Source organism: Oncorhynchus keta, chromosome 31 (assembly GCF_023373465.1).
Source record: "Oncorhynchus keta strain PuntledgeMale-10-30-2019 chromosome 31, Oket_V2, whole genome shotgun sequence".
Classification (NCBI taxonomy): domain Eukaryota; kingdom Metazoa; phylum Chordata; class Actinopteri; order Salmoniformes; family Salmonidae; genus Oncorhynchus; species Oncorhynchus keta.
Genome location: NC_068451.1, coordinates 16,471,546 through 16,535,236, shown reverse-complemented (window position 1 = coordinate 16,535,236; position 63,691 = coordinate 16,471,546). Strand labels below are relative to the sequence as shown.

The 63,691-nt window shown below is 43.5% G+C and overlaps 4 protein-coding genes across 12 annotated transcripts in view; 3 read left to right on the top strand and 1 right to left on the bottom strand.

Annotated features, from left to right (window-relative positions):
• Window positions 1-4,683: 4,683 nt before the first annotated feature.
• LOC118364565 (DDB1- and CUL4-associated factor 13-like) lies at window positions 4,684-18,210 on the bottom strand. The gene is made up of 11 exons (XM_035746211.2): window positions 17,993-18,210; window positions 17,672-17,871; window positions 17,366-17,473; window positions 16,803-16,892; window positions 16,343-16,498; window positions 15,461-15,538; window positions 14,033-14,115; window positions 13,555-13,719; window positions 13,270-13,405; window positions 6,500-6,663; window positions 4,684-5,681 (listed from the first exon to the last, which is right to left on the bottom strand). Exons 1-11 carry the CDS (start codon window positions 18,060-18,062, stop codon window positions 5,594-5,596), a joined length of 1,338 nt encoding a protein of 445 aa, XP_035602104.1. The 5' UTR covers window positions 18,063-18,210; the 3' UTR covers window positions 4,684-5,593.
• A 153-nt stretch (window positions 18,211-18,363) lies between these two features.
• On the top strand, window positions 18,364-24,539 carry LOC118364564 (zinc finger protein 384-like). Of its 5 annotated transcripts, XM_035746206.2 has the most exons (12): window positions 18,364-18,678; window positions 19,220-19,248; window positions 19,433-19,497; window positions 19,623-19,821; window positions 19,917-20,036; window positions 20,142-20,308; window positions 20,499-20,593; window positions 21,487-21,711; window positions 22,193-22,360; window positions 22,727-22,805; window positions 22,935-23,093; window positions 23,248-24,539. In XM_035746206.2, the coding sequence occupies exons 3-12, from the start codon at window positions 19,438-19,440 to the stop codon at window positions 23,638-23,640; spliced, it is 1,665 nt and encodes a 554-aa protein (XP_035602099.1). In that variant the 5' UTR covers window positions 18,364-18,678; window positions 19,220-19,248; window positions 19,433-19,437; the 3' UTR covers window positions 23,641-24,539. The 5 variants fall into 5 exon arrangements, with proteins under 5 accessions (XP_035602099.1, XP_035602100.1, XP_035602098.1 ...); XM_035746207.2 differs by lacking the exon at window positions 19,220-19,248 and having other exon boundaries at window positions 20,517-20,593; XM_035746205.2 differs by lacking the exon at window positions 19,220-19,248.
• A 130-nt stretch (window positions 24,540-24,669) lies between these two features.
• LOC118364563 (guanine nucleotide-binding protein-like 1) lies at window positions 24,670-33,166 on the top strand. Of its 2 annotated transcripts, none has more exons than XM_052489772.1 (12): window positions 24,670-25,281; window positions 26,145-26,298; window positions 26,957-27,093; window positions 27,371-27,522; window positions 27,843-27,914; window positions 28,481-28,673; window positions 28,825-28,929; window positions 29,260-29,442; window positions 29,634-29,812; window positions 30,221-30,422; window positions 30,637-30,777; window positions 31,244-33,166. In XM_052489772.1, the coding sequence occupies exons 1-12, from the start codon at window positions 25,209-25,211 to the stop codon at window positions 31,501-31,503; spliced, it is 1,851 nt and encodes a 616-aa protein (XP_052345732.1). In that variant the 5' UTR covers window positions 24,670-25,208; the 3' UTR covers window positions 31,504-33,166. The 2 variants fall into 2 exon arrangements, with proteins under 2 accessions (XP_052345732.1, XP_052345733.1); XM_052489773.1 differs by lacking the exon at window positions 24,670-25,281 and adding an exon at window positions 25,727-25,862.
• Window positions 33,167-46,161: 12,995 nt separating this feature from the next.
• The window catches only part of LOC118364072 (epithelial discoidin domain-containing receptor 1), an 83,424-nt gene continuing 65,894 nt past the window's right edge, over window positions 46,162-63,691 (top strand). For 2 of the 4 annotated variants that reach the window (XM_052489769.1, XM_052489768.1), the window contains exon 1: window positions 49,019-49,039. In XM_052489769.1, coding sequence (XP_052345729.1) covers window positions 49,038-49,039 — 2 coding nt within the window. In that variant the 5' untranslated portion in view covers window positions 49,019-49,037. Of the gene's footprint in view, window positions 46,535-49,017; window positions 49,040-63,691 lie in introns of those variants that run through there. The other 2 variants (XM_052489770.1, XM_052489771.1) reach the window with 2 other exon arrangements.

Below are 63,691 nucleotides of genomic sequence, written 5' to 3'. Positions count from 1 at the left end.
CAGCACTCACTGCACGAGCACAGCTGACGTGACAGTTAGCGCGCGATGTACCCACAATGACTCCCTCTCTTTCTCCACTCTCTCTCTCACACGTTTGAATGATAGTGAATCATAATGGCTTACTTTAGCATTGACTGTTCCTTCTCATCTTCCTTTTTCTGTCGGTCCATGACGCCCAGGATGATCTTCCTCTCATCCTCGGTGAGGTGGCTGAGGTCCGGCAGGTCGGGTAGGGCTCCAGCCGGCGGGGGGGCGCCTGGGCCCCGGGGCCCGAGTGGAGCTGACATCGCTACACACAATTGCTAAAAAGTAACGATAACATATATATTTTTTAAATATACCAACATTGAGTGATATAATAGATAGACTTAACTGTAATAGAACATTTCCAAATTGCAAAATCATATTGCTACTAATATTAGGCTGCAATATTCCACTTATGTGGTTCTTGTATTCATAGTCATAACCATTAGCATGGGCTACCCTAATGCAAGACATATCGGTTGGATTGTTCACACATATTCTGACGCATTCCATTATATTTGGGCTTTAAGAATAAGACACAATGTGTCAAAATGCTACTTTTTACAAGGCATGCAGACATGAATCCTATATAGCCTCAATTTCCACCCAATACATGAACGTTATCTGATTGGGTTTCAGAGGTTCTGGTACAGCAGGCTGCTACAGCTCATAATAAATACAGAGAAATGAATAGGTGAGGATCACAATACACATATCCAACAGAATCATCGCCTAATTCTCACACAAACTCCCCAATTCCAGTAACCTATGAGATAGACACTGGAGATGCTGGACAGAGGCCCTTTGGTTTTATAACCAACATATACGGTCTTCTGGAAACAAGCATTCCAAACACATTTATCCATTCACGGATGGATTGAAGGGAAACATAGAATAGAGCTCTTGCCTTTTATTTTGCAATCATGTTAAATCCTGTCTAACCCATCGCGGTCATCCTTTAGACTGGGTTTGCTCGCATGTTGAAATAAAGACGTCGCCTCTTCTCTTCTCTTGTTTGTTTGTTTGTTTTTCTTTCTAGTCCTAACCCCACACTCTCTCTTTCTCGCTTTCCTCCAGGTTTATAATTCTTGGAGATTTCTTAAATGCACAAAAATGGATGCAATGAAAAAATCCCGATAGGAAGAGTAGGCGGAGCGATGGAGACGCGTAGAACAAAGCTGAGCGCGAGTGGCTTCATGAAAAAGGAAGGGGAGAGAGGCGCTTGTCGACGTATTTTCATTGACATCGGGCATTTGCAAAACACGGATTGTAAATCCTTTACAGCTGGACCAGATTATAAAAAAATTGTGGAATTTATCTTCCGATAGAATTGCCTCTCCAGCTGGAGGTATAAATAAAATTGTGTGATACAGCATTCTTATTCCTGATTTGGTAACACTTTAGACTACTTTTAACCATCCAGGTATAATAATAAAAAATAAAAAACATTTGTCCTAGAAAAAAAGCTAGAACCAACACAATCCATGTCTATCATTGATTTATCAGCTGCTTCTTGTGACACTGCTTCTTAACTTTTTAGTCCCATCATGTCAAACACCTCTCTTATCCCCTCTCACCCCAACCCAAGGCCCATCCCCCTCATTCCAATGCCCTCATACCAAGGCTGTTCTAACCCCCCATACCAAGGCCCAGCCATAACCCCTCATACCAAGGCCCAGCCCTAACCCCTCATCAGAAGGCCCAGCCATAACCCCTCATCCCAAGGCCCAGCCATAACCCCTCATCCCAAGGCCCAGCCATAACCCCTCATCCCAAGGCCCAGCCATAACCCCTCATCAGAAGGCCCAGCCATAACCCCTCATCCCAAGGCCCAGCCATAACCCCTCATCCGAAGGCCCAGCCATAACCCCTCATCAGAAGGCCCAGCCATAACCCCTCATCCCAAGTCCCAGCCCTAACCCCTCATCCCAAGGCCCAGTCCTAACCCCTCATACCAAGGCCCAGCCATAACCCCTCATATCAAGGCCCAGCCATAACCCCTCATCAGAAGGCCCAGCCATAACCCCTCATACCAAGGCCCAGCCCTAACCCCTCATCAGAAGGCCCAGCCCTAACCCCTCATCAGAAGGCCCAGCCATAACCCCTCATCAGAAGGCCCAGCCCTAACCCCTCATCAGAAGGCCCAGCCCTAACCCCTCATACCAAGGCCCAGCCATAACCCCTCATCAGAAGGCCCAGCCCTAACCCCTCATCAGAAGGCCCAGCCCTAACCCCTCATCCCAAGGCCCAGCCCTAACCCCTCATCCCAAGGCCCAGCCCTAACCCCTCATCCCAAGGCCCAGCCATAACCCCTCATCAGAAGGCCCAGCCATAACCCCTCATCCCAAGGCCCAGCCCTAACCCCTCATACCAAGGCCCAGCCCTAACCGCTCATACCAAGGCCCAGCCATAACCCCTCATCAGAAGGCCCAGCCATAACCCCTCATCCCAAGGCCCAGCCATAACCCCTCATCAGAAGGCCCAGCCATAACCCCTCATCAGAAGGCCCAGCCATAACCCCTCATCAGAAGGCCCAGTCCTAACCCCTCATACCAAGGCCCAGCCATAACCCCTCATCCCAAGGCCCAGCCATAACCCCTCATCAGAAGGCCCAGCCATAACCCCTCATCAGAAGGCCCAGCCATAACCCCTCATCAGAAGGCCCAGCCATAACCCCTCATCAGAAGGCCCAGCCATAACCCCTCATCAGAAGGCCCAGTCCTAACCCCTCATCAGAAGGCCCAGTCCTAACCCCTCATCAGAAGGCCCAGCCATAACCCCTCATCAGAAGGCCCAGCCATAACCCCTCATCAGAAGGCCCAGTCCTAACCCCTCATCAGAAGGCCCAGCCATAACCCCTCATCAGAAGGCCCAGTCCTAACCCCTCATCAGAAGGCCCAGCGATAACCCCTCATCAGAAGGCCCAGTCCTAACCCCTCATCAGAAGGCCCAGTCATAACCCCTCATCAGAAGGCCCAGCCCTAACCCCTCATCAGAAGGCCCAGCCATAACCCCTCATCAGAAGGCCCAGCCATAACCCCTCATCAGAAGGCCCAGTCATAACCCCTCATCAGAAGGCCCAGCCATAACCCCTCATCAGAAGGCCCAGTCCTAACCCCTCATCAGAAGGCCCAGCCATAACCCCTCATCAGAAGGCCCAGTCCTAACCCCTCATCAGAAGGCCCAGCCATAACCCCTCATCAGAAGGCCCAGTCCTAACCCCTCATCAGAAGGCCCAGCCATAACCCCTCATCAGAAGGCCCAGTCCTAACCCCTCATCAGAAGGCCCAGTCATAACCCCTCATCAGAAGGCCCAGCCATAACCCCTCATCAGAAGGCCCAGCTCATCAGCTCATCAGAAGGCCCAGCCCTAACCCCTCATCAGAAGGCCCAGCCATAACCCTCATCAGAAGGCCCAGTCATAAGGCCCTCATCAGAAGGCCCAGCCCTAACCCCTCATCCCAAGGCCCAGCCCTAACCCCTCATCAGAAGGCCCAGTCCTAACCCCTCATCCCAAGGCCCAGCCCTAACCCCTCATCAGAAGGCCCAGTCCTAACCCCTCATACCAAGGCCCAGCCCTAACCACTCATCCCAAGACCCAGCCCTAACCCCTCATCCAAAGGCCCAGCCCTAACCCCTCATCCCAAGGCACAGCCCTAACCCCTCATCCCAAGGCCCAGCCCTAACCCCTCATCCCAAGGCCCAGCCCTAACATCCCCCCTTCCCAAACCATACTCATGATCCAGGTTTGATATGATGCTCATGACTTATTTAATGATCCTATCTAAATCCTGCCGTGATAAAGTGGATTGAACACTATACCTCATTAAGACTAAGTCCATTAGCATCAATACACTGAGCCCAACACAAGCTCATCCACTTTGAGTCAGAATGCCAAGAAATCATTAAACACCAAAACACTGATAAAAGTGTGTTGAACTTGTAGCTACTGCTTTACTTAATCCTCTTTATATCATCTCGGGTGGCACATAAGGCTGCAACAATCTTCTGCCATCAGTCTCCATCTCTGGCCACAGCTTGTGGTATCCCATGAGACCCATCACTTCAAGCTCAGCCACTACTCTCCGTCGCTAGGTAGTTTTTGGCCTGCCTCGCTTGCACTTTTCCAGTTGTTGTCCACCTGAAGGCAACTTTGTGGCTCCTTTCTGGTGGCATACTCAGCACGTGTCACAGCCAACAAAGCCTGCATCTATAGTAACCCCTATACAAGATGATCCACCTTGAGTCACAATATTAAGAAATCACTGGTACAAAATTAATCCAAAAACATTGGTAAAAGTCAGAATAATTGTGTGTTTGTCGGCCCTGCAACATGGGTATATCAATTACAACACATACCTCCTTGGTTACTAGAACTCAGGCACATTAAAACTACAATTCAGAAACAATCACACTTGTTACCATCACTTGTGCCATCCCCATATATCAGTACTGTTTTTAGGATTTTACTGCTACTGTATCCATTGTTATACCACCTACATTACTCATATGCCAAACAACACACAAATTATGCTAATCCAAGCCCTTGGATATTAATTGTATACTTTTTTTTTTTTTAGATGAAAAGTATCGATGCATCGATTTGAGAATCAGTGTATTTTGCCTACCAAAAAACAGCGTTCATATCAGATCCAAAAATATCATACAGCATCTTTATTAGCGGTGTATGAATAAATACAAAAAACAGTATCAATAGAAACAACCCTTAGCATCATGCAATCTTCTAGGTTACTGAATCAGTACACACACAATAGCTGAAGGTATGTGGTGGTGTAGGGAGGCCAAACATTTTCAAGATGGTTCCTAAAATACTCAAATAAATGTTCTGGTGATATTTGACGGATGTCGTTCTTCTTGGTTTCTAGTGTATTCTCATTTCGATACAATAACATCCCAAAATAATGTTCTAACAATAGCATTCATGAAATCATCATCTGGGGGTACAAAGTTTTACCATGACAGTTGGGACACTTATGTCAACAAACTTCCCAATATTGACCCATAGTTGTCGTTTGTAATAAGCCTTGGAGAGGTGGAATGAGTTCTTTCAGAGTCTTCCATAGAGTTGTGTTCAAGAGGGTGCAGCCTTTTGACAGTTGCAGATTAGAATGTCATGAATATAACTGAAGGGACACATAATGTTGTGTGCAGGGTTGCAAAATTCAGGTATCTTTCCCAAATAGCCAGGTTTGTCAGAAATCCCGAACACAAGAGGCTGCTGAGGGGAGGACGGCTCATAATAATAGCCGGAACGGAGCAAATGGAATGACATCAAACACATGGAAATCATGTATTTGATCCCATTCTGCTCGCGTTATTACCGCAAGCCCATCCTCCCCAAATAAGATGCCACCAACCTCCTGTGTCCTGGAATCATGAGGGAACAAGCAGGAAATCCAGGTATCTGGAATTTCTGGAAAACCAGAGAATTTGGGGAAACGTACTGACATTTTGCAACATTAGTTGTGTATTTCTGAACATGGCCCAGGTGTGTGTAGAGAGAGAGTAGTCCTTCAATGCCACACGGTCACTGGCGTCGATGTTCCTTCTATTTCACCACGGTGACCACATGTTTCTCTTTCTCCGTCACCACGGGCATGGAGCCAGGCTTGCTGTGCTTGCGTACGTTCCTCTCCCTGGGACACACAATGAGGCAACAATGAATAACTCAAACATCAGGAACCAATTCATGAGAATATTCACACACAGAGAGAGAGAAACGTTAGCAGAGTACACAAAGGAGTTAGCACCAAGCAGGTGGCCTGATGTCATAAAAATGTAGAATACACTAATACTGACGTCATCTGAAAAATAAACAATGAGCATGTAGGTTACACTGCCTTCAGTCACAACTCCTAGGTACACATGGATGACATATTACATACAATGTGTTACTACATTTCAGGACCAAAAATCAACATGGACTAATATTTAATGAATCATCAACTGGTCATGATGGCATCACTTCCCCTTAGAGACTTTAGTGTAAATGAGCAAAAAGCTCATGATGACCAAGTCATGAGGGACCATCCTGTCCTATCAGTCCTGTTACTCATTAGGGTAAGTGTGCCTTGGTAGGGAAGTCAGACCTATTCTGGCAGCCAGCTACAGCCTTAACCACCAACTACTGCCATAGTTGGACAGAGGCCAGGGTAGTTCTAAGCCTACTGTGGTAAGAGATTGACAGTTTCCTTTGTGGTGAGGCCAAAGACCAGGTCAACCACCCGAAAACCTCCCCCCATCAACACAGAGATAAATAAGATCCAAAACCACACTAACCTTACCAAGAACAACACAAAGAAACAAATTCTACTGATATACATACTGTAATATATAGACTTCTGTGGTTTGACTGTTACAAACAAGAGTATTGAGGATATGTTCAGGTAGAGTTAAGAACAGAAAGCCGCTGTAGGGCAGACAGTTGTGGTATGGGTAAAGAAGGAGCCCATACTTCCTGCGGCGAGCCTCCTTCATGACACGCAGCTCCTTGCTCTGGCTGTAGATGGACTTGGGCAGGTGGCGGTGGCGCGAGATGCGGCGGATCTGAGGGTGGTGCTGGAACTTCTCCTTCAGCTTCTGGCTGTAGTTCACAGCTGCCTTCTCCCTAGGAGCCAGCTAGACCACCGGGGGAGGGGGGCAGATAGAGAAAGAGAAATAGCAGGTAAGAAGAAGAGAGAGAAAAATAAAGAGAACCAAGAGATTTCAATCTACTACTGAGGTCTACTTGGGTGCCTCATTTATCAGTATACACTAATTACCAGTCCATAATGACAGCATTTTCATGTAAAACCTGAAACCTAAATCTGAAACTTGAAATCTAAATAATATACGATATTAGTTATAAGATGGTAAAATAGTCGCTATTACCTACAGTATAGGGCTGTCCCCGAAAAATAAAATATTGGATCGCTGAAGGTCTGTTCTTTCGACCAATCGTTTGACCAGTCAATTTTTGAACGTGTATTTCTCCGTATATAGACACACCCTATGCGTCTCAATAAAATCAACTATATATGCATTGAGCTTGTCTGATGCTTTAAGCTCACTGTTTGATGAAATGAGACACAAATGACTCAAGAGGGAGTCAGAGATCAAGAAAAAACCTGCCCCGACCATCCTCCTCCTGCTCCTCCTGGATTTTGCCGATTCTGCAGTTAAGCTTCTGTTGCCGCCAGTAATAGGCTATATAAGAAGTCGGCTAACTTCCTCATGTGGAATGGCAATTTATCTTACCATTACTACCGATCTGATCTGCGAGCCAGTTATGGTTTTCATACACCCATTTTCGTGGAACAGTTTCATTTAATTTATAATAACGTCTTTGTATCTCAAAATCATTTGTCATTTAGTTCATAAAAATGTAATCAAAATATAAATAAATTATAAACCTAAAAAGTTACTTCTATTGCCAACTATGTAGAAATAGCCAATAGGAACTAAATCAGGTAGGCCTATTTCATGACGTTTCTCCAGATAAGAGCATGACATTTTTTCCTTTCACGCCGAGTGGTCATCGAAAGGCAGGGAGCTCAAAAGATTTTTCAAATACATTGAGGAATTATTGTCGCTCTCAGTGGCTGTAAAATCAGACTTAGCTTGCTTGCTGTTTGAGGTAAAGAAAATATTACATAGAGAAGCTCCACAGCACATTAGCGGTGGTGCGTTAAGCCAATCAGAAGTACTATCAGATCCCCAAATGGGCACATTCATTTACATGCCTACATTTGCGAGGAGGCCAGGTAGCCTACAGGCCAACTTCAATGAGTAATCAAGTGCGCGTCCTTACTCAATATTGACAGGAGCATTCCAAACAAGACAATGACTAAATTGACAAAACTCGTAAATGGAATGAAATAAACCAAAACTTGTTTCTCACAGGTGTAGCATAGGTTGTGAGCACCGCAAACAACGTGTCCACTCCGACAACGATAAAACCCTGGAATAATTATACAACATCAACTATTCAGAGGAGACTGTGTGAATCAGGCCGTCATGGTCAAATTGCTGCAAATAAACCACTACTAAAGGACACCAATAAGAAGAAGAGACTTGCTTGGGCCAAGAAACACAAGCAATGGACATTAGACCGGTGGAAATCTGTCCTTTGCTCTGATGAGTCCAAATATGAGATTTTTTGTTCCAACCGCCTTGTCTTTGTGAGACGCAGAATAGGTGAACGGGTGATCTCTGCATGTGTGGTTCCCACCGTGAAGCATGGAAGAGGTGGTGTGATGGTGCTTTGCTAGTGACACGGTCAGTGATTTATTTAGAATTCAAGGCACACTTAACCAGCATGGCTACCACAGCATTCTGCTGTCAAGGAAAATGGTGGCTACTTTGAAGAATCTGAAATATAAAATATATTTTGATTTGTTTAACACCTAAGCCTACTACTCATTGGGTATTGAAAGAGTGTATAGGCCATAGAGAACTCTGCAGAGTCAGTGTTGCTCTGCTCCTTTTTCACTCTAAATGTTCAGGTTTTCATAAATAACATTTAACAGGCTGTTGGCCCGGTCTAAGCAAAGCAGTGTACCTCATCATCAGCAGCTATTAGCTAATCTCCAACAAATTGAATTGATTATAATTAGAATAAAAGCCCTGGAAGAGTGGCCACTTAGAGCCCCTCTGAAACCACGGCCAGAGAGATTGTATTTACTACTGCTTGACTAAAAACAAAGTACCAGTCAAACGTTTGGACACCTACTCATTCAAGGGTTTTTCCTTCATTTTTTTACTATTTTCTACGTTGTAGAATAACACACATGGAATCATGTATTAAGTAGCTGTGTATCCATAGAGATATTGAGCTCCAAAAGTATTGGGACAGTGACTAAATGTGCTGTTTTGGCTCTGTACTCCAGCACAGGTTTTGAAATGATACAATGACTGAGGTTAACGTGCAGACTGTGAGCTTAATTTGAGAGTATTTTTATCCATTTCGGGTGAACCGTTTAGAAATACAGCACCCATTTTAGGGGATTTGGACAAATTCACTTATATGTGTATTAAAGTAGTAAAAGTTTAATATATGTTCCCATATTCCTAGCACGCAATGATTATATTAAACTTGCGACTCAACAAACTTGTTGGGATGCTTTTGCTGTTTGATTTGGTCACGGTAGCGGTGTGGTTTGGTCACGGTAGCTGTGTGTTTTGGTCACGGTCGCGGTGTGTTTTGGTCACGGTCGCGGTGTGGTTTGGTCACGGTCGCGGTGTGGTTTGGTCACGGTCGCGGTGTGTTTTGGTCACGGTCGCGGTGGTTTGGTCACGGTCGCGGTGTGTTTTGGTCACGGTCGCGGTGTGTTTTGGTCACGGTCGCGGTGTGTTTTGGTCACGGTCGCGGTGTGTTTTGGTCACGGTGTGTTTTGGTCACGGTCGCGGTGTGTTTTGGTCACGGTCGCGGTGTGGTTTGGTCACGGTGTGTTTTGGTCACGGTGTGTTTTGGTCACGGTGTGTTTTGGTCACGGTCGCGGTGTGTTTTGGTCACGGTCGCGGTGTGGTTTGGTCACGGTCGCGGTGTGTTTTGGTCACGGTCGCGGTGTGGTTTGGTCACGGTCGCGGTGTGGTTTGGTCACGGTGTGTTTTGGTCACGGTGTGGTTTGGTCACGGTGTGTTTTGGTCACGGTGTGTTTTGGTCACGGTCGCGGTGTGTTTTGGTCACGGTCGCGGTGTGCTTTGGTCACGGTGTGGTCACGGTCGCGGTGTGGTTTGGTCACGGTAGCTGTGTGGTTTGGTCACGGTAGCTGTGTGGTTTGGTCACGGTAGCTGTGTGGTTTGGTCACGGTAGCTGTGTTTTGGTCACGGTAACATCCACATTAAAGTAGAAGTATTTAGAAACATTTTATTCTTATTTACAATAAAAGTGACTCCAATATGACAAAATACCTTATTTACCATTAATTTCTATTGGGCACAAAATAAATCTGAAATACAGCCAAAACTAACAGCAAAAGCATCCAACAAGTTTGTCAAGTCACAAGCTTGATGTAGTCATTGTGTGCTAGGAATATGGGACCAGATACGAAATGTTTCACTACTTTAATACACATAATTGAATTTGTACCAATACCTTCGGTTCCCGTAAAATGGGGAGACGATGTACAAAAAGTGCTGTCATTTCTAAACGGTTCACCCAATATGGATTGAAAAGCGCTTGCGTACAAAGCCAAAACAAAAAATGTGTCACTGCCCAATACTTTAGGAGCTCACTGTATGTATGTATAGGATATATAGGTCATACTTCTCATGACTGTCATGAGAATGTGTGATACGGAAGGTAATTTGTGTGAATTTACAATATGGCAAAGGCAATGATATGGTCATTGTTACTCCAAATAACATGAAAAATAGGATCAGGGGACAAAAACTAAATGACCTTTCACCTTCCACCTGTATAGTTCACACAATGAGGTCAAATGTCAGTTCATAGAAAGGCATCAAAAACCAGAGAGAGACACTGCGATTGCAACAAACACAGGCTGAAGACTTCCACTCTTCCTGAGATCTGACAGTCAGCCTTGATTCAGCATTTCTTTTTAAATTAAAGACCCTTCCAGTCCAACTTGATTGTTAATGCTTCATTATTTCCAGAGTGGCCGCTCTCTTTAAGTGATTGGGCCTATTCAAACTGCTGATAGCAGCTGGGCTCGTCTGAAATGTTTAAGTGCAAAGCTACAGAATAAATATCCTCTTATACACTTACAGTAAAACAAGTGCCAAAAGTTGCCCAATTCTCCCGTGTTAAGCTGCATTAAGGAAATAAGGAAGAGTGAAGTAGAAGGGGGGTGGATATTGGAGATGGCACCGAAAAACGTCCATCTCCCTTGCAATTCATCCTTGTAGGCTAAATGCTGGTTTTGGCATCAGATGAGAAATGAGTTAGTCTAGACTATGTGTAAGAATCTGTTTAAGGTACACTAAACAGAACCTTATATTTCAGGTAATGTGTAAATAATGTCTTGAACATACGGAGAGTTAGAGGTTGAAGAAAACACAACAGATATAAAGCCAAATTGGGCAGAATGTAATTCCAATGTTTTGGGGTTAGCCTGCTGTAACACCTCTAAGTAATACAAGTCTGTCAAAGTTGCAGTGCCTATTTTCCATAAATACATTTACAGTGAACTATCCCTTTAAATCCACTCTATAATGCCACATTGCCCACACTGACTGACTGGTCAGAAATTGTCTATTGGTAATCAAGAGTTCCAAATAGCTCCAGTCTGTCACTAACCCTGCTCTGCTGTCCCTATTGGTCCATTGTACTTATTGAAAGTGATTCTGTTCCAAGTCAGTCAGCATCCATCAGAGCCCTTGGCAGTCCCACTGCTGTTGCTGCTGGCAGCCTTGCCTCCCTATCTTTCACCATGCTGAGCGTACCATGGTGGGCATCTGGCCATGGCAGGTTGAGGAATCCATCAAACTCACAAAACAGAAGGTCAAAATCACAGCTCCAACAAATGCATCAGAATATTAGCAAATACAGTTGAAGTCAGAAGTTTACATACACCTTCGTCAAATACATTTAAACTCAGTTTTTCCACAAGCCCTGACATTCAATCCTAGTAAAAATCCCCTGTCTTAGATCAGTTAGGATCACCACTTTATTTTAAGAATGTGAAATGTCAGATTAATAGCAGAGAGAATTATTTATTTCATCACATTCCCAGTGGGTTCAGACCATTATATACACTCAATTAGTATTTGGTAGCATTGCCTTTAAAATTGTTTAACTTGGGTCAAACGTTCCGGGTAGCCTTCCACAAGCTTCCCACAATAAGTTGGGTGAATGTTGGCCCATTCCTCCTGACAGAGCTGGTGTAACTGAGTCAGGTTTGTAGGCCTCCTTGCTCGCACATGTTTTTTCAGTTCTGCCCACAAATTGTCTATAGGATTGAGGTCAGGGCTTTGTGATGGCCACTCCAATACCTTGATTTTGTTGTCCTTATGCCATTTTGCCACATCTTTGGAAGTATGCTTGGGGTCATTGTCCATTTGGAAGACCAATTTGCGACCAAGCTTTAACTTCCTGACTGATGTCTTGAGATGTTGCTTCAATGAATCCACATAATTTTCCTACCTCATGATGCCATCTATTTTGTGAAGTGCACCAGTCCCCCCTGCAGCAAAGCACCCCCACCCACAACATGATGCTGCCACCCTGTGCTTCACGGTTGGGATGGTGTTCTTTGGCTTGCAAGCTTCCCCTCTTTGTCCTCCAAACATAACAATGGTCATTATTACCAAACAGTTCTATTTTTGTTTCATCAGACCAGAGGACATTTCTCCAAAAAGTACGATCTTTGTCCCCAAGTGCACTTGCAAAACGTAGTCTGGCTTTTTGATGGTGGGTTTTGGAGCAGTGGCTTCTTTCTTGCTGAGAGGCCTTTCAGGTTATGTCGATATAGGACTCGTTTTAATGTAGATATAGATACTTTTGTACCGGTTTCCTCCAGCATCTTCACAAGGTCCTTTGCTGTTGTTCTGGGATTGATTTGCACTTTTTGCACCAAAGTACGTTCATCTCTACGAGACAGAACGCGTCTCCTTCCTGAGCGGTATGGCGGCTGCGTGGTCCCATGGTGTTTATACTTGCGTACTATTGTTTGTACAAATGAATGTGGTACCTTCAGGTGTTTGGATATTTCTTACAAGGATGAACCAGACTTGTGGAGGTCTACAATTTTTCTTCTGGGGTCTTGCTGATTTCTTTTGATTTCCCCATGATGTCAAGCAAAGAGGCACTAAGTTTGAAGGTAGGCCTTGAAATACATCCACAGGTACACCTCCAATTGACTCAAATTATGTCAATTAGCCTATCAGAAGCTTCTAAAGCCATGACATCATCTTCTGGAATTTTACAAGCTGTTTAAAGGCACAGTCAACTTAGTGTATGTACATTTCTGACCCACTGGAATTGTGATACAGTGAATTAATCTGTCTATAAACAATTGCAGGAAAAATGACTTGTGTCATGCATAAAGTAGATGTCCTAACCGACTTGCCAAAACTATAGTTTGTTAACAAGAAATTTGTGGAGTGGTTGAAAAATGAGTTTTAATGACTCCAACCTAAGGCCTACTGGTTAATGGTAAGCATTCAACATTGTTCTGGGATGCAGCTTTCTTTCATGACATGACTTTTGATACACGACACCTGCAGGTTACAGGACGTGCGTACACTACTTCTAAAGGAGAGGAAGAGGACTGTCTGTCTCACCAATCCCAACTTCTCAGCAGCATTGGCCTTCCACAGTCTGATGTTCATCTCATCTGAAGCACTCAGGATGTACTTGTTGTCTGACGACCACTTTATGGAGATGACGTGCTGCATGCGCTTGGTGTGGTATACCTCCCTGTGAAGTCACACACACAACCACTGAACACAATGTTGCTGTCGCACAGTGTCATCGCTAAATAGGTCGACACCTGTAGAAAAATAAATACATCAACGCTGATAATAAACACAATCTGCTGGAGTGTCTGAACCCCTGGCACCACTAACCTGCTGTGGCCACTGTCTTTGGGGAAGATGCGGATGGTCTTGTCAAAGCTGGCCGAGACAAACTCCTTACCAGTTGGAGAGTAGTCTACATCCAGCACGGCTGAGACATGGTCCATGTGGACGGTGAAAGGCTTGTCCAGGTACCTCATATCATATGTATACAGACTGAAGGGGGAGGAGACGCATGCGGTTGGTTAATAAATACAAAGATGAGATGTTAACACACGCCACCATGCTTCTATCATGCAAGGTGCAAGGTCAGTAAATAAAAACACCAGATCTCGGTGGACATGCTGTTATTGTAAAATAAGTGTAAATGTACATTAGAAATAATTATTATATCACTCCCCAAGCAATTGCACGAACAAAAACATTATTAGCATTGGAAGTACACAAACTTCTCTCCAGGAATGAATGAGGCCTATGTGATGTGGTGAACATGTTGTAAACTCAACACATGTTGAATTGCATCACTCACTTGTAATCTTCATTAGAGCAGGTAAAGTTATAAGCTTCCATGGGATTCCAGCACAAAGTGTTGCTCCTCATATTCATGATTACCTATATAGGAAATCACACATTCATACTTCAATACACTAAGCTTTAGACACATTCCAGTAATGAGAGGACAGTATGGAATGGGAAATGAGTTTAGTAGAGGGCAAAGTCATGGGAAGTAGGGCTGGACGATATGGACAAAAAAAAAATAGAATTGACATTTTTATACCAAATATTGAGATTGCGATTTTACATCAAATCGCTTGGTTAAACTGTTGGAATCATAGAAATAGAATGATCTGATCATTCAAATGTTATGGTTGGAATAGAGTGGTTACTTGGAATGCAGTTTTGTTTGGCATGACAACGAGGATAAGGTAAGGAAGGAGATGGTTGTGACAGAGTAAGAACCAAAGTGTTGGTCAGCGTTTCCCATGTTTCCCATGGCCAGCAGCCTACCATCCTGCATCCCACTGCTGCCTTGCCACTGACCCAACTCCCTGTGGTCACTAAAGATTCCATGGCACTTATCATAAGAGTAGAGGTGTTAACCCCGGTGTCCTGGCTAAATTCCCAATCTGGCTACCTAATTGTCTCCTTCCTCACCCCTGTAACTATTCACCAGGTCGTTACTGTAAATGAGAATGTGTTCTCAGTCAATTTATCTGGTTAAATAAATAAAACGGGACCCTAATTGGGTTTAAATAGATACATTTAGACAAAGATTTTACGATATTATTTGTCTTTTCCTCTCTGATTAAGAACAGGCTGTTTCAAACAATGATGATATACTCCACCATTGGTAACGTCCAATATTAGAGCAAAAGTTTGCTGGCAAGATTTGCACTCAGTGGAATTAGCTAGGAAGCGATTAGCCTTGCTAACAAATTCTAGGCACACTTTCAGCTAACTAGTGTTTTGCAGAAAGCAAGTTACACAAACGAATAGTATAATAAAGAAAACGTGAATTTATATTAAGAAGCAAAGTGGAAAGCTGTGTCGTTCTTGTTAGAAAAATAATCTGTTGACTGCGTGCTGTTTGGTCAATGCATGCAGTGAATCTGGAGCACGAGGGACTGCCTGCTTGAGTGACAGGGGCCGGGGTTTTGTGTGCGAGATTGGGAAGCGGCCAAAAGAGGAGAGAAGGCGAACTCTTCAACTAAAGTAATATAACAAAACATTTTAAAAAACGGGCATTACAGACGGATGGCTAAGTGGCATTTCAAAATATCTCAGCCTCTTGCGATATGGATATTGCGCATGTCAATATTTCAATTTAGATTAAAATTTGATTAATCGTGCAGTTCTAATGGGCAGCATCCCAAATGGCACCCTATGAGCCCTCGACAAATGGTAGTGCACTAAATAGGGTGTAATTTGGGATGCACCCAAGCACATAGAAATGTACCTTTTTAAGAGGTGTAGCTTCCCTCATGTCATACAGCACAATACTTCTGTCAGAGGCACAACTTGCTAGAAGTTCAGTCTGAGGAGAAAAGCGGGAAGGTCAAGAATTATTATTATTTTTAAATCCACTAACATTCAATTCTGTGTTTTATACAACCTTTGACCTACATAGTCCTCATATGGGTTTTACCTCCATTATTCTGGTGCATGGAGGCTATAGCCAAAGATATTTTTAACCAACACAAGATAGTTCATCTGTGCGTTTACAGTTTTAGCAAACAAAGCATAGTGGGCAAAACAAGCAAGGAGGTAGGTAGGCAAAGCCAAGCACGAGCTAGCAAGATCCTATTGGCACGTTGTAGCTAGTATTTGCATATTTCCACTAGGGAACGCTTCCTCTGTGAAGTGCGTGTGTGCACAAACTCAATTTGACCTTGCACTCCTTCTAAACAACACATTTAGTTGGCAAAGTGTCATGTCTATAAATATTAGTGCACTGTGTTCGTAACAGATTCTAGTTTTGGGAACAGAAACATGTTTCAACAATGAGAAAATTAGCTAAATGTTGGCTCAGTTTCATCCTCTCCCACTACTGGAGTTCCTCTCACTACTATATATTTGATGGTGATAAAACATTCTAAAAGGATACTTCAGCTTTATAGCCCCTGTGACGTGTCTGGGTTACGCCTTATGTCTGTGCTATAGCAATGTCAGGGCCCGTATTCACCAAGAGTCTCAGAGCAGAAGGGCTAATCTAGGACCAGCTTTGCCTTTTAGATTATAATTTACAAAATTATATGGACATGGAGGACCTGATCCATGATCAGGAATCATACGCTGAGACACTTTATGCTACAATCCACACAGAGAGAGTGTTGATTACCTCTACAGGGTTGAAGCGGACGCAGCTGAAACTGTCCACGCCCCAGGAGAAGGAGCGGATGGGGCTGCTGCGCTGCTCATCCCAGATGTCAACCTGCTGGCCACACGTCACAAACACACCCTCCTTCTGGTGGTGGTCGATGCTGGTGAACACAGACTGGAAGGAACAAACATTGGTCTCAGTAACATTTTTAAAGTGAATCCTCAATCATCATCATCACTGACGAGGGGGAATACATTACAACAACCATCACCATCACCCTGACAGTAGAGAATATCTCCAAACCCATCATTCTTATCATCATCATGGGCTTAAAGCCACAATAATGATGGGTCCACTCGATGGTATGCACATTTTACAGTAATGCTTCATGAGATCAGACAGGTTAGGTCAGAGACACACTCTCAGAGATATTAATTGGAAATAATAATGACAGAGACAGACACCTCCTCCTCCATACCTTCCCAAGAATAGTATTGAGAGGTTCCTCTTCCTCTCCGTAACCAGGAGTCTCCATCTTCCACTGTTTGATAGTCTTGTCATCACCAACCTGTTATTCAGAAATACAAGCATATTTACTTTGACAGAGGTTTGAGGTTGATTTATAATGAAGATGTGTCATAAGACTGCAATTCAGCAGAGGGCAACCATTCTGTGCGATAAAAATCAGGGGTGTATTAATTCTGTGTGTTGTAAGACATTTTGCAATGGAAACAGTTTACTCCAAATGGAAAACATTTTGCAACAAAAACAAGAGTTTATATTAGAGCAATTCAAATAGGCCCCTCCCAGTTTCATTCCATACTTCCATTTAGCACCTAGAGGAAACAGTAAACAGTTTCCATTGCAACAGACCAAATGTTTTGCAACGGAATCCAACACCCCTAGTCTCGTTAGTATTCACTAGAAAGAAAATGAAAGCAAACGGGCCAGAATGGGGAGGTACTATGTGAACTTGTTCATTGCACAACATTTAGTGTGCCCTAATGAATACAACCCTGGATAGTGGAACAGATACTGTACCGTAAAGAAGGAGGTGCCACAGAAGCGTACGACCATCCCCCTGACAAAGCCTTCATGGGCCTGGAGTGTACGAACACACTCACGTTTGGTTAGATTCCACACCTTCAGCTGAGAAACAAATCAGTTAGTCTTACAGTATAAACAGGTCATTTAGATGCATCATCTCAATGCACAGGCTTGTCATCATATATGTTTGACCATTCCACAGTTAGACATGTAGCCTATAATTATTGGATTCAATCAACTCATCAACTCATATTTAACCAGGCCATTGCTAACTCAACGTACAGTTAGTTAGTTAACTACCTCTCCATCGCAGGAGCCGGACAGCATTGTGGAGAGGCTCTTGGGGTGCTTGGCCATGCAGTTCACCCCATCCCTGTGGCCGTCCAGAGAAGCCAGGAACGGCTTGGCGAACACGCGCTCCAACTTGGTGGCATTCAGTGCACGGGTGTATTCTCTTGGCACCTCGAACGGATTGAGGGACGGGTCGTAATTTCGTGGTACTGTAGGTTACATATACTGTTACAATAAATTGTTTTGCCCGTGCTGATTGGGCTAGCTATAGCTCTCTACACTGTGTGAAGTTAGCTAATGTGCACTAGCTGGCTAACTATCTGCACTTACCACGCTGGATATCCAACTTCGTCTCACGGACATAGTCGTCCGGATTCCTGGAGAGGACTTTAACTTTCATTGCGTGAATGTGTATAAAGCTCTATACTTCTTCCCACCAAAATGTAACACAGTAAAATGATTCGTACGACATGTGTTTACGTGTGTGACCTCACCTACCGGATGTTGAGGGCAATATCCGCTCTTATTTCAGGGAAGTGTGTTTGTAGCTTGCGTTTACAGCGACCACAGAACATTGAGTTACAACATTTTTTTGGCGACACCTTGTGGACTGATTGTTTCTGTACTCTGGGCTTCAGAGATCTCAATAGATTAGATTTATTGTGGGACATTAAAACGTATTTTTATGTTTATTGCATTACAGTAAAATACGCAGAAGGAGAACATTGCATTCATTTACGTTTGATATATTTAATAGCATATCGATAGCACCAATTTGAAGTTTCCAAAATTAGACGGAAATGACATCACCACACACTCAGAGAGCTTTGTTTCTTCACAGAGTTTAATCGATCTTCTTCGAAGGAAGTGTAGCGCAGACAAGCGACTCCATAAGGAAGAAAAAAATAGAAAAAATAAGAGAAAAAACTCGGTGAATTAGTCTAATCTAAAAGATTTGAACAGAGTTTCGGAACTGTACAGGAATTCCGGGAAGGGAACAAGCTCTGTCGGCACAGGTAAATACTGTTATTTGTCTTCATAATCATAGTATTTATCTTCCAATTTGAGCGACTGCTACCCGACGAGTCTCTTCTCAGTCTGGACAGCCGGAAGTCTGTGGAAGATTGTTTTTTTTTCTTCTCTTCACTGCTTCAGTTTTTTTTAATCCTCGATTTCTTTGGTGCTTTGCTATTTCTATTTTCACAGGCGTCGAAGACGCGAGAGTCCGATAACATTCCTCTCGTTGTTTTATTAGAGCGTCTAGCTAACTGTAAACGCCTAGCAAGGAATTGAAATGCACTTACAGCTCAAAAAAATTGCTAACAAGTAGCAACCTAGACATCTTTTTTGTGTTCGAATTATTGCTAGCTACATCATCATCACCAAATGAATTACTTTGATGGGGAAAACCCATGTAATAGTGAGCTAGCACGGTCCTCCTTCCCATGCAACCACAACAATGCACAGGCAGCTAAATGACCTAACTAGCCTTTTGCAAGTCATATTATTGTCTAACCCGGGGGCATAATTATTGTAATATGTGTCCAAATATTTCAGCCATCTAACCAAATAAAGTACCAACATAGGTACGTACCATTATTGTTTCATTAGCTAGCTCATGTATGTGAAGTGACATTTAAATGATTTAAGATTATTGTCGCCCAAAGGTGTCAGTCGGATGTGCAACAATGTAGCCAATTTTATTTCAATTGATGAGTGATTAGCTGTTTGGCCTAGTGGTGATATGGCGGTGTTACTCTTCCATTACAGAAATTATGGAGGATTCCCATTTTAACTCTCAGTACTTCTGGTCCCCTGTGCCTGTACAAGGACAGGTACGTTTAGTTAAACATTTCCGTTTAAAATGTTAAAGTATATTGCAAGTGACACCTTTGGATTATAGCAATTACTCTTTTTGGAGTTTGGCATTTTGTAACACGGATTTCTCTCTCGATGTCAGATTGAGAACGCCATGTTCCTGAAACAACTGAAGGACCAGGAGAAGAACACTTCGTTCCCCTCATCTCATTACCAGACGACCTTGCTCACTGTCCCCAAGCAGGAAGGAGGGGGGCAGGGCCAAGGGGGTCACCTACACCCCCCTCACACCCAGAACATCACTGTGGTGCCTGTACCTTCCACTGGTATCATGACAGCAGGTGTGTGTGTCAACTGTTAGTCTAGAATTGATCACACTTGCATTGTCTTTTTCCCATCTGTTTTGTATCATATTTTTATTTTCCTCTCTCTGCAGCGGGTCTGGTCATCACAACCCCTCAAGGCACGCAGCTGGTCTCTCCTGCCACCTCCTCTCAGTCCTTCGTCTCTGGACATCCCACCACCACCATGATCGTCTCTACACTGCACGCTCCAGGTAACACACACTCACACGATTGTCTCCACCCTCCATTATCCTAACTCTGAAAAATACACACTTCACTCACGCACTGTCAGACTCTGACACACATTTTTCACTTAGATAAGAAACAGGAAGGTGGAACCCCCCAGGTGGTCGTCATGCCGACAACCTCGAAGCGAGGCAGGAAGAAGAAGTCGACACTAGGGAGGGCGGGGCCTGCTGGTGGCCACACCCTCTCCGCTGGAAATGAAGCGTTGATTCTGGCTCACTTGGCGTCGGGAGGGCAGGTGAGACAGTTACCATAGTAACTCCAGCGTAACCAAAATAAAAGCTATTCCCACTAAAATATTTCCAGACTAAGCTCAGGCTATTGATTTCCAGACTAAGAAACAAAAAAGAGCCCATGTAGACTTTTACAACAGTGTGCCTTTTTTAACATGATGAACGTGATTCTAATGTTTGTGTGACATTTGATAGGTGGTTATGTCTTCGCAGCATTATATAACTGACCCGTACGACCTCGCCAACGAAGACGAGAACCACAGCGGGAAGGACTGCAACAAGACCTACAGGTACGGACCTACGGCGTCACAGAAGGGCCAAAAAGCACCTGTTGTGCTGTGCATCCCCATAGGAATGTGAAGCTGTGGAATGCTTGCACACCCGTATGTCTGTATGTTGTAGATGATAGAGCCAGGACAGAGAGGTTAGACACAGGCTATGGATGAACACTAGGTGCCCCTGGGCACGGGTGTTTTTCTCTTTCTCTCTCACACAGAAACTACTCCACTGCATGCTGTGGCAGCGCACACACCTGCTGAAGTATTTCACTATGTGTTGTACCTGCACTCTGGAACACAATGTGTTATCTTTGCAGCATGGACACACACATTCTCTGCCTCCCTCATGCATCCGCTCCACACACACGTGCATCCCTGCACCCATTGGACACGCACTCCTTCGCCTACTTCTGTCCTCTTTCCCCCCCCTCTTTCTATCTTCTTCATACAATGTTTCCCTACTTTTCAAGCTATCTCTGTTTGTCTTTCTATTTCTTGCTTCAGCAGAATCTGCTATTTTTCCTGCTGTTTTCACTGATTTCCCCCTCTTTATCTCTTCCCCCTCCCTGTTGCTTGTCTTCTTTTTTCACATCCCTCGTTCATTTCATCTGCTCCCTCGTTTTTATCTTTCTTTCCTGTTGTCTTTTTCCTCTTGCTTTCTCCGTTTGTTTTCCACACTTGCTGTCTCATGTTTCACCCCTTTTTTGCTTTCTTCCACTCTCTTCCTCTCCCTTGCCCATCTCTCATACCCCTGTCTCTTGTTCCTTGCTTTTTGTATTTTCATCTGTTTCTCACCTGCTCCTGCCCTCATTTCCTTCATCCCTATCTCTTGTCTTCCCATTCTCCCGCTCGTCCTCCCCTCTTTCTCCCCATCCCTGGTCTGTGTGTCTGTCTCTGTCCCGTAGGTGCCGGATGTGTGCGGTGACCTTCTTCAGTAAGTCAGACATGCAGATCCACTCCAAGTCTCACACAGAGGCCAAGCCCCACAAGTGTCCCCACTGCTCCAAGTCATTCGCCAACTCCAGCTACCTGGCCCAGCACATCCGCATCCACAGCGGGGCCAAGCCCTACACCTGCTCCTACTGCCAGAAGTCCTTTAGACAGCTCAGTCACTTACAGCAGCACACACGGTACTGCTCACAGCAGCTCCACCTGACCAGCTCTACCCTACAGGCTTTACCTAGCCTGCCCCTCTCCCCTCCCCTCTATTGGCTGCATGCACTGTGTGTGTGTGGAGATGTCTGTGAAACGGCAAGACGCAGGCCATGTGTGTGTGCGCATGATTGTGTGTGATCTCTAATTCAAGTCCCTCTTTGTCTCTTCAGTCTGTCAGTTTGGTGTCCTTACTACTTCATTGCTGCTTCTCCCTTGCGCGTGCACACACCTACACTTACACACATGATAAGTTTGACATAATTTGGGTCAGAGTGAAATACTGTTAAGGTTCAGAGAAACGTTGTGATTTTTTTTTTTTTTTTTTAAGTCAGGCACTGAGTAATATAGGGTGTTTACGTGTGATTTATTTGGGGGGTTCTCCTATCAATCAAGTTTAAAGAAAAGCAACACTGTTCTCCCCTCCTCCCTCTCTCTATCTTCTCTTCTTGCTTTCAGAAACCACACAGAGTCCAAGCCCCACAAGTGTCCCCACTGCACTAAGTCCTTTGCAAACTCCAGCTATCTGGCCCAGCACATCCGCATCCACACAGGGGTGAAACCGTACACCTGCTCTTTCTGTCAGAAGTCCTTCAGACAGCTCAGTCATCTACAGCAGCACAACAGGTAAGGGTGATGTCATACATATCTGCCCATTTCTTTGCGGGGGCCTTTCAATCGTATTTTATTTGGGGACCTTTCAATGGCATTTTATTTGGTGGCATCTCAATAGTATTTTATTTGGGGGCATTTCAATAGTCTTTTCTCTGTGGGGGGGAATCTCAATAGTCTTTTCTTTGTGGGGGGCCTCTCGATAGACTTTTTCTCTTGTGGGGGTGGCATCTCGATAGTCTACCGTGGCTTCCTCTCCATCTCCCTCATCTGTAATGGTGTGGATCACAGGATAGCTGAAAGCAGAATTTGGCGGGTCCATTTACATTTCTCCCCTCTCTTTTCTTCTTCTTACTGGTTGTATTTTCCATGTTTCTGCAGGATCCACACAGGAGACAGGCCTTATAAGTGTGTTCATCCGGGCTGTGAGAAATCCTTCACACAACTCTCTAACCTACAGGTGACTACTGTCCCTTTCCTTTGGTTTTTATTCCCAGTGGTGAAAGCTTAGTAATACTAACCCTTAGTAGTTACAGTCTTACAAATACCCATTTGAAGATGTGTCCTGAATGGTCCTGTTCTGTTCCAGTCCCACAGACGGCAGCACAACAAGGACAAACCCTTCAAGTGCACCAACTGTAACCGTGGTTACACGGACGCGGGCAGTCTGGAAGTCCACCTGTCCACTCACACGGTCAAACACGCCAAGCTCTACTCCTGTGGCCTCTGCAACCGCACATACACCTCTGTAAGAGAAACACCACTGTTAAGGCACCCAGCATGTAGTAGTCGCAGACCTTTAACTTTCAACAGACATTTTCACAGACAGTGTGCATGTCTGTGCATAGTGTGTGTTTGTGCACACTCACCTCTCGCTTTATCCCTCTGTATTCTATTTTCAGGAGACGTACCTGGTGAAACACATGCAGAAACACAACTCAGACCCGCTCACTGCAGCGGCGGTGGCTGCTGCACAGCACTCTCAGCAGAACCAACAGAACCAAAGCCATACCCAGAACCAGGGAGGTTCTCATGGCCAAGGCCGAGGAGAGGTCACCGATAGTGGGGCAGACAGAGCCGAAGGTCATGGACAAGGACAGAACCAGGGGCAAAACCAGGGTAGCTACTCTCAGGCAGAGACGGCATCCTGCCCCTTTGACCTGCACCAGTATAAGACAGTCGCTGCAGGGGACATCCAGTTCAAAACAGTCAGTGTGGCGGACCTAGTGACCCACAAGGACCTCTGTCTCACCGTGGCTACCTCCACCATTCAGGTGGAGCACCTAAACTCATAGGGGTAGGAGGGAGGAGTGGTAGAGACTGAGAGAAACTGGAGGAGCCCTATGGACAGACTGGATAAAAGCAATACAGGGGGGATATAGGAAGATGTGACTGTGCCTGAAAGGTGGGTAATGGAAGAGGAAGTTAAGAGATGTTCAAACAGAGATGGAGTCTGGAAATAGAGGACTTTGTAGTTTTTTGTACTTGTTTATCACTTTTATTTCATTATGCCTATGTTTTTGTACTACTTTTATAATGGATGGCTAGTGTATACCGTTGGTAAAGGAGTGTTTCTCTGTCACTGCAATGGTGAGGAAGAGACAAAAAATGAGTGAAGAAGAGCGAATGTTTTCTTATTTTTTTTATCCTCCAACACAACTTTGATTATGGTTACATCCGTGAAGTGTATAAAACTGACAGATAACTGTTAAGGTAAATTTTTCTACTTTCCCACGGATACTATCAGGTTTTGATTACATCATCATTGTCATGATGGTTACTGTAATCTACCTTCTAAAATTTGCTCACAAATCTTTTTCACTGAAAAAAAAGGGAAGTTGGCTGTTTTTCTGTTTCTGAAAAGAAAAAAGGCCTGCAAAAGTATATATTGATGTATAATCCATACTATATAACACTTTGATATTTAGCCTCAGTCCACAAGCCAATCATAGAGCCCTGTTTACCTCACATGACCCTGTAAGAACTGGGAAGTGAATGTGATCAGCTGGTACATGTTATGTAATCCTTGTAGTATTTATTTTTTTGTGACCTAAGAATATCATTGTTATCCAAATATATTCTGACTACTTCCACTAATGTTATACTAAAGTGTATGAGCCTTTACAAATAGACTGATACATATGAAAATACAATTTTCCCTTATCAAACAATAAACCTCACTGAAGTCCGACAATTTGCCTTTCTCTATCCCTGTAACACATTGTGCATTTGCAGTAATGATAAAGGTTAACTTTGAAGATAGCAGCACCTCACCCCTTCAAATAGGCTATGCATGATGCCATTTAATTTATTGTAACGACAGAGGTGTTAGTATGATTGACACTGAATGTCACATTTTGAATATGACAGGTGTAGATGTAAATTTGACCCAATGCATGATGCATGTAAGGACTTGGCAAAGTTGGCAGTGTTGATTGAAAGTTGGCAGTATCTTGTAAAAGCTTGATTCATTGATCTGCTGTAGTGTGATGTTTCATGCAAATAAGACCTGCATCACAACATTAGCGTGAGCAGTAATAGTGGAATCGGCGGTTTACTGTGTGGACTGTACCATTCTTTAAATATTTATTTTCTATTCATATTAACTTGCCATGTCTTGTCAGACAACGATTCAAAGCATGACATTTACATTGTTTAAAAAATAAGTCAATATAAACTGTGTAATGACATGTATGACCATTGAATGTTTTCGTAACTTAGTCAACATTTTTTTCTGCAGTGCCGGATGGCGAAAGTGTAGGAGTCGAGAAACTTCACGATAGTAAATAACGACGTTACTGTATTTCTGCCTTAGCTAACACAAACAAACCCACACTACGAAACTGTCATTTTTCATTCAAATATGCCTCGGAAAAAGCCGTTCAGCACCAAACAGAAGAAGAAACAGATGCAAGTGAAACGGGAAAGAAAGAGAGGTAACGTGAGCTACAATGACATAAAGTGTGCGTGACCGAAAATGCTAACGTTAGCTAGCATAGCTTTTCATTTTACTAACTTGTACGAGGAGAGTTGAGTAACTTGCCTAGTTAGCTCTGCTTTCAGGAACAATAACACTGGCATGTTACCTGATATATTTTGGACGAATTAGCAACAAATAAAGAATAGGGACGTCATTATTTTTGCCATAACGTGTGCCTTGTGTATTTGGGTCTTTCTAGCAAACGTTAACTACCTTGCTTGCTAGCTAAGGAGGTGACGACGTTATAGAGCTAGCTATGTGTCTGACCTTATCGCTGAAATTGTATTGCTGGCGTCATTCATCGCCATTGGTGGGAAAGTATTGATGCACAGAAATCAGCATCACTGTACTACACTGGTATTGTTTTCACTTTGTGTAAGCGCTACTGCGCAGACTCGCTATCAAATTATGTAGGAAAAGCTCGCTTTCTCAAATTGAGGGAATAACAAACGGTGTTGGAGATCACATACCTACACTACCGCTAGCAATGAAAATAGATGTATTATGAAAACGTCCGCTGTCAATTTATTACGTAGGGTTAGTATTGAGACGATTACCACATTTATAGATCGCTATGTGTTATGTAATGTAGATGCATGGTACACTCGATTCTAAAGTATAACGTTGTGTAATATTTGCTTTGGTACCAAGTGCTGACATAGAGGGTAGTTTTCATTCTGTACACTGTGTTTGTGTCCCAAATTGCACCCTATCACCTATATATAGTGCCCAACAAAACGTTGTGCACTATATAGGGAATAGGGTGGCATTTGGGAATGGTTCAATGTAAGCCTCTGACTGATGATCTCTCCTCCTCAGGTGAGCCAGGCTCAGGGCCCAGCAGCCGTAATGCCAGTGTGGAGCGGGGGATGGACAGGGAGAGGCAGTCAGACACCTCAGATAGCGAAACCACAGATGTCAGGAGGATAAACCAGCAGCCCGGCATCAGGGAGGGCAGATACGACCCCAATAGGTGAGTTACCAATACATTAGCATAGATAGTATTTAGCTCTGGTCCAGGGGATTACATGCAGATGGTGAGCAAGCCACACGTAACACCCTGGACCAGAGCTAATGTAATACTACATCACTTGCAATGAAACCAAAACAAAGACAGGTGTGTTATTGCTGGGCTTGAACAAAAGCCTGCAGACTGTATGGACCAGGATTGGTGACCACTGATAGCTAGGCTCATAAGGCTCTCACCAGCTGAGTGAGTTTCTGTTTTGTCAGATATCATCAAAAATACCTTTTGGGAAAACGTGTCATGATTGCTGTATGAACTGATGCCTGGAACAGTGGGAATTCCCTGGAACAAACTGAAGGGATAATGGAAAAAATATTAATTAGAGCAATGTCTGGGTCTGTAGATATTAAAAGTAAGAGGCCGGAAGAGACGAAGTAAAAAAAGTGAGAAAATGTTACTGTAGGAATCCTGAACCATGAGCAAACAACTTTCAGACAGAGGTCAATGGTTAATTACAGAAACTGCTGTTGTCAGAACAAACAACCATGTCACACACACCTGATTTTCATGACTCTGCACACAAATGGTTTTGTGTCCTTCACACACTCACCCTGCCCAATTCCCCCCTTTACACACAGCTATACTCATCTCTCTGTCCATTCAGGTTCCGTCTGCACTTTGAGAAGGAGAGCAGAGAGGAGGTGGAGAGGAGGAAGAAGCTTGCTAGAGAGAAGGTTCTGGACCAGATGTTAGACAAAGACCTGGAGGTTGACATCAACGACATCTACCCCACAGAGAAAGGTCAGCGCTCCTTGACCCTGAGCCTCACAACAACCTCTTAATGCTGTTAAATAAAGGTCTCAAATGGCACCCTATTCCTTATTTAGTACACTCATTTTGACCTAAGCTATATGTGCTCTGGTCGAAGTAGTACGCTATAGGGTGTGATTTGATACGTAACCTGTATCCTGAGCCTCTCAATGCTGTTAAATAAAAACCCATTCTAGTGTGAGTTTTGACATTGTCTTTTCAGTTTGTGTCACTGCTTGACGTATCTGCCACTGACCTCCAATCCCAGGTCTTGAGTTTCCGCGGCGACCTCCGTGGAATTATGGGATGAATCGTGAGGAGCTGCTGAAGAAAGAAGAGAAGTCATACCGGGAATATCTGAACGACCTGCACTCCAGAAACCCACCTGGATCCCTCAGCCACTTTGAGCACAATCTGGAGGTGAGGAATATATTCAGAACACTTTATACACCCTTTATAAATGCTTTTGAGGGAGGTGGCAGCCTTGAGGTTAGTGACCAGCTAGTTACGGGGGGTGCTGTATTGTGTCAGCAGAAAGTTCAATTTTGATGGATAAATAAAGAGCTATTAATTCTATAATATTTTATAAACTTGAATGAATCCTTTAAAAACCACCTCTTTCTCTGACACTGAGCAAAACCTAGGGTAGGTAAAACCTAAATAGTCTTTGTATAACTTTACTCTTTATACACTTCCTTTCTCCCCCCTCTCTCTTTCTCTCCCCCCTCTCTTTCTCTCAGACGTGGAGACAGTTGTGGAGAGTGTTGGAGATGTCCGATGTGGTCCTGCTCATCGTGGACATCAGGCACCCGGTGGGTAATCTCTTTTAAACTCCTACTGTCATTATCTGCTACTAGTCATGTATCATTATCAACTTACCACAGTCATCATGATAATGTAATTAATAGACACTATGATGGCAGGTAGCCTAGTGGTTAGAGCGTTGGGCCAGTAACCGAAAGGTTGCTAGATTGAATCCCCGAGCTGGCAAGGTAAAAATCTGTCGTTCTGCCCCTGAACAAGGCAGTTAACCCACTGTTACCCGGTAGGCCGTCATTGTAAATAAGAATTTCTTCTTAACTGACTTGCCTAGTTAAATAAAGGTTAAATATAATAAATAAAAATTATGGTTTCATTATGCTTTGAACCATATGGTGAAATGCATGCATAGAGTATCCACCAGGTGGAGCCACGGACAGGGTAAGTTATAGGTGGTCAGTACCATGTATAAATTGACTATGTTCATGACTATGTTGCTATGGGCCCTGGTCAAAAGTAGCGCACTATATAGGGAATAGGTTGCCATTTAGTAAGTTGTTTGCCAGACCGAGCATGCATGTCTTAATGAATGTGTTCCTGGTGTGTCCCTCCCATGCAGGTGCTGCAGTTTCCCCCAGCGCTGTACCACTACATCACTGGGGAGCTGCAGAAGCAGGTGGTGGTGGTGCTGAACAAAGCTGACCTGTGTCCCCCTCCCCTGGTGCTGGCCTGGACACACTACCTCCAGACACAGTTCCCCCACCTCCACTGTGTCTGTTTCACATCACACCCCGGCCAGCCATACAGCACAGGTGGGTGGGAGTGAGTGAGGGTGGTTGTGCTGACGCGAAAGTGATAAACAAATCGAGGGACAATGATGAGAGCTGATTGGAGCTGTTGAACTGTGTACTTGATCACCAGGATAACCTATTGCACTGTCTGTATCTGTTTCTGTGACTCTAGTGCTTCAGAAGAAGAGGATGAGAAAAAAGGGTACATGTGGGTGGGGACATGCTGGAGGCCCCACCCACATCCTGAAGGCGTGTCAGGAAATCACAGCAGGAAAAGGTTAAAGGGACCCACCCACCTGGGTGGCATAGCACCTATTTCACACATGTATTGCTAACCATGTATGTCTGTAATGACTTAATGCTTTGGCCAGGTACTTTCCATAGCATAGCTCATTACTAATGAAGGATTAGTGTCTTCATACAAAGATCTGTGGGTGCAGGGTTGTAAGGGTATATCATAGAAGAACCAACACTGAATGGAAGTAGTCTTAAAATAGGCTGAAGACAAGTAATGCTGCTTCCCAATTCTCCACTTTTTTCCCAGAAGTGTACAGAATGATTTGCTGTAGGGAGTGTTCACCATTGTTACCCCCCCCCCCTCTTGTAGTGGACTTGTCCAGCTGGGAGAAGAAGATCCAGAGAGATGCGGTTGCTATGGGATCAGAGGGAGATCAGTTAGAGGAGGGGGCCGACTCTGTGCTAGTGGAGCACCAGAGTGATGTTGCCATGGAGATGAGCAGCCCCTCCCAGGAGCTGTATAAAGATGGCGTACTCACGCTGGGCTGTATAGGTGAGCGGCCATGTTGGAAGCTTGCTTTCCTACCTGCCAATCAGTAATCTGTCGTCACTGATTAGTAACTTGATAAATTAAGTCATGCTTGTGTACCTCAAGGCTTTGCTCCCCCACCAGCCCCCTCTGGCATTCAGAAATGTTTACCACAAAGGGAATATGGATATACGTGTCTCTCCCTCCCTCCCTAGGCTTCCCTAACGTGGGGAAGTCATCAGTATTGAACAGTCTGGTAGGTAGGAAAGTGGTGAGTGTGTCTCGAACCCCCGGCCACACCAAATACTTCCAGACCTACTACCTCACACCCACTGTCAAACTGTGCGACTGCCCTGGACTGGTCTTCCCTTCACTAGTCAACAAACAACTACAGGTAACTGAGAGGAGGGAGTGGGTAGGGTAAAAGTGTATGTTTGTGTGTACTATGTCCTCCCATTCCCTTAGAATCCCAGGTCAAATCACTTTTTGGTGACAGCCTGTGGAGGAAATGTCTTGGAGAATAAAATAATAACTGATATTCCCTCTGGCCATTTGAAGGCTGTCTTTGGAGTAGAATCATAATCTGTACCACTTTTAAGTCTCAACTACTGCGGAGAGCTTTGTATATAAAAGCAATCATTACCCATCAACCCTTTTCAAACTTATTTTCTAAAACAAATTCCCTCTATATTTCTCATCGTGCTTTACTCTTTCTAAACACTTTTCCTCCATTCTTTTGTATCTACGCCTCTTCCTCCATTTCCCCCTCTCTCCCTCCTCTTATCTGCCCCTTGCTCCCTAGATCCTAGCTGGTATCTACCCAGTGTCTCAGCTGCAGGAGCCCTACAGTTCTGTGGGTTATCTGTGTGAGCGGACCCCCTTCCTGTCGGTGCTCAAGCTCCGGCACCCCAGCGTGGAGGGCCCACAGCATGCACCCAAGGGGGGGGAGAAGGAGAGGGAGCAGGGACCCGAGCACAGCTGGACAGCCTGGGACGTGTGTGAGGGTAAGGACCACCTCCAGTCTGGTTCTAGAACCTCTGGTCCGGTTCTAAACTGTTGAAACACGCCCTCTTGTCTGGATGTCAGGGAGACATTTGGGAAATTCTCAGGAACAGTTGAAATTATAATACAATAACAATTTATTGTTTTTTGTTTTCTCTCCCTACCCCTCTTTCTCGTTCTCTCTCTTCTCTTTCTTTCTCCCTGTCTGTCTCACAGCCTGGGCAGAGAGGAGGGGTTATAAGACAGCGAAGGCAGCTCGTAACGACGTGTATCGGGCAGCTAACAGTCTGCTGCGGCTGGCCGTCGACGGGAGGCTGTGTCTGTGCCTCAGACCACCTGCATATAATGATCAGAGAGGTCAGTACACAGGTCATACAACTATCAGAGAGGTCAGTACACAGGTCATACAACTATCAGAGAGGTCAGTACACAGGTCATACAACTATCAGAGAGGTCAGTACACAGGTCATACAACTATCAGAGAGGTCAGTACACAGGTCATACAACTATCAGAGAGGTCATAGACCGGTCATGACAACCAGTGAGGCATCAGGCATATCACTTCATCACTACTGTACAGACAGCAGAGACTCATATTTAAAAGGGAAGATAGACCGACACAAATGTCGGCCGTGAACAGTGGGCACGCAGGGGAAGGTCAAATCCCAGCAGGGGATCTACTGTGCACGGCTGATGTTCATGTTGATCTGGTTTCCAACCTTTAAACTGATGACTGGGGCTTTGTACAAAAAAACATGAAGAAAAATGTTTATTTGATTGCTTGATTGATTAATTATTCAACCAATGGATTTGCGCTATACAGAGCAGTGGGAGTCCCACCCAGACCTGGCAGAGATCATCGCTCTACAGGGACGGAAGGAAGAGGGGGCAGGGGAGAGGGAGGAGGAGGAGGAGGGGGAGTCCAGCTCTGAGCCGGAGGAGGAGAGGGATAGGGATGCTGATGATGATGGTGATGATGATGAAGATGAAGGGTTTGGACACCCAGCAGTGAACGAGAGGAAGGGGCCAACCAGCCTCACAGTCAATATGTTCGATGTCCTCCGGGAAAACGAGTGCGAGTGAGGGAGAAACAATGAATTAAAAATACAAAGTGCTTGATCTCTCCCTCCACTCTGCACCTTTATTCCATTTTCCTTTCCTTGACTTGCATTCCTTTTACATTCTGACTCTTTCCTCTATTCTCTCTCCCCGCCCCTTCCCCCTCCCAGAGGTTACTAAAAGCACTCTGATATTGTATAAAACATTTTCATTTCTCCATGCTGTGCCTCTGCTCTACCCATGCAGCTGTACTTTAGACAGGTAGCCCAATTCTGATAGTTTTTCCACAAATTGTTCTTTTGACTAATCACATCCTATCTTTTCACATCCAATCTTTATCACAGCTGATTGGTCAAAAGGCCAATTAGTGAAGGAAAGATCAGAATTGGGCTACCTGTCTAAACCATTGTAGGATTACATTTTTTTGTTTTTATAATTTTCCTGCATGTAGGATTTTACTTTTATTTCCCTTAAACCTGGTAGGGGCATTGTGGTGTATTAATCATTGATTGGTTTTCAATCTGTTAATTGATAAGTGGCCTCACAGCTGAGATGCCAAAGGTCATTAGACCATAGAAATGTAATGGCTTGAACTGACACGATTCTGGATTCAATCTCATGTTGAAGGTCACACAGTCTAAATGGGGATTAGACATTGATGATGTCATCCACATGGGACTTCCATTTGGCTGCCCGTGCAGATTTATGACATCACTGTCTAATCCTGGTTGATATCACTGTGTACAACAGTGTGATAGTACTTCGGTAGAGTCGGGATGTGTGGAATTCGGCATTCCATGCTGCTTTCAGTGGTAATAATCATTGTCAAACCCATTTATATGATTCAACCCAATTCAGTGTTCTATTTTTTAGGGTCCACTAGGGGCAGTGTTTGTCAATCCTGGTGAAGCCACTCACGTGCAGCATTGTATCATGCAAAGCTGACTGACTGACTTGATAAAGAAAGAGTTTGGCCACTGCGGTTTCAACCAAAAAGCACTCTGATGGTATCACATGGTTCCATAGCAGCCAATATTGACCAATACAATAACGGTCCTGTTATTGATCCTAAATTATACCAGCTACGCAAACCAGCTGAGTAGCTAGAATTTAGAACGAGAGTCTAAATCCTGGAAGGATTAACGACATTAATGTTGGTTAAACTTCCATCTCTATCTCTATGGCTCTGTTCTACTGTTACAATCTGTTAGGGCTGGATTCTAGTGTACTGTTGCCTACTGTTGTACCTCATTGTTCCTGTTCTACTGTATTACATGTCACTCTGAGGGAACACAACAGCACAGTGCTCCGTTACCATGTAACAACATGCACTGTTCTGGTCTACACCAATGGCACACTTAGAAATATACACACTAGGGCCATAGGTTTTTCCTGTCTGTGTGACTGATCAGGAAAAAATCTGGGCTGTAGTGTGTCTAAGCAACAACTAGAGATCCAGCAGAGGTTTTCCTACCCACGTGACCAGGAAAAACTCCTGTCCCTAATACACACCACTCTGGCTTCCGATATGGAGATAGATGTGTTAATGCTCTTTGTTTGAATGATTTAAACAGACTTGTATGTGAGTGTTTGGATTGTGTATTTGCTGCATTCTTTATTTCCTTCCTTAGTATGCTCAAATGACAATGAACTGGACTGCTCTCTGCAATAAAGATAATCCATGGAACACGGTCTGTCTTTTTATGACAGGCTCTTTCTTCACACATGTACTTTAGCAATCCTATAAGCGGCAATTTGGGATTGGTATATACATTTTTGGACTTTTAAATACATTTTTTATAGTCATTGATTCTTGATAAATATAATGTATAAATGCCTAATGAGTTTATTTCAACTGTAACCCATCCCTCAGCTATCAATCAAAAAAAGTGGTGGGATGCTGTGTTGTTTGAATCTCAGATTGCCCATTTAAGATACTGGCACACAAAATAAGTACACTAGGATACCACCTTTTCAACGAGTCAGTTCGTACAATTTCTGCCCTGCTAGATCTGCCCCGGTCAACTGTAAGTGCTGTTATTATGAATTGGAAACCTCTAGGAGCAACAACTGCTCAACCGGCGAAGTGGTAGGCCACAAGCTCACAGAATGGGACAACACTCACTACCGAGTTCCAAACTGCCTCTGGAAGCAACATTAGCACAATAACTGTTCGTCAGGAGCTTCATGAAATGGGTTTCCATGGCCGAGCAACCGCACACAAGCCTAAGATTACCAAGCGTAATGCCAAGCGTCAGCTGGAGTATTGTAAAGCTTGCTCACATTGGACTCTGGAGCAGTGGAAACGCGATCTCTGGAGTGATGAATCACTATTCACCATCTGGAAGTTCGACGGACGAATCTGGGTTTGACAGATGCCAGGAGAACGCTACCTGCCCCAATGCATAGTACTAACTAAAGTTTGATGGAGAAGGAATAATGGTCTGGGGCTGATTTGAATGGGAAATCAATGCTAGAGTATACAATAACATTCTAGACGATTCTGTGCTTCTAACTTTGTGGCCCTTTCCCGTTTCAGCATAACAATGCCCCTGTGCACAAAGCGAGGTCCATACAGAAATGGATTGTCGAGATCGGTGTGGAAGAACTTGACTGGCCTGCACAGAGCCCTGACCTCAACTCCATTGAACACCTTTGGGATTAATTGGAATGCCGACTGCGAGCAAGGCCTAATCGCCCAACATCAGTGCCCAACCTCACTAATGATCTTGTGGCTGAATGGAAGCAAGTCCCGCAGCAAGGTTCCCAAATCTAGTAGAAAGCCTACACACAGAAGAGTGGAGGCTTTTATAGCAACAAAGGGGAGACCAACTCCATATTATTGCCCATGATATTGGTATAAGATGTTTGACAAGCAGGTGTCCACATACTTTTGGCCATGTAGTGTATTAGTGTACCATGATATTACACCATCAACGTCAACTGTGAAGAGGCGACTCCGGGATGCTGGCCTTCTAGGCAGAGTTGCAAAGAAAAAGCCATATCTTAGACTGGCCAATAAAAATAAGATACAGTTGAGCAAAATAACACAGACACTGGACCAAGGAACTCTGCCTTGAAGGCCAGCATCCCGGAGTCGCCTCTTCACTGTTGACGTTGAGACTGGTGTTTTGCAGGTACTATTTAATGAAGCTGCCAGTTGAGGACTTGTGAGGCGTATGTTTCTCAAACTAGACACTCTAATGTACTTGTCCTCTTGCTCAGTTGTGCACCCGGGCCACCCACTCCTCTTTCTATTCTGGTTAGGGCCAGTTTGCGCTGTTCTGTGAAGGGAATAGTACACAGCGTTGTATGAGATCTTCAGTTTCTTGGCAATTTCTCTCATGGATTAGCCTTCATTTCTAAGAACAAGAATAGACTGACGAGTTTCAGAAGAAAGTTCTTTGTTTCTGGCCATTTTGAGCCTTTAATCGAACCCACAAATGCTGATGCTTCAGATACTCAACTGGTCTAAAGAAGGTTAGTTTTCTTGCTTCTTTAATTGCAAAAGGGTTTTCTAATGATCAATTAGCCTTTTAAAATGATAAACTTGGATTAGCTAACACCACGTGCCATTGGAACACAGGCGTGATGGTTGCTGATAATGGGCCTCTGTACGCCTATGTAGATATTCCATAAAGAAATCTGTTGTTTCCAGCTACAATAGTCATTTACAACATTAACAATGTCAACACTGTATTTCCGATCAATTTGATGTTATTTTAATGGACAAAAAAATTGCTTTTCTTTCAAAAACAAGGACATTTCTAAGTGAACCCAAACTTTTGAACAGTAGTGTATATTTGACTAAAACATCATTTCAAACCTTGCTTACATTTATTTGTACATGATCACACGTGTATCTCTCTATTATGCGTGTGGGATACTGGGGAACAGACTCCCAACATTTTTTAGCACTTGGAGCTGATTTCCTGGTGTTTTTACAATCCTTTATGTTCAATGATAAAAATAATAATACTCAGAAAACTTGGGGGGCCAAATAAGCCACACCCCCGGGCCAAGTTTGACTGCCGCTGGGGAACCCTATGTAGGCTATCATGTTGAAGCAGAAAGTCATCATAGACATCCATACCGTCTCTCTTGGCATTGGCTGCATCCCAAATGGCACCCTATTCCCTATATAGTAGTTCACTATACAGTGTGTGTATCTGAATGCATTGGTTATCTATTTCATCACTGTTCATATCCATCCAGTGGGTTAATACCACAGATGATCTGGAATGGTTTCTGTCCATCTGATCAACACCCCAAACTATTCACCGCCTGCTTTCCAGGGATCAACCTTTATGGTAGCAATTATACCATCACATAGAAAGCAGCCTTGAGATTTACTAGTGCATGACACCATAAATATAAAAACTGTTAATTAAATTCTGGTGTGTAAAAAGAATTTACTGCCAGCAGTATGTGTTGGTCGCGCCAGTAATGCCCATGTGGTTTGAGTTAAGAGTTCAGCTTTTCAGGGAGGCTCACTGTGGAACTCTTTTCTCATGATGTAATCAGTGCCTTAACCCCCTTCCTATCCTGACAAACACAAACAATTACAGACATAGACACACACATGCACACTTCCTACCCTGGCACAAACTCCCTCTCCATGTGCCCCCTCAACTAGCTAATGCCTAATGTGTGTGAGACCAGATGGTAATGAATAGGTTTCGAATGAGAGGTGGGAAAATGAACAAACAACAGAAACACTGTTAAGCCTGGTAGACACTGTCCCCTGAGTGGACACACACACATGTGGGAAGCTGAAAGTACAGGTGTTATAATGGGCCCTTATTCTGGCTACTTACTGGGGAAACAGAATAGAGAGGACCCCATAAGCCCAAACCCAACACCCAAAGTTAACCTCATTACTACAGCACTTACTTGTTCCCCAGGCAAGCATTGGGAGGAAGCATCTTGTGAACAAGATTTCCACAACACCAACTGTGGGACCAAAATACCCAGCTGGCATGTACACCTGTATGGTCACTAGAGGGCTTTCAAGCCTTGCAGCACCATTGCTGTCTGGAGTTGTTACTGGTCAGGTTCTTCTGGCCTATTGTGCATAGGGTTCTCATTGGTGGTGTTAATAGTATGTACGTGCAGTATGTGCTACATGATATCACACACATGACTGGTTTTTACCTTTACATGGGTGTGTCATGGACTATTGAGTATCGCGCTCTCTCTCTCACACATACACACATACAGTTGTACACACACAGAGGTGCACACTCACCCTCTACTTTCTCACATTTACACACACACACACACACACACACACACACACACACACACACACACACACACACACACCTACCTTATATGATTCAATACCAGGCGGTTGTCTCCAGCCTGCTTCCGTGTGGTGCGTCATTGTGGCGGTCAGGGCAGCCTCAGCCGGCAGATTGGGTGTCCTGATCTCCCTGTCTCAGGCTTGTTTTAACTAGGGAAACACACTAGGCCCAAACAGAGCACCCGGGGAGATGAGAGAAGACTAGGAAGCCACCTTACCACTGGGTCTTCTGGGTTGGGTCCATCGTCACTGGTGTTCTGGTTGATGTTATTCCTGTCTTGTGTTTGTTTGTCCCCTGAAACATTCTGCAAAAGCTTGATCTGCGAGTAAAAATAGCAATCGATCATACCCAAAAGGCTTGTGCAAAACATTTCTTATGGTCTCTGGATATTGTTTGCTAAGGGACAGAGCACTCCCAGAAAATAACTAAGAGGACAAGAGATAAAGGGGAGGAGACGAGGAAAGAACACCACTTTAGACTAGACTGTGCTATAATGTAATGCTGAATCTTATAGATGGGTGTCCTCTACTCATCTTCTCTTCTTCACTTTTACTCATCTGAAAACACAAAGTAAGGGGAAGCAATATGGTGGAGGTCTACAGGGAGTGTCCAGTCCTTTCATGAAGGAGAGGCCATGGCAATGAAGCCTGTTACTATGCTCTACTATTGACTTACAGCCTCATTGAGAGAGAAAGCATATCGTGTCACAAACTTGGATGCTCAGTAACAGTCAGTCTCTATTGTCCTGGAGGGACTCATAACCAGGTAAACACACCCAGCCCCAGTTCCTCTGTGTGGAAAAAACAAGTCATGATGAAGTACTGTCACACACTGATCTGTTTCACCTGTCTTTGTAATGGTCTCCACCCCACCCATCTCTCGTCCATCTTCGCCATTATCCCCTTAGAATTTATGTTTGTCCCTTGCCAGGTCGTCTTGTTTGTCAAGTCAACCAGTGTTTTTGTTCTTAGCTCCTGCTTTTCCCAGTATCTCGTTTTTCCGGCTTCTTGGTTTTGACCCTTGCCTGTCCTGACTCTGAGTCCGCCTGCCTGACCACTCTGCCTCACCCTGAGCCTGCCCGCGGATCTGTACCTTTGCCCCACCTCTGGTTTACTGACCTCTGCCTGCCTTAAACTGTCTATTGCCTGCCCCTGTTGGAATATTAAACCATTGTCAGTTCAACCTTGATTCCTGATAAGTAGCAACTATTTACTAGTCTGCTGGGACTACTTTACTGTACATCAGACTATCAACATTTGGCGGACTGATCTAGTATCATTATGACGACATTAGGTAAACTAGTCCATACATGTCCCAACTGTCATGTTTTATGACGTTACACAGAAATAACACTTTCCCTACATATTTCTTTCACAATATATCAGCTGAGCTGTTTGCCTTAACCTGCGCTTGCGTGTGAAAACTGTTGGCACTGTTTGACAGAGGGCTTTTAGTTTGGATGAGGAGCATCACTCTAGGAATACAAACTCATTGTCATTAAAGGGGCTGAGATGTACAGTAGATGATGCTGAACTAATCATACATAGTCATGTTTGTCTGGCTGCATGAAGCCTCCTGTTATTTGTGTGTATAATTCCTCTTGTTTTCAGTCTGAGGTTCTGTATACTGTATGTGTCTCTGAGTGTGTCCATGCTTGAATGGGTCCCCTTCAGTCATCGACCACAGGCGGCGTGTGTGTTCGTCTGTGCCCCTGTTTGTGAGTTGGAGCCCATGTGTCAATAGGTATTTTTAGTGCCGCCTCTCACTGCATTGCAATGGCACCCCTTCGCACCCCTTTGGACCTCCCCCACCCACCCTGTCTACCCTCCACCTCCACCCCTCCAATCCCTCCACCATAACATTCCCTCTCACCGGGAGAGACTATAGAGCTAGCCAGCAACAGTCAGGGTGTAACTTTAAAAAGGAGAGTGATAGTTTAGAAACGAGAGGAGCAGAGACAGACGATAGGGGATTGGACGACTCCAGTAACCATGGTGATAGTAGAACCCGCAGGCAAGAGTGCGCATGTTTAGGTTTTTGCCCTAGCACTACACAGCTGATTCAAATAATCAAAGTTTGATTTTTTGTTCATTCATAAATATGTGCTTCTGCTTCAATGTTTGTACAAAGAGAGACAAGACTGTAGGGGTCTGTGTTTGAGAGGCTACAGTGCGTTCATAAAGTATTCAGACCCCTTGACTTTTTCCACATTTTGTTACGTTACAGCCTTATTCTAAATTGATTAAATTGTTTTTTTCCCCCTCAAACTACAAACACTTTTTAATGTTGCTAATTTGAAATATCACATTTACATAAGTATTCAGACCCTTTATTCAGTACTTTGTTGATGCACTTTTGGCAGCCTGTAGTTTTCTTGGGTATGACGCTACACGCTTGGCACACCTGTATTTGGGGAGTTTCTCCCATTCTTCTCTGCAGATCCTCTCAAGCTCTGTCAGGTTGGATGGGGAGCGTCGCTGCACAGCTGTTTTCAGGTCTCTCCAGAGATGTTCGATCGGGTTCAATTCAGGGCTCTGGCTGGGCCACTCAAGGACATTCAGAGACTTGTCCCGAAGCCAATTCTGCGTTGTCTTAGCTTAGGGTCGTTGTCCTGTTGGAAGTAGAAGTCTTGGTGGTTCCAAACTTCTTCCATTTAAGAATGATGGTTGTTCTTGGGTTCCTTCAATGCTGTAGAGGTACCCTTCCTCAGATCTGTGCCTCAACACAATCCTGTCTTGAAGGTCTACGGACAATTCCTTCGACCTCATGGCTTGGTTTTTGCTCTGTCATGCACTGTTAACTGAAGGACCTTATATAGACAGGTGTGTACCTTTCCAAATCATGTCCAATCAATTGAATTCACCACAGGCGAACTCCAGTCAAGTTTTAGAAACATCTCAAGGATGATCAATGGAAACAGGATGCACCTGAGCTTAATTTCGAGACTCTTAGCGAAGGGTCTGAATACTTATATAAATAAGGTATTTCTGTTTTTTTTTTTTTTAGTTTTAATACATTTGCAAAGATTTCTAAGAAACTGTTTTTGCTTTGCAATTGTGAGGTATTGTGTGTAGATTGCAGTGGATTTTTTATTTATTTTTTATACATTTTAGAATATGGCTGTAATGTAACAAAATGTGAAAAAAGTCAATGGGTCTGAATACTTTCCGAAGGCACTGTATGTAGTTGAGAGATTTCCCATAGCTACTGTTAGTGTTGGAGAGAGGAGTGATAGTAGGATGGTAATGCCCCGACTGACAGAGTGAATGAAAGAAGGTGTAATTGGACAAGACAATGGTTCCGTTACTAGACAAAGTGAATTAGGGCACATCCAATGGGGGCTATAAGAGGAAGTCCCTAAGCACTATAGTTAGACACTTTAGAGAGAGGAGAAGAAAGGGGGAACATTTTAATTCACAGGCTGAGCAAGACAGGAGTGGAGTAGGGAGGGAGGGAGGGAGGGAGGGAGAGAGGGAGGGAGGGAGAGAGGGAGGGAGGGAGGGAGGGAGGGAGGGAGAGAGGGAGAGAGGGAGAGAGAGAGAGATTAGAGGGGGGAAACTAAGCGTAACCCTAAAGGGGTTTGAGTGACAGTTTGAACAGGGGGCGATAATTGTGGGAGAGCCGCCCAAATGCCATAGCGACTGCAGCAGTCCCCCTCTGCTGCAGGGTGTGTATGTGTCGTTTGTGTGTACTACTAGTCGGGGTGTGTGCGTTGGTGTGTGTGTGAGTGCTACTAGTCAGTGTGTGGATGAAGGATTGCGGGGGATTTCTGAGAGGAGTAAAGGAACCCGACACCCAAAAGAAGTCTTCCCCCCAAACACCACTCCCCACCCAGCCCTCCAGGAGGAAGAGAGGACACAAGTGCAGGCCATGGCAGGGTACAGCTGAGAGGGTCGCCAGAGACCTCCTGACTGTGTGAGGGGTCATCTGGAACACCCGCCTCAAAGCCTACCCCCAACCCACCCACCCCTTCTCCTCTGACCCCACCACCACTATGATCCCACCAACCAACATCACGTCCTCCTTCTAGCACACAACAGTGTAGCAACAACCCACCACACAACCCTCTGGCCTCCACAGCACAAACCTTCGAGTGGGATCCCTTTCAACGACGACAAACACAGATGAAATAACTGAGACAGTTGTTAAATACACACTGATCAATCCATGTATCCGTTATTGAGTAGAGCATTTCACATAATGGCTGCCGCACCTCTTTGGAGACAGAAACATTGATTTGCTTGCTGTTGGACAGTATGCTGCTAAAATGCTCTTTTATTACAGTACATGAGCTATCAATCACCTCTATAACCACTAGGATTCAAAATGTCCATTTAACTCTATCCTCTAAAGCCACAGAGTTTTCTGGCTCTCTTGGCTTTCATTTGTTTGCTTGTAAAACAAAAGCTTCCCCCCAACACACACTGAGACACTGACACACACACTGACTGAATGATTGACTGGGTGTAAAACTGAGTTGGGTATGGGAATGTGCCAGGTCACAGAAAGAACTGTGAGGAGAGTGAGAGGAGCTGACCACGGCAGATTTTTTACACTGAGCATCCAGAGGAGAACTCCGCAGGGGCTGTGCCGCACACCCTGACCCCCACCCAAGAACCTTCCCCTGGGGCAGACATTGACCCAATGACCCCTGAAGCTTTACGACTCTTACGACACTCCAGGGACCAATTATAAACAACCCACCCCGAGGCCTAGGATATTGATAGTGACAAACACAGACAACTCACACTAAACAAACACATGTGCATGCGTAATGCACACACACACACACACACACACACACACACACACACACACACACACACACACACACACACACACACACACACACACACACATAGTCAATAAACACGCTGCATATTGAAATAAGTGCTGTGTTCTCAGTCCATTTCAGAGGTGACATTGAAGAACATAGTGGAAAGCCCATGAAAGAGAGGGGTAGTGTCACTGTACAGTCTGTGTTTTCAACAGTCATTGAGATTTTGAGAAATTCTAGTGATTCTGAGAGGCATTTAAAAAATGTTTTATTTATTGTTTACCTAGGCAAGTCAGTTAAGAACAAATTCTTATTTTCAATGACGGCCTAGGAACAGTGGGTTAACTGCCTGTTCAAGGGCAGAATGAAAAATGTGTACCTTGTCAGCTCGGGGGTTTGAACTTGCAATCTTTCAGTTACTAGTTCAACGCTCTAACCACTAGGCTACCCTGGCACATTGAGAAAGAGAGACACATAGATTAGAATGTTTGTCGAAGGTAGAATGTTGAAAAAGGTAGAATGCTCGGCATTCTGGAACTGATCTGTGTTGTCAGAATCCTGCACCCCTCCACAGCTGTCATATCAGAACAGTGGCTGGGACAGAGGATGTGTGTGTGTGTCTTGCCTCTTGAATTCCTTTGAGAGAGCCACTTTCATTTTTTATTTACATTTTTCAGCTGAAGTCAAAGAGGTGATAAATTCATAGCATAAATTTGGAACGTGTCGAATAACAGGAAATACATCACTGTCAACACAGAAGAACTAGACTGAATACTTAATGAAACTTGGGATGAAAGGTTAAATTACAGAGACAGATTCATTTCTCATGATCAACTTCTTCTCTAAAATCTCAAGGCTATCTTTCAACTAACAAAGAGTTAGGCGCGTGAATGAAGAGTAGAGAAAATCTCCCCTTTAAAACCTGTTTTCTATGCTCTCTCTTGATAATGGCTGACTTTATGTTTTCTGGGCATCCTCCTCTCTCTCTATTTCTTTGTCTGCACTTCTTTCTCTACTCAACCTTCTTACCTTTTTTCCTCTCTCCTTCTACCTGACTCCTCATTCATTCTACAACTTGAACTTTTCTTCTCTCTCTCTCTTTCTTTCTTTCATTCTTTCTTTCTTTCTCTCGTTCTTTCTCTCTCTCTCTCTCTCTCTCTCTCTCTCTCTCTTGGTGAATTCCTCACAGGATCAGACCTGCTTTTTATGCTTCACTAGGTTTCACTCAGAGTAGCGAGAGAGGAGGGAGAAAGTGAGGAGAGAAGAAGAGGGGTGGAGAGTGACACCAGACCAAAATGGCTGGTAAGGGGCAGCATGTGTAGGTTTTAAAAAACAGCAAATGGAGAAAAAATAAATGTTGTAAAATGGAGAGAAATAATGTCAGAAAGGAGGGAGGAAGTAAAGGGAGACAGAGGGAAAGAAGGCCAGAAGAATAATGGTAAAAAAGGTCATAACATTTGGAGGGGTATTTGCGGTTGCCGGGGCAACCAACAATGCCTTGCCAGTCAGGGGAAGAGCCCAGAAAAGAGTGTGAAAGCGAGAGAGAGGCAATGGCCTACACAAAGGATAGCAGCTGAAGTATTTCTCAGTAAGAATGAAAAAGAGCTTCTGATAGAAATGGGAGAATATTATTTTAATATTTTTTACTTTATTAACCCCATGGTGAACTTTTTGTATGAATATGCTTGAGGAACGGATAGTATTTAATATCTGTCAAACATTCATTTGAAGGTTTTCATCACCTTCATACATTTGGAAAATATCAGTTAAACATTACCTCAGAGATTACTGTAGTGTAACTGTTACATTGACCTACACATTCACCATTCGTCTCCGGGGAAAAATAACATCAAAAGCACTTTTGAGGCCACATACAGTTGCAGCAAAAGCTGTAAGTAAGTCTATGAAACAACCCTAGCAACCAGACAACATGCATAAATCAAGTTAGTGAAGTGTCTAAATAGATACAAAGAACATGGTGGAAAACCCTATTCGTTTTTTATTTTTTTTTATTTATTTAACCTTTATTTAACCAGGTAGGCCAGTTGAGAACAAGTTGTAATTTACAACTGTGACCTGGCCAAGATAAAGCAAAGCAGTGTGACACAAACAACAACACAGTTACACATGTAATAAACAAATGTACAGTCAATAACACAATAGGAAGAAATCTATATACAGTGTGTGCAATTTTTTTTTTTACCTTTATTTAACCAGGCAAGTCAGTTAAGAACAAATTCTTATTTTCAATGACGGCCTAGGAACAGTGGATTAACTACATATTCAGGGGCAGAAACAAAAGATTTGTACCTTGTCAGTTTGAACTCACAACCTTCCAGTTACTAGTCCAACGCTCTAACCACTAGGCCACCCTTAAGATTAGGGGTATAAGGCAATAAATAGGCCGTAGTGGTGAAGTAATTACAATTTATCAATTAAACACTGGAGTGATAGATGTGCAGAAGATGAATATGCAAGTAGAGATACTAGGGTGCAAAGGAACCAACGAGAGCATACAGGTCGCAGTGGTGGGTAGTATATAGGGGTTTTGGTGACAAAACGGATGGCACTGTGATAGACTGCATCCAATTTGCTGAGTAGAGTGTTGGGGGCTATTTTATAAATGACATCGCTGAAGTCAAGGATCGGTAGGATAGTCAGTTTTACGAGGGTATGTTTGGCAGCACGAGTGAAAGATGCTTTGTTGTGAAATAGGAAGCCGGTTCTAGATTTAATTTTGGATTGAAGATGCTTAATGTGAGTCTGGAAGGAGAGTTTACAGTCTAACCAGACAAAGAAAGGCCAGAAGTATACAGAATGGTGTCGTCTGCGTAGAGGTGGATCAGATAATCACCAGCAGCAAGAGCGACATCATTGATATATACAGAGAAAATAGTCGGCCCGAGAATTGAACCCTGTGGCACCCCCATAGAGACTGCAAGAGGTTCAGCAGTTAGAAGTGGTTTATATGAAACACTTGGACTTTGAGGAGGAGACGGTTGAAATATAACCATTAAGAGGTTTAAAGAGAGATTTGGATTTGGGTCCAGATTTTCCAGTCAAACAAAAGAGTAGGTTTTTGGACTCAGGCTTCGGATTAGCATAAAGGCCAAAGGAAATGGCAGCTCTGCTAGACAGACAGACAGACAGACAGACAGCCAGCCAGCCAGACAGACAGACAGACAGACAGACAGACAGACAGACAGACAGACAGACAGACAGACAGACAGACAGACAGACAGACAGACAGACAGACAGAGTGTAAAGGAAAAGAGGGAATGCATGTAAAACTATTTGTGTCCATACATTATCTGGGTTTATGGGTGTTTGGAATATAGCATTTATGTCTCTTTGTCCTCTGACATAAACCACACCATGCCTTCATGTTGACGTACTGAGATCAGGTAACATGCTGACCAATATACTGTACACACACAAACAGTCTATCAGTGGTTCAGTGCCCCTGTTCATCCAAAGTGGGTCTGCATCAGGCAGTGTTTGCTAATGACCTTTATTGTCCCACGCGGCTGATAGAGTGCCAGATAAAGTTAGCTTTTTCTCCTCGTGGCACCACACTGCGAGAGACGGGCAAGTACTGACACATAGCTACCTAATACTCTTCCTCTCTCTCTCGCTCTTCTTGCCTTCTACTCATTTTCCTTCAGCATACTCAACTCCTAGGCTACTACACTGTCTGACTCTCATTGGCTTGATTTTAAAATAACAAATTGTTTTCATTAGAGTTTGTGTAGTGTGTTACTGTTACTGTTTGCTTGTTTCATTCACCTTACAAACTCTACTCTTTCACATTTATACTGAACAACACTTTTATCTCACATCTAAGGTTGAGTATTTTCTGTGTGAGCTTTGGTCTCCTCTCCAAGCCCTATTTTCACAACTCTTATGATCCAAAGTACTGTGCTTTAGTGTAAAACCTTCAATCACACTAATTATGGCCCAGGGGTGTAATAGTATACAGTTAAAGTGGCAAACTCTGTAATAAAGTTTACTTTTGGGGTAAATCCAAAGAAAGAACCCTAGATATATGTAGGCTACTGGCAACAGCTATGATGAGTGGATTGAAGAAGTGATAACAGATGAAAGTGTGCATCCCAAATGGCACCCTTTCCCCTACAGTGCACTACTTTGACCAGGACACATAGTCAAAAGTAGTACACTGTATTGGGAATTTGGTGTCATTTGGGAGACAACCGAAGTGTTGTTTTTGATATCTCACATAAAGTAAGGATGTTGATGCTGAAAACCAGGATACAGTTACCCAGACAGAAAGGTCGATTTTGTTAGGCTACATGCAAGGGATTAAAAAGGTAAAATACCTCTGTTTTTTCCTCTGTATTATATTTCATATTCCCCCAATCTCTCAATTCCTTTAACAAATAAAAATCACTTTATACCCAGGGGCTTACTCATATTTACAGTGCTGTTGTCGGGCCATGGGTCCCACCCAGGGCGACTACTGATTGGCTGTTTGATGGTAGAATATTCAACAAGCACCTGGCTAGCTGTTGTGATTGGACACAGCCAGTGCAGTTATGTAAATGAGCACCTGGTGCTGGCCTCTGGGTGAGCTGAGGTTGGAGCAGGGCTCTGTGTGCGCAGCTGAAGCGAGGTTTCCGCGGTGAAGTAGACGAATAGAGAGCGACGAACAAACGGAACGGAGATATGAACGGTTTTCTCGTCCCGTTCTCACTTTAATCTTGACAAATGTGAGCTAGACAACTTGACATTTTCATCTAAGTTTTTGGACGTAACGTGTCGCCTATTTTGGAGTGCTTTGTTGTTTTCACAGTTTAAAGAAAGGTCGAACGCGCCGCGCTACAACTGCAGGCAGCGTTGGATTATTCCCGTGGCGGAATATTTTGGTGGACAGTCACAGTCCGACACATTGCGCACGGGATATTCAAAACATTTAGAAGTTGCGATTGGTGTCTCATTTCGCCGTGACTTTTAGGTAAGTGGTGAAAACGACATAACGTTTATGCATTGATAAAGAGGTTACATATCAGTACGCACTGTCAATAAACGCAAAATGCTCAATCACTTTACTCATGCCAGTTAAGGAGCTGCTGTGGGTAGGCTATCTTAGACGGTTACATGAGGTATTTATGTCCGTTTGTCTGTGAATGGGTGTTTGTGGGCCTCGCTGTGTCGATTGGCGTCAAACAGTCTCGGGGTAAGGCGGGGAAGGCTAGTTTGGACTCCGGCCATGGCACTCTGGAAGCGCATAGTGAGGTGTAACGTTGCAACCACATTGCTTGTTTGCCTGGCCTGGTGATTTGATAGTCTATCTTCCACGAGTCAACGAACTAACTACTTAGTTATTACATTGCATCATTCACGTCTTCATTGGTGATATACAAAGTAGCTTGTTAAGGCTATTGTAATTAGGCTACATTGTATCCCTGCAGTATAAAAAGTAGCCTAATGTATAGATAGCGTAGTTACAGTACATTGTATCTCTCTAAGGGACAAAAGAACTGATAACCCATAACAGCTTCTTATTAGACCACATAGTCTTAACTGCTCTTCACGTCATTCTATTATTTGATAGATGACCACTGTAATACCTGTGTATAAACAGTGTATTACCTAAAAAACACACTATCAGTTGTTCAATCGTTTTTTGTTCTTAGTAGGCCACCTATATGAAATAGCTGGTCTGCTTTAGGCCAAGGTCTATGTGGACATTTAGTTCTTTCGTGCATATCCTTATGTAGGCTACATTTTCCATGAGATCTCTTAGGTGCTTATCTGATTTACTGCCCACAATTGACCCCCCTAACGCATTCCATACTAAATAAGCTTCCAGTGACATGGTTCGCTTTGAATGACCCAGTCTGTAAACTATAGAACTATAGAGGTAATGGGCCGATTCTATTGATATGGTGCTCCTCAAACCCAGTCGGTGTTATACACAATACATTCTACGGATGCTGAGTACTAAAACTGTAAAAGGAAAAGGCTCAACAAAATCAAGGCTCCTTGATGTGAGAAGAATGGGGTCAATAAAACGTTGAATGTCTACCATGATGACCTCATAGCGCCCAGGTGGCCATTGTCACACCGAGATGGAACATGGCGCGGTTATTGACCTTGCGACCTCGCGCAACAAGCAGGTGACCCCAAACAAGGCAGAGCCGCTTGGATTTCGTCCCCGTGGGATACACCAGTGTAGCGAATGGGGAGTTCTCCTCTGGGAAACAATCAGTCACTGGAACAAACCAGTGTTTGTTGTTGGGCTGGGGGGGGGGGTTGTTTAGCTGCCTGTGGTTTTGTTAATAGATAAAAAGACAATAAAACCCTTTTCCTATCCTCTCTTTCTCTCTCTCAGTTCAATTCAAGGGGCTTTATTAACATGGGAAACATGTTTACATTGCCAAAGCAAGTGAAATGGATAAACACTAAATATTACTCACACAAGTTCCAAAATAATAAAATAATTTAAAATGTCATATGTCGATATACAGTCTTGTAATGATAGGCAAATAGGAAAAGTAAAATAAATAAACATAAATATGGGTTGTATATGAAATGGTGTTTGTTCTTCACTGGCTGCCCCTTTCTTGCGGCAACAGGTCACACATCTTGCTGCTGTGGTGGCACACTGTGGTATTTCACCTAACAGATATGGGAGTTTTGATTTTTTTTTCTTCAAATTCTTTGTGGGTCTGTGTAATCTGAGGGAAAATGGCAACCTTTCTCAATAGCAAGGCTATGCTCACTTAGTCTGTACATAGTCAAAGGCTTTCCTTAATTTTGGTATTCTGCTGCTGTGTACTCTGTTTTGGGCCAAATAGCTTTCTAGTTTGCTCAGCTTTTTAGTTCATTCTTTCCAATGTTTCAAGTAATTCACTTTGTTTTCTCATGATTTAGTTGTGTCTTATTGTGTTGCTGTCCTGGGGCTCTGTGGGGTATTTGGTAGTTTTTAAATATTTTATTAGGATCCCCATTAGCTGTTGCAAAAGCAGCAGCTACTCTTCCTGGGTTCCACACAAAACATGAAACATGACATAATACTGAACTTTAATAGACTGTGTTTGTGAACAGCGCCACAGGACCAGCTTGCTTAGGGGACTCTTCGCCAGGTTCATCTCTGTAGATGATGGCTTTCTCTCGTGCTCTCTCTCTCACTCTCTCTCTTTTTCTCTTTCTCTCTCCCCTATTTCTCTCTCTCTATGCCTCCTCTCTGTCCCCTACTCGCTCACTCTCCCCTACTCCCCTCTCCTGTGCTAGTAGTACCAGTGAAGAGTCAGGACAGAGAGGAGGAGCATTGTGTTGATAGATAGACCCTAAGGGATCTGTTCTATCCCTGTCTAATGGGCATCTGGATGCTAATTCCTCCATGTCGTCCGAAGAGGATGGTTGTCATTTCATAGTCTGGTTCTATCAGCTGTAGAGAAGAGACGAAGAGATTGACATATTATAGCCTACAGTATTTAGATCAAACTTCAACAATGTGAGTATACCGCTGCATACAAATTGGATTCTTGTGAATTCTTTGGAGTTTTGTACAGGAAAGATGAATTTACAGAGTCAGAATGATTTTCTTTGTAAGTGCTCTATGCAAGTTGTCTGTTCAGTTTATCAGTAAGACATATCTGTTGGAAGCATTTTAAAATAATAATGAGCAAATATTGTACAATCCAGGTGTGCAAGGCTCTTAGAGACTTACCCATAAAGACTAACAGCTGTAATCGCTGACTAAGGTGATTCTAACGTGTATTGAGTCAGGGGGTTGAATACTTATATAATCAAGGTATATTAGTGTTTTATTATTATAATTTTTTTCACTTTTGACATTGCAGAGTATTTTGTGTAGATCATTAACAACAAATCAATTTTAATCACACCTTGTAACATAACAAAATGTGGAAAAAGTCAAGGGGTGTGAATACTTTCTGAATACACTGTAGATGCATGTAATTACACAAAGGCATGCATACCACATTATCAGTAAAATGTAATAAACGTGACAAAATGGATTATGGGAAATAAGCGGTATCCAGTCATACAGCAGTATGTTAAAGATGAATAATTAATATATAATGTAACTGGGTTTAGGTGATTGTGAAGCATTCAGGTTTAGTCTCCGCCAGTATACAGTCACACAGGTTAATCATTGACCTCGCTGCTGATGACACCATTGTCCTCTTTTTCAGGTCATTGTGTTTATGAGATGTAGTGTTAGGAGAGAGACTGTAAAGTTAAATGACGGGATCTCGCATGTAAAAAAATAATAATATATATATATATATATATATATATATATATATTTTACCGGTTCATGAAATGTGGATCAAAATAACAAATGAACCACACACTGCCTGCTTGCAAAACCTCACCTCTTTACCTCTTTATTGCAATCTACTGTATTTCAATAGTCAATGCTTCCATCTATCATTGAGGTCTGTTGAACTAAACATTGGCTATTGAAATAATAAAGAGCTGAAACTTTGCAAGCATAAACAGTGTACAGGATTTAGTTTTATAATCTGTAATCTGCGATTAAAACATAGTAATATAGCATCCTTTTATGGAGTGTATGGCTTGTATGGAAACAGTTATCTAGTCGTCCATATTACTGGGGTTTGTTTTGGACTAATTGGCTCCCAACAGGCTGTCCGACCTCACGTTCAGGAATAACATGCTCAGACAAAGTAGTCTTTTACGGGAGACACATCCAAAAAGAAACCATTGGCTATATTGTTTATCTCTTGTCCTAAACCAATTTCCCCTTGGTCTCGACAGCTTGCTAGATATTTCAATCCAAATTCTTTCCCATACTTTTCTCTTGAGCATTTGAATGCCTGTCAAAGAAAGAGGAAGAGAGAGATGAAGAAAAGAGAGAGAGAAACTCTAAATTGCATAATGGGCGGTGACACTTAAAAGCGGGATGTGAAGTCTTTTTGGGTTCTGTGTGTCGGTTTGTTTTAAATCTAAAAGGAAACCATTTCTGAGACCCATTTGATCTCCCTCTCTCTATCCGTCTCTCCCTCTGCCCCATCCAACATACCTTTATTGCAGTAATTTATCATTCTGCCAATCTGTCTCTCTCCAAATCTCTCTGAACATCTCCTCTTTCACTTTATCTTCTACCACTCCCTCTCTCTCTCTCTCTGTCCCCCTCCGGCTGAAGCAGCATTAGATCATTTTCCCTTTATTCCTTTCCCTCATCCTCCCATCTCTTTATCATTAACACCCCCCTCTGCCTCCACTCATCTGTGAGGTTACCGTCCTCCCAACCCTGATAGATAGTGTTGGTATGGGGCTGGGTAAACAGTTTGTCTATTGACTGTGGCTGGACTGTTTGAATGAGTGAATCTGTCAGTGTATCTTATCTGGGGATCTCACATACCCTCAGCATATCATGCCAACATAAGAGCTGACTGGAATTCCTCTGTCTGCATGCAGTATAATGAGGACATCTTCAGGGTTGTTCATTTCAGTGATACAGTCAGGAAGTATTTGAATAGTGAAGTGTGTGCCCCCAAACAAACTAAAAGGCATTTCACATTATTATATTGTAATGATTTTACTGAATAAATTCATTTTTTTTTTTTTAATGAGTCAGAGTCACTGGGCTCTAACAAGTGTCTCTCCACATTCTATATGACGGCTATCATATTTGCCTACGATAAGTATGGAAACGAACAAACTTCAGTCGACTTAAATCTAAAATAATGAGTTATTTTTCTTTCATCTCTCTCTCTCTCTCTCTCTCTCTCTCTCTCTCTCTCTTCGTTGACTCCCGTGTTACAGTATGCCACCCCCGCAGTCATTACTCAGGGCTTCCAGACGACTCTAGAAAACTTTTGAAAAGCATCAGGTTAAAAATGCCACGGTGCCATGCTGAACAACAAAGAATAGCTTATTTTATAATTTTGCGTCCCAAATTGCACCCTATTCCCTATATATAGTGCACTACTTTTGACCAGAGCTCTCCTAGGCCCTGGTCAAATGTAGTGCACTATATATAGGTAATAGGGTGCCATTTGGGACTGAGCCTATGTCTCTTTATCACCTCAGTGTTCTGAGTAACACCATCCCTGTTGAGGTTCTGACTATGACATCAGCCTTCCCCTTCCAGGCATTAGGACCAGGATACTGCTGTGTGAAGTGTCAGTGAGCTCTTTTTAGGAGCAGAGAGAAATGAGCTGGTAGAGGGATCAACCGATGCCTGAGTGGTGTAAAATGATAATGGGTGTGTTCATGTGTGTGTCAGCGTGAGTTACATCTAGTACCAGACTCCACGTTAATCAGGAACTACTCCAGAGCCCAGATTTGGTTTGTTGTGTGTTTGAATAGTCCAGACTGACATTAAACAGCTCTGAGGGTGTCTTCAGCCTTCCCCTGCGTGACCATTTATTTGTCTTGATGAAGAAGTTGGTTAGTGAAGTCTGTTTTCTCACTGCGGTTCTAAATGCTGAGCCTCGTACAACACATTCCGGTTTGACCTGCTCTCTCTCTTTTCTCTCTGTCTCCAAACTATTCCTCCCTCCTTTTCCCTCCTGTCCTCCTTTCCATTTCAATGCTAAGTCACTGGGTGAATCATTCTCACCCTCCTGCTGCCAAGGTCCCGTCTTTGTCTAACGCTGTCTAATGCTTACTCTATATTTCTGAGTCAGGCTTCTCTCTGCTCCTCTACTCCTCTCTACCACTTTTTCCTCCTCTACCAGTTTCTCGTTTCTTCTCCTCTCCCCCTTTTCTCTCCTACTCTCTCTCTCTCTCTCTCACCACCATAGTGGACCGGGCGGCAGTCCGTTTTCTCTCCCCATTGTGAGAGTAGCACGGTGTCGTCACGTATTTCTCCTTTCTCTCATCCCCTCTTTCTCTCCTCCCCTTCATCCCCCTTTCTTTCCCCTCTCCGCAGACAGGTGGCAGTGAGACAGTGTAAATTGAATTCAGGGAATTGGTCTGAGGCCTTGTGTCACACTAGAACTGTAACAAACCCTCAGAGGCCCAGTATAGCTAGAGTCAGTCTAGCATCACAGATTGATATTCACTCTATCGCTAGTATGTCATTAGGATGTCAATGCTACTAGAGCTGTATCACATAATTTGTATAGTATGTCTCATATGGAAAACAGTTAATCATAAGTTAGATAGGTACTGTTATTCCTATGCCTAGGGCTCAATTCAGTTAAAACATCATCATTCTTTTTTCAGCGCAAAAATTTTCTCACCAAGACTATGTTTATAGCTTGAGACTTAAAGAGATTTGACAGGTTCTTAATTCAGATTCAGTGGCAGTACACCTCCCTGGATTTTCGTGACTGCACTTCTCTCCCATCTAGGGCGGCAGGTAGCCTAGCGGTTAGAGCATTGGGTCAGTAACCGAAAGGTTGCTGGTTCGAATACCCGAGCTGATCAGGTGAAAAATCTGTTGACGTGCCATTGAGCAAGGCACTTAACCCTAATTTTCTCCAGGGGCGCCATACTACTGTGGCTGACCCTGTAAAGCAACATATTATACTGCACCTATCTGGTGTATGTGACAATGAAACATATACTGAACCACAATATAAATGTAAGATGCAACTATTTCAAAGATTTTACTGAGTTACAATTCATATGAGAAAATCAGTCAATTGAAATTAATTTATTCAGCCCTAATATATGGATTTCACATGAGTTGGTCATAGATACCTAAGATAAATGGGCCTCACATTGGGCCTCAGGATCTCATCACTGTATTTCTGTGCATTCAAATTGCCATCGATAAAATGCAATTGTGTTTGTTCATAGCTTATGCCTGCCCATATCAAAACCCAACCACCAAAATGGGGCACACTGTTCACAACGTTGACTTCAGCAAACCGCTCACTCACATGATGCCATACACGTGGTCTGCGGTTGTGAGGCCGGTTGATCGTATTGACAAATTCTCTAAAACGATTTTGGAGGAGGCTTATGGTAGAGAAATTAACATTCAATTATCTGGCAACAGCTCTGGTGGACATTCCCGCAGTCAGCATGCCAATTGTATGCTCCCTCTAAACTTGACACCTGTGGCATTGTGTTGTGTGACAAAACTGCACATTTTAGAGTGGTCTTTTATTGTTCCCAGCACAATGTGCACCTGTGTAATGATCATGCTGTTTAATCAACTTCTTGATATGCCACACCTGTTAGGTGGATGGATTATCTTGGCAAAGGACAAATGCTCACTAACAGTGATGTAAACAAATTTGGCCACAAAATTTGAGAGAAAATATATATATATATACAGAACACCTTCCTAATATTGAGTTGCACACACTTTTGCCTCAATTTGTTGGCCCATGTTTACCACAGTGCAGTTGTATCAAGGTGGCTGGATGTCCTTTGGGTGATGAACCATTCTTGATCCACACAGGAAACTGTTGAGCATGAAAAATCCAGCAGCGTTGTAGTTTTTGACACACTCAAACCGGTGAACCTGGCACCTACTATAATCCCCTGTTCAAAAGCACTTAAATATTTTGTCTTGCCTATTCACCCTCTGAATGGCACACATACACAATCCATGCCTCAATTGTCTCAAGGCTTAAAAATCATTTAACCTGTTTCCTCCCCTTCATCTACACGGATTGAAATGGATTTAACAAATTAAATCAATAAAGAATCATAGACTAACCAGGTGAATCCAGGTAAAAACTATGTCATGGAAAGAGCTGGTGTTCCTAATGTTTTGTACACTCAGTGTATGTATCCAGAATATGGATTATGGAGAGAGGGAGTGTAGCTCCACTAGGACAGGTGTAATCATCCGTTTGAGGCCCAGAGCAGTTCCCTGGACGTGCACCGACAAGTACGGAGATCTTAGCCCCGTCTGAGAAACAAAACAAAACCGTTGGAGTAACAGACAGTGAGAGTGAAACAAAATTCTTGTCCCGTGGGAACCTATTGGAGTCCCACTCTGAGTCCAAAATGGCACCCTATTCCCTACACAGTGCTTTACTTATGAACAGGGCCCTTTTTTTCTAAATTAAAAAATAATAATAATATTGTAGATTGTGGCTTATATCAATGTATTGTCTGCATCATTTCCATTCCCCTTAGATTACATATATATATATTTTTAAATGTATGTATATATGTATGTGATGAGTAACCTTGCCGGAGACTTGAAAGCTTTTTCAACTTCTAGATCTGATGCCGAGGTTTAAGCTCAGTGTGCTAACGTGGTCTAGATCTGATGCCTAGGCTTTAGCTCAGTGTGCTAACGTGGTCTAGATCTGATGCCTAGGCTTTAGCTCAGTGTGCTAACGTGGTCTAGATCTAATGCCTAATGCTAACGTGGTCCTCAGTGTGCTAACGTGGTCTAGATCTGATGCCTTGGCTTTAGCTCAGTGTGCTAACGTGGTCTAGATCTGATGCTTTAGCTCAGTGACTTTGATGCTAGGCTTTAGCTCAGTGTGCTAACGTGGTCTAATGCTGGTCTACGTGGTCTAGATCTGATTAGGCTTTAGCTCAGTGTGCTGATCTGATGCCTAGGCTTTAGCTCAGTGTGCTAACGTGGTCTAGATCTGATGCCTAGGCTTTAGCTCAGTGTGCTAACGTGGTCTAGATCTGATGCCTAGGCTTTAGCTCAGTGTGCTAACGTGGTCTAGATCTGATGCCTAGGCTTTCAGTGTGCTAACTCAGTGATGCTAAGCTCAGTGTGTGGTCTAGATCTGATGCCTAGGCTTTAGCTCAGTGTGCTAACGTGGTCTAGATCTGATGCCTAGGCTTTAGCTCAGTGTGCTAACGTGGTCTAGATCTGATGCCTAGGCTTTAGCTCAGTGTGCTAACGTGGTCTAGATCTGATGCCTAGGCTTTAGCTCAGTGTGCTAACGTGGTCTAGATCTGATGCCTAGGCTTTAGCTCAGTGTGCTAACGTGGTCTAGATCTGATGCCTAGGCTTTAGCTCAGTGTGCTATCTGATGCCTAGGCTTTAGCTCAGTGTGCTAACATGGTCTAGATATGATGCCTAGGCTTTAGCTCAGTGTGCTAACATGGTCTAGATCTGATGCCTAGGCTTTAGCTCAGTGTGCTAACATGGTCTAGATCTGATGCCTAGGCTTTAGCTCAGTGTGCTAACGTGGTCTAGATATGATGCCTAGGCTTTAGCTCAGTGTGCTAACATGGTCTAGATATGATGCCTAGGCTTTAGCTCAGTGTGCTAACGTGGTCTAGATCTGATGCCTAGGCTTTAGCTCAGTGTGCTAACATGGTCTAGATCTGATGCCTAGGCTTTAGCTCAGTGTGCTAACATGGTCTAGATCTGATGCCTAGGCTTTAGCTCAGTGTGCTAACATGGTCTAGATCTGATGCCTAGGCTTTAGCTCAGTGTGCTAACATGGTCTAGATCTGATGCCTAGGCTTTAGCTCAGCAGTTTTAAGTTGGTCACGTACACAGTTTAGCAGATGTTAAAGCTGGTGCAGCGAAATACTTGTGTTACTAGCTCCTACCAATGCAGTAAAAAGTAAAATAGCATGTCAAGAATCCAGTATATATATACATATGCGTTGTGTGTATAAACAGTGTAACTAAAATGACATGTACAGTGGTAGAAATATTAGAATGAGCTACACTAAGTAACCAAACGTATGTGGACACCTGCTCGCTGAACATCTCATTCCAAAATCATGGACATTAATATGGAGTTGGTCCCCTTTGCTGCCATAACAGCCTCCACTCTTCTGGGAAGGCTTTCCACGAGATGTCGGAACATTGCTGCGGAGACTTGCTTCCATTCAGCCACAAGAGCATTAGTGAAGTAGGGCACTGATGTTGGGCGATTAGCCCTGGCTCACAGTCGGTGTTCCAATTCATCCGAAAGGTGTTCGATTGAGTTGAGGTCAGGGTTCAAGTTCAAGGGTCAAGTTCTTCCACACCGATCTCAACAAACCATTTCTGTATGGAACTCACTTTGTGCACAGGGGCATTGTCATGCTGAAACAGGAAAGGGCCTTCCCCAAACTGTTGCCACAAAGTTGGAAGCACAGAATCGTCTAGAATGTCTTTGTATGCTGTAGCGTTTAAGATTTCCCTTCACTGGAACTAAGGGGCCAACTTTACAATTGGCACTATACATTGGGGCAGGTAGCGTTCTCCTGGCATCCGCAAATCCCAGATTAGTCTGTCGGACTGCCAGATTAATCACTCCAGAGAACGCGTTTCCACTGCTCCAGAGTCCAATGGCAGCTTTGCATTGCGTGTGGAATATAAATATATAAAGTGCATTCTGAAATTATTCAGACCCCCAAAAATACATTACAGCCTTATTCTAAAATGTATGAAATAAAAAAACATAAATCTACACAAAATACCCCATAAAGACAAATCAAAAAACGTTTTTTAAAATTTTTAATTTGACCTAATTTATAAAAAATATAATAATAATAATACAAAAATATATAATAATAGTAAATAGAAATACCGTATTAAGTATTCAGACCCTTTGCTCTGAGACTTGAAATTTAGCTCAGGTGAATCCTTGATGTTACTACAACTTTTTTTTCTTCTTTTTTTCCCCCTGTTTTCCCCCCAATTTCGTGGTATCAAATTGTTTTTTTAGTAGCTACTATCTTGTCTCATTGCTACAACCCCCATACGGGCTCGGGGGAGACGAAGGTTGAAAGTCATGCATCCTCCGATACACCAAACAATTTTTATAAATTTGTCAACATTGCTAAAAAAAACGTTTTTGCTTTGTTATTGTTGGGTATTGTGTGTCGATTGATGAGGGAAAAAAACGTTTAATCCATTTTAGAATAGGCTGTAACGTAACAAAATATGGAAAAAGTCAAGGGGTCTGAATACTTTCCGAATGCACTGTATGTATATGAATGGTGTGTATGGACAGTATGTGAATAGAAAGGGTGTGCATAGCAGTAGTTATATACTAGCTAATGTCTCGATGTAATAAATAGGATTTAGCTCAATGTTCTAGATCTAATGCCTAAGCTTTAGCTCATTGTGCTAATGTTGTCTAGATTCTCCCAGGTGATCTTGGTTCCATACGGGCTTGGATCCATACTCCGGGAACAACAGAGGAGTTTTAGTTAATTGTTCAGAATTGTACAGGTTCCGTTTCTCCAATCTGCAGTGTGGGCGTATAGGACAGAGGTCTAGGGCTATTATGCCCCAACAGAAAATGAATATTCCTCCTTTTGATTCTGTCATCTTGATGCAGATCAATGACAGGGAGCAAAAGCATGAGTCAGTGTTTGGCTTTAGGACTACTTACAGACTTTGTAATTAAGCTCAAAACTCCATTAAATGTGCTAGTTTGAATCTATTCATTATTAGTTTAGTTTTGCTTCAGGATGAAAAAAAGTATTACTATTTAACATCCATACATGTTGTATTGACGTCCAACTAATGGCTTCATATGGCTTCTGTTGCTGTTGACGACCAAGCTTCATTTCCCCAGCAGGACAACCTGAACCTGTGGTCTTCAATCATCATCTGTCTGCTTTACTATATAGGCCAGTGGTGGTCGGTGCCTTTTGAGATGAGGGAGGATTTGAAAACTTTTTCACAGCGTATTGGATGACTGTCATCCATGTTCCATTCACCCAGCTCAATGTAACATCGATAGGTTTAGGCTTCTACATGATACTCACATTTTCATGATGTTGCTACAACCTAGCCTATGAATTAAAGTTTACAAACGTAGGTGCACAGGTCAAGAGAATTTTGAGTAATCAAGGTGACAGAGTGAGACATTCAATACCGGCTTCCACACTCTTGCCTGCACCTAGCTGATCTGTGGTGTAATCATTAGTCCAACAGTTGCAAATGACCGTTTCTATTAGACAAATTCTGGTATGTTTATCCCCGTTTCGTTCCGTTTAAGAATTGTTTTTCAACAGAATCGTCAGAATGAATACACCCCTGATAACACACAAACACAGTTCAATTTCATAGCAGCCACAGACTTCCTCTGGAAGTTGTCATAATTACTGAGTCAGTCTATGGAAGGGGGTGAGAACCATGAGCCTCCTAGGTTTTGTATTGAAGTCAATGTATCCAGAGGAGGACAGAAGCTAGCTGTCCTCCGGCTACACATGGTGCTACCCTACAGAGTCCTGCTGAGGCTACTGTAAACCTTCATTGCAAAACGGTGTGTTTTAATAAATTATTTGGTGACATTAATATATTTAGTATAGTTTTATCTAAAAACGAGAACTTTAATGTTTCACTATTTTTATGAAATTCACTGAGGAGGATGGTCCTCCCCTTTCTCTTCTGAGGAGCCTCCACTGATGTAGACATACTGAAGAATGTGCAGTCGTAGAAATACAGCTCTTATGGAGCTGAGAGGGAGTTAGAGTAAGGAGTACTGGGGAAGGCCAAGATGACCTGATCCTAACTATGAGAGGAGGGGGCTAGGGAAAGGGAAAGGGAAAGGGGGAAGGAACATAATGGAGTAACTGGAAGTTTTACTCCCTTAATGATTGACTTCTACTTGGCCCAAGCTGCATATAATGAATCAGAGTTTATTACAATACTTTTTTACTCCTGTCTCATTTCCCTAAAGAGTTGATTCATTGGTCTTTGTTGCATAAATATTTTGTCTGTCAGTTCCTCGTCGCTTAGATTGGTTCAGAGCAATGTTATTGCATGGCATAAGTTTATGGTGTTGGCACTGGCAGTTAGGTGAAGGGAAAGTGTACTTATGTATGTGTGTGTGAGTTGTTGAAATGGTGTTTTGGAAAGCAGAGAGCCATTGTAATGAGTCATGCCACACTTCCCAAGGCCAAACTATTTCTGGAAATTAGTTCCCTTTCTTTCACTCTCTCTCAATCTTTTTCTATCACCGCCCGCTTTTAAAAATTACTTTTATGGGCCTCCCGGGTGGCGCAGTGGTCTAAGGCACTGCATCGCAGTGCTAGCTGTACCACCAGAGACTCTGGGTTCGAGCCAAGGGTCTGTCGCAGCTGGCCGCAACCGGGAGGTCCATGGGGCGACGCACAATTGGCCGAGAGTTGGTAGGGCTATCCATGTCTCATCGCGCACTAGCGACTCCTGTGGCGGGCCGGGCACAGCGCACGCTTACCAGGTCGCTAGGTGTACGGTGTTTCCTCCGACACATTGGTGCGGCTGTCTTCCGGGTTGGATGCGCACTGTGTTAAGAAGCAGTATGGCTTGGTTGTGTTTCGGAGGATGCATGGCTCTCTCTCCCCTCTCTCCTTCCTCACTCTCAAGCATGTTCTTAGTTTCTCTCTCCATCTGTCTTTCACCTCTCTCATCACTTTTTGTCCTTTTTAAATGACTCACTTTTCCTCTTCCTGCGCCATCCTGTCAAAATCAGTTCAGATTCCAAACTTCTGACTGGATGTACTTCCTGCTGACTGGTACTTCCTGGTATTGATGAAGTGTCAGCTGACACATACTAGTGAATCACTGGATGACTGAATGACTGGACCGCTGACTGACTGACCAACCAATAGTGCTGTTACATACAGCCTCATCATAGAGGATATCCACCACAGCCATTGTTCCCAGACAGATGGCTTCATTCCATCTGTGTGTTTGTTGTTCTTGGAATCCAGTGAGAGGATCCATATGTGCCATTGAAGGACAACGCACCACGCTACACTCCTCTCAGACACAATTCTCTTAGACCATCGATGAGACAATACTGTGCAGCTCTATTCATCGACCTGGCCAAGGCTTTTGACTGTCAATCACTACATTCTTATCGGCGGACTCAACAGCCTTGGTTTCTCAAATGACTGCCTCGCCTGGTTCACCAACTACTTCTCAGACAGAGTTCAGTGTGTCAAATCGGAGGGCCTGTTGTGCGGACCTCTGGCAATCTATGGGGGTGCCACAGGGTTCAATTCTCGGGCCGACTCTTTTCTCTGTATACATCAATGATGCTGGTGATTCTCTGATCCACCCCTACACAGACGACACCATTCTGTATACTTCTGGCCCTTCTTTGGACACCGTGTTAACTAACCTCCAGACAATCTTCAATGCCATACAACTCTCCTTCCATGGCCTCCAACTGCTCTTAAATGCAAGCAAATCTAAATGCATGCTCTTCAACCGATCGCTGCCCGCACCTGCTGCACCAGCATCACTACTCTGGACGGTTCTGACTTAGAATATGCGGACAACTACAAATACCTAGATGTCTGGTTAGATTGTAAACTCTCCTTCCAGGCTCACATTAAGCATCTCCAATCCCAAATTAAATCTCGAATCAGCTTCCTATTTCGCAACAAAGCATCCTTCACTCATGCTGCCAAACATACCCTTGTAAAACTGACTATCCTACCGATCCTTGACTTCGGCGATGTCATTTACAAAATAGCCTCCAACAGTCAGACTGCATCCAATTTGCTGAGTAATCACAGTGCCATCCATTTTGTCACCAAAGCCCCATATACTACCCACCACTGCGACCTGTTTGTTCTCGTTGGCTGGCCTCGCATGCCTCGCTTCATATTCGTCGCCAAACCCAGTGGCTCCAGGTCATCTATACGTCTTTGCTAGGTAAAGCCCAACCTTATCTCGGCTCACTGGCCACCATAACAGCACCCACCCGTAGCACGTGCTCCAGCAGGTATATTTCACTGGTCACCCACAAAGCCAATTCCTGCTTTGGCCGCCTTTCCTTCCAGTTCTCTGCTGCCAATGACTGGAACGAACTGCAAAAATCACTGAAGCTGGAGACTCATATCTCCCTCACTAACTTTAAGCACTAACTGTCAGAGCAGCTCATATATCACTGCACCTGTACATAGCCCATCTGTAAACAGCCCATCCAACTACCTCATCCCCATACTATTATTATTATTTTTTGCTCCTTTGCACCTCAGTATCTCTACTTGCACATTCATCTTCTGTACATTTATCACTCCAGTGTTTAACTGCTAAATTGTAAATATTTCGCCACTACGGCCTACTTATTGCCTTGCCTCCCTAATCTTACCTCATTTGCACACACTGTATATAGATTTTTCTATTGTGTTATTGACTGTATGTTTGTTTATTCCATGTGTAACTCTGTGTTGTTGTTTGTGTCGCACTACTTTGCTTTCTCTTGGCCAGGTCTCAGTTGTAAATTATTACTTGTTCTCAACTGGCCTACCTGGTTAAATAAAGGTGAAATAAAAAAAATGTATCAAATAAAAATGTCAATATCCCGATCGATCGAAGACCGGGTCAAAACTTTGTTGGGCAACTGTCCAAGAGGGCAGCCATCTTCCCTCGGCTTCAGTGACCAATGGTGTTCTGAGAACAATAACCAATGACATGGAGGAGCAGTACATTGAGTCAGATTGTTTAATAATACTTCAGGGAAAGGGTATCAGAACTTCTTGCAGGATTAGCAAAAATCCCTGCTGGATAGTAGCTCAGCACTCTAACTGCCACTATTGTTCTTCTGTCCAGGTACTGCCCCTCAGAGCCAGTATCAGTGTTACCAGGCTAACAACAACCATGACCTAGCCTGGTCTCTGATCTGTTTCTGCTGTATTGTCAACAACAGCATAAATAAACAAAGGAGATCAATGAGTTAGCCAGCTAACTTGCCTAACTATTCTGAAATAACGTTGTCGTTTCTTTAGAAAGATAAGCTTGAAATGGGCATGGTCTAATTGACTCAACAACCAATAACAAAATCCAGAAACCCGGTCTTAAACGGGCCCCGGGGCTAAATTATGAAAGACCGTCGTATCGATACGCTCAGACGTTATCGGTTCTGGTTTCGGCACTGGAGAAATTAAGAAAATACATTTCCTATTGCTACATAAATGTTATTTTGCACATTTTATCTCACCAACCGTTTCCAATTTGCAATAAGATTAAGACATTTGTCTATGATGCATTTTCATTATTCCCAATTCAGAAGAGAACTCTCTGTCGTGCGGAGCCTGTCTCTCTCTCACACACACACACAAGAAAGACCCTGCTCTTCGTTAGTGACGATGGTGGAGAGAACTAAACGTTCAAAAGTGTGGTTCCACTTTACCAGAGTCGATGCTGACAATGCTCGTTGCCGCAAGTGCAACAAGACTTTTGCTCGTGTTTCCGCCCTTACAAGCAATCTGTCCAAACATCTATTGAAAGTGCATCATGTACAGGCAGAGAAATGCACCGTTTTCGAATGCCTAGCTCGTAGTTCATCTCTCGTTGCCCGATCTACGTTAGGTATGTATGCTAGCAGCCTAGAGCCAACACACAGAGTTAGCTAGATTGATTATGAGAACATGGGTTCATGACCAAAAGGAACCATTCGCCAGCTGATTGTTTAGCTGTGGGTGCGTTCAAAAATTAAATCACCAAGATTTTGCAACTTTTTTGTTAAATTTGCAGCAACAATGAACCAACCTGCTGCTCTCTCTAATACCGCTGGTCCAAGCCAAAGACAAGCCCAAAGCCCCTTCACGCTGGCAGCTAGTGGGAGGATGACTGAGGAGAGGGTGAATGAGTGCCACCTAGCCGAGACCAAGTTCATAGTGAAAGGCCTACACCTCTTTGCAACAGTGGAGTCCAAGGGCTTTAGGTAACAGTCTGTCAGTATATATATTGAGTTGTATTCATGTTTAGGATATAGTAGTATAAAAGGGTTGTATGTTAGTCCCATCACTCCACAATACAATACACAACAACACAATAATTCAATAATGATAATTAAACACATGAAAACTATATTTATTTTACTGTAGGGAGATGAGCAAGGCACTCAACCCCAAATATACCCCTCCCTCCAGGAGTTACCTCAGTGACACATTCATTCCTACCTGGTATGGGGTAGAAAAGGCCAATGTGATCACTGAGCTGAAGGACGTGCCAAAGCTGGCCATCACATCAGACGAGTGGACCAGTGGTCCTGGCAGAGGCTATCTCCCTGTTACAGTGCACTACAGAAGCCAGAGCAGTGTAAAACAAGGTCCTCCACACCAGGGCAGTGTAAAACAGAATGTCCTCCACACCAGGGCAGTGTAAAACAAGGTCCTCCACACCAGGGCAGTGTAAAACAGAATGTCCTCCACACCAGGGCAGTGTAAAACAGAATGTCCTCCCCACCAGGGCAGTGTAAAACAGAATGTCCTCCACGACAGGGCAGTGTAAAACAGAATGTCCTCCACACCAGGGCAGTGTAAAACAGAATGTCCTCCA

Excerpts from the sequence above, each read along its gene's own strand:
- LOC118364564 (XM_035746205.2), top strand. The coding sequence starts at position 19,438 with ATGGAGGATTCCCATTTTAACTCTCAGTACTTCTGGTCCCCTGTGCCT. Across the intron at positions 20,309-20,498 it reads ACTTGGCGTCGGGAGGGCAG|GTGGTTATGTCTTCGCAGCA; the intron begins GTGAGACAGTTA and ends GACATTTGATAG. Across the intron at positions 21,712-22,192 it reads CACTTACAGCAGCACACACG|AAACCACACAGAGTCCAAGC; the intron begins GTACTGCTCACA and ends TCTTGCTTTCAG.
- LOC118364565 (XM_035746211.2), bottom strand. The coding sequence starts at position 18,062 with ATGAAAGTTAAAGTCCTCTCCAGGAATCCGGACGACTATGTCCGTGAG. Across the intron at positions 17,872-17,992 it reads GAAGTTGGATATCCAGCGTG|TACCACGAAATTACGACCCG; the intron begins GTAAGTGCAGAT and ends TGTAACCTACAG. Across the intron at positions 16,499-16,802 it reads TCAATACTATTCTTGGGAAG|TCTGTGTTCACCAGCATCGA; the intron begins GTATGGAGGAGG and ends TGTTCCTTCCAG.
- LOC118364563 (XM_052489772.1), top strand. The coding sequence starts at position 25,209 with ATGCCTCGGAAAAAGCCGTTCAGCACCAAACAGAAGAAGAAACAGATG. Across the intron at positions 27,094-27,370 it reads CATCTACCCCACAGAGAAAG|GTCTTGAGTTTCCGCGGCGA; the intron begins GTCAGCGCTCCT and ends CTCCAATCCCAG. Across the intron at positions 30,778-31,243 it reads TGCATATAATGATCAGAGAG|AGCAGTGGGAGTCCCACCCA; the intron begins GTCAGTACACAG and ends TGCGCTATACAG.